This window comes from Schistocerca cancellata, chromosome 9 (assembly GCF_023864275.1).
Source record: "Schistocerca cancellata isolate TAMUIC-IGC-003103 chromosome 9, iqSchCanc2.1, whole genome shotgun sequence".
Taxonomy (NCBI): domain Eukaryota; kingdom Metazoa; phylum Arthropoda; class Insecta; order Orthoptera; family Acrididae; genus Schistocerca; species Schistocerca cancellata.
Genome location: NC_064634.1, coordinates 322854778 through 322926866, shown reverse-complemented (window position 1 = coordinate 322926866; position 72089 = coordinate 322854778). Strand labels below are relative to the sequence as shown.

The 72089-nt window shown below is 43.1% G+C and overlaps 1 protein-coding gene across 1 annotated transcript; it reads right to left on the bottom strand.

Annotated features, from left to right (window-relative positions):
* Nucleotides 1-19624: 19624 nt before the first annotated feature.
* Nucleotides 19625-62149, bottom strand: LOC126100516 (fatty acid-binding protein-like). Its single transcript, XM_049911127.1, has 3 exons — nucleotides 62029-62149; nucleotides 33310-33590; nucleotides 19625-19910 (listed from the first exon to the last, which is right to left on the bottom strand). The coding sequence occupies exons 1-3, from the start codon at nucleotides 62105-62107 to the stop codon at nucleotides 19860-19862; spliced, it is 411 nt and encodes a 136-aa protein (XP_049767084.1). The 5' UTR covers nucleotides 62108-62149; the 3' UTR covers nucleotides 19625-19859.
* Between the last annotated feature and the right edge of the window lie 9940 nt (nucleotides 62150-72089).

Sequence of the window (72089 nt, the reverse complement as noted above, 5' to 3'; positions counted from 1 at the left end):
GATGGTAATCTAATATGCCGAAACCTGTATAGTAAGACACAGATCTTTGTGGAACATATGCAGCTTTTTTTCCTTTTCAACCTTAAATACTGACATTCATTTTACGTCTCATATGGTAGAATACAGACAACTGAATTCAAACGCAATAAACGTACAACTACGAAAATGAGTCGATAGGGGTGGTCATAGAAAATACCTTCTGCCTATCCATAACGCATAGTTGCACTACACATGTCTTTATTTCTGTCTTTTTCCGGAAAAAAAGTGTGCGCTTCCCGTATCTGCATCCAAGTATGAATACTGACTTATGTGCAAGTAGAGAGATAACTGAAGAACGTATTGCAATCAATCTATGCGTCTTTTAGATAGCTCTGCATTCTGTTTACAATTGGAATGAATCTTCTTTGAAAAGGTCATACCAGATAAGAATAACGAGAAATTCCCTAAAACAATAATATACTATGATACATCTATATCTACATGTATACCGTGTATAACACTGTGACGTGGACAGCGGTTAGTAATTCCAATTGTATAATTTATTAGAGCTTCTTTCCGTTCCGTTCGTTTATCGGGTGTTCGAACTTTGATTGCTTCACTGCCTCTGTGCGCGCTGAAATTCCTTATAGTTTAATCCGGTCTTCTCCGCTCTTATGGAAGCAATAAGTAATGGTTCTAATATTTATATACTCGTATCCATAGGTTCCTCGCTTAATACTGCCTCTTGAAAATTTTAAGTGATTCTTGTGGAATAGCTGATGCCTATTTTCAAGCGTCTGACGGTTTAGTTTCTTCAGAATCTCCATGACGCTCACCTATGGGACAAATAAACCCATGAGCATACGTGCTGCCTCTCTTTGAACACAATCAGTATTTCCTGTTAGGCCTCATCCGTATGGACGCCACAAACTTATGTTCTAGGATAGGCCGCACGAGTATTTCGTAAACAGTCTCATTCGTAGACTGGTTGCATTTTCCCAGCATACGACCAACGTATCGAAGTCTGCCACCCGATTTACCTTCAAGGGAATCTATGTGCTCGTACCCTCTCATATCCTCGCAAGTTGTTGCACCAACGAATTTGTATGGGTTGGCTGATTCCAACTGAAACTCATTGATATTGTAGTCACAGGATAGTAGTTTTCTTTTGTCGTTTTGTGAAGTGCGGAATTTTACAATTTTGAACAAATTTTAACCACTTAGATATGTTATTAAAATCTGACTAAATATTTATGTTGTTTTTCAGACAGTTTTTTATGGTAAACAACTGCATCGCCTCTGGAAATTCTGAGGTCGTTAATATACAACGTGAACAGTAACGAGCCCGACACATTTTCCTGGGGCAAACTTGAAATGTCCTTCCTGCAAAGATATTCTCAATCCTGTCACAATTTTCGATGGGTGCCACTTATGATCGTACTTGCAGTGAGAAGAATTGGTGTGGCACTGCGTCAAATTGCAGCCTCACTCACTTTTTCTCTAGCCATACGTTTGGTAACGTAAATACCTCGATTAACATGTCCTGCGCAAACGTATAGTTCTGTGTTTAAACTGTTACGTCTGGGTTGATTATTTGCTCGACCTCGAAACACGAATTCGACTGCCGGGTGCATCTTAATTTTCACACTCGCATAAAACCGCAAATTTAGACTTTGGCTGTTTCGATTAAGCATACGAATACAGGCTATTTGTAACTACATTGGCATTTGTAACCGTGTGTAAGCCTGTACTGAAACTATTATTAAAGACAATCGTATGTTCAATTATTAAAGGCAATCGTATGTTCAATCCCGAAGCGTCGAGTGGATACGGGGTTCGGGTTTTTAACTACAACACATATATATAGTACACTTCGCTGCGCTTCCAACTTCCACTATCGTTTTGATATTTATTTATATCCACCATTCAAACAGTAATTATTGGGTGACATGATGAGAGCAGCAACTATCTTACCGTGAGTGCATCGGAATATGGTTTACTTGCTTACGCGTGTGATTTCTTTTACACATGTGAATGTAACGTAATAAATTATCATGGGAGCTGAACCGTCATTTACAAGTAGCACAATATTCTACATTACATTAGAACTAATGATTTGTATACAAATAGTTAAGTTCAAAACTAATACCCTGGTTGGATAAGATTTCTTTACATTTCAGTATCGACTTTTATCAGTATGTAATTTTATAAAATGTATAAAATTTCAAGACGTATTTACGTATTTTGTTGTTGCTACATTACAAAATGATTTTCGGAAGTCAAGAAATACGGCATCTACCTTACTTCCTTGATCATATGCTTCAGGATGTCATGTGAGAAAGCAAGTGTTGAATTTCTCATGACCGATGTTTTCGGAATACATGTTGGTTGACATGGAGGTGTTATGACCTCATAAAGACTGACGTATTACGGCGTGTCCCTAGCCCAGACAGTGTAAGAAATCCCAAACTGAATATTTTGAGCTAAAAAAAGTAATGGACGGAACGTTTACTCTTAGAAAAAAACTGACACTTCAGAACCACATGTATAGACCACAGAAATTGTTCAAGCAACCGACGTTCGAATTACAGTAGAATCCTTTGACAGAACTGATCCCTCCGTTCAAATCGTTTGACTCCACTGACGCACACGCTGTTTATGATCATGGTGTATCTTCTTCTCCGGCAGTAGTCCTCACACTGTGTTGTAAGGAACGTACAAGGGGCGAGGGGGGGTGGGGGTGGGAGGAGGGGCAAATAAAAGTGGCCAAGACCAGTGGATACGACTGGACGTCAATGTATGCATATAACCACACCACGTGACGTTCACACCATATGCACGTCAGCCATGTAATCCACATCGCTTCAGAGTGTAGTCTGGGCTCTGTCAGTGTGAGTGGAGAGGGTGCAAAGGGGACGAAGGTACTCACAGAGGGGCATCTGGTGTTCGTTGTGCAAAGTTGCATGACAACAGAGTCGTGGAAACGATGTGGTCAGTTGTTTGCTGAAAAGTGTACTGGTGTCGAAGTGCCAGTAAAGAGTTCCATCCAACGCTTAGTCCAAAAATTGCGTCAAACATGATCTTTTTTGAACAAGTAAAAAAAATCAGAAACGTGCCCGCGCACCATAAAATGTGGCTGCAATTCAGCAGGAAGTGCTTCGGAGTACTACCAAATCAACCTGACATCTGTCGCAAGAGACCGGCATATAACGTCGATCGTACGGACGAATACTCCAGCTGGACCGGCACATACATCCCTTACTGAGTGTCTGTCGTTCAAGCATTAAAACCAGCAGGTGCTCTTCATCGTCTCCAGTTTTGCGAGTGGTTGTTCACTGAGACAGCTCGGACATGGACTGTTCTAAAGGTGTGATCAAGCCTGGTTTCACCTGAGTGGTTATGTCAGATCACAGAACCACAGGTTTTGGACAGTGGAGAATCCGCATAACTCCCACAAAACACCATTGAAATATCGGAAGGCTTGGGGTTGGTGAGCAGTGTCTGCACGCAGCATTATTGGTCCCATGTTCTTTAATCAGAAGCTGACTTCGACACTCTACATAGCCAACATTTGGAACTGTTTTGTACAGTATTAACCGAGGAGGAAAAGACCTACACTTGCTTCATGCAGAATGGAGCAACTGTCGACCGAACCTTGGAGCACATTTACACTGTCTTCACACCAGACAGAGTTGTAAGCAGAGGTCAGTCTGGTTGCGGTCCTGGCTGGTCAGCCAGGAGATGTGCCAGTGTGCGATTATTTTGTGTGAGGACCCCTCAGGTCTAAGGTGTATCGCAACAATCATCATAGTCTTCAAGAACTGCAGCAGAATATTTGGGATGAGACTACAGCAATTCGAGCATTCCAGCGTTGATCCTCCTTCATCAAATTGCTGACCAGGGCCCAAAATTGCCAAGAGATGAAGGACGGCCATCTGCTATAGTCAGGTTAGTAGTGTATTTCCTTCCCTCTGCTGTGTTTCTTTGTTCCCTGGAACTCTGGTCTCTGGGCCACTTTTATTTGCCCAATCGTGTACCTGTCATGAGAAAGCTGATGAGTGCTTATGGATGAATTTTGTCCATCGCAGTCCAACACTATCTTCTCAAAATTTGCCGTGGCTCCTGCGCCGGCCATTGTGGCCGTGCGGTTCTAGGCGATTCAGTCCGGCTGTGTGCGGCCGGCTCGTGCGCGGTGGATCGGACCAGTCTGCATGATCTTGACACAATGATGACAGATGCCTCGCCCAACGATTCACCGTGCTTTTGTTCACCACCAGGTCTCCGTGCCCATTTTTCAAGCGCCTATAAACATTTGTGGTGCTCTGGTTTTCTGCCAAAAGAAACTCAATGACTGTTCTCAGCTTGAAACACACCTCTGCTACTTCTTTTGAAGGCTACATATAGCGCCGCCACCTTTTGGAACTTCATGAAACTAAAGGGGCTGAAGTGGGAATATTCCACCATGCCCCACAACGAATGGCGCGTTTTTCCACTGGCAGCAGTCCAAGAAAATAATGTGTTGCATTACTTGTCGAACACCCTCGCACTCTGCCGTCAAACCCATCACAGATGTCCTGGTCTATTTAGCTGGCAAATGCCCGATCTCCACGTTATTTGACGAAGCATGGACACTCAACACTCTGTCACCTTGTCACCTACTTGTCGTTCTACCGCCCTCCAACATTATCGATAAAAGCTCACTACAACAGCACACGAAATGCTGACCTCCTTCGCCGTTGCCGAGATGCTCGGACCATAACTATCTACTTTTGGTCACAGTCGCCTATGTCAGTGGATTTACCTATTTGAGGCCTGTACCGTCACTACAATGATTCTACATCCACCTCCACTTGTTTACACTCTTCTCTTTTCGTGTCACATATCCGCAACGACACCAGGCGGCATTCAATCTCGCTATGAGGAGTGGTCATACTGTTCCGGAGCCGCACTGCTGCTACGGTCGCAGGCTCGAATCCTGCTTCGGGAATGGATGTGTGTGATGTCCTTAGGTTAGATAGGTTTAAGTAGTTCTAAGTTCTAGGGGACTGATGACCTCAGATGTTAAGTCCCATAGTGCTCAGAGCCATTTTTTGTGACACCTGAAATGTTGGAAGGAGCGGACACTCTCATTCGAAGTGATCGACAGGCCACAATAAAACACCTCGCTGCTCGGTTGCACATCTCTGTCGGTGCTGACACACTCGTCCAGCAATTAGGGTATCCAAAGGTGTGTACCCACTGGATATCTCGAGACCTAACAGAAGACTTCCAGGTGTTCGGCCCAATCAAGGAAGCACTCCGTGGGAAGCAGTAAGTGGATGATGTGGAGATTATTGATACATGAGGACGTCGGCTCCGTTGTCGACCAATAGATTGGTAACATACAGGCCCTGCCAGTAAGTTGGAGTAAGGCCGCAGCATTTAACGGAGATTATGTTGAAAAATATTGTAGCCAAAAGACTGGATAATAACATGGTGTACTGAAATCCTGAGTAAAACCAACGTGTTTTCAGAAAATAAACGTGTTGTATTACTTATTGAACGGCCTTCGTACAGTACTGGTGCAGGCAGAAGTGCTCCAGAGCACACAGTTCAGCAATCTTCGTTGACCATGGCAGCACACGACCCGTAAGCGTTACCATGTCGACCGAACGACATCGTCAATTACGACTGTAGTGGGTACAGAGCCATCTAGACTGAACTATACGTGTCACCTGATCGTATAACTCATTTTTCTCCAGATCAATTGTCGTGTCTGTGTATGCTGTTATCCAGACGAATGGCTGATCGAAACGACTAGTATTACGCTGTGGGGAGCATTCACCCGGGCTTCCGTGATACCTGTAGTATACCCTGTTCATCATAAGAATAAACATGATGCGAACATTACGCCATGTATTCTTCCATGTTTTCTTGGATCTCATTGGAATTCTTTTCACGTGGAGCAGAAGCCAAGCTGTGACCAGTACAGTCAAGTACGATCATAAGGAAACGTTTTAGGCCGTGTTACCGGCGTTGGTGTTACACGCACATAGACTCACAAGGGGAAGGCCTCAGACACGGCCAATCGATTCGGCTCAAATTTGGCAGGTCGCTTGTGTACAACCTAAAACGAAGGAATCTAAGATATTTTTGGTCAACACTCCCGCGTTTTTGAGAAAATCACCCCTAAAGGTTATGACGAGCAATCGACTCAAAATTGGAGGGATCGATAGATAATTGCAAATACTGCATTTTTCATCATCAGGTATGGGGTCCGCAAACGCAAACTTTTCAGGAAATCGAGGAAAGTAACTTTTACAACTGCTACTTCTCTACCCAGATGGTAAACGCTTTTCGCAGACAGCGGTGATAGCGCAACGGCCAAGGCAACTGGCTGTGAATTGGAAAACCTGGGTTAGAATGTGGAACAAACGTAGCGCATGTTAGTCTTTTCGTTTGTATTTTTCCATATCTCAATTGATAGGGATAGGAGGGTTAATAAGGTAAGTAAATCAATAAGGAATGATAACAATAAGGTAGGCAAACTAATTTATCAAACGCCGTGAGCTAGTAAAGTATTAAACTTTTAATCCTTGTTACATGAAAACAACTCCGAGTAAGAGTGCTGCGAATTCCTCACGAGAGATCACAGATAGCCAACCGCGCGAGGCTTGTTTACAGCGAGGAACGGAACAGAATGCACGTGGGGTGAGTTATGTTGTCCCGGTTGCCTCTTCGTCATATCATAGTTGCGAACCCGGAAGAGTGAAGGTGTCCAGCACGAACCTTATAGAAGTCAATCGGAAAGAGTTGTTTTCCGTCATTAGGCTATCGTGAACCTCGCGGATAAATGTAGTAATTTTTCCATCATTAATGCGCCGAATGAAATACGTTTTGTGAATGAATACAGTGTTCTTCCGAAGGTAACATATGACGAGTACTGTATGTAGTTTGTAGTAATTAGCTCGTCTGTTTATGCCGTAGTAACTACACTCCTGGAAATTGAAATAAGAACACCGTGAATTCATTGTCCCAGGAAGGGGAAACTTTATTGACACATTCCTGGGGTCAGATACATCACATGATCACACTGACAGAACCACAGGCACATAGACACAGGCAACAGAGCATGCACAATGTCGGCACTAGTACAGTGTATATCCACCTTTCGCAGCAATGCAGGCTGCTATTCTCCCATGGAGACGATCGTAGAGATGCTGGATGTAGTCCTGTGGGACGGCTTGCCATGCCATTTCCACCTGGCGCCTCAGTTGGACCAGCGTTCGTGCTGGATGTGCAGACCGCGTGAGACGACGCTTCATCCAGTCCCAAACATGCTCAATGGGGGACAGATCCGGAGATCTTGCTGGCCAGGGTAGTTGACTTACACCTTCTAGAGCACGTTGGGTGGCACGGGATACATGCGGACGTGCATTGTCCTGTTGGAACAGCAAGTTCCCTTGCCGGTCTAGGAATGGTAGAACGATGGGTTCGATGACGGTTTGGATGTACCGTGCACTATTCAGTATCCCCTCGACGATCACCAGTGGTGTATGGCCAGTGTAGGAGATCGCTCCCCACACCATGATGCCGGGTGTGGGCCCTGTGTGCCTCGGTCGTATGCAGTCCTGATTGTGGCGCTCACCTGCACGGCGCCAAACACGCATACGACCATCATTGGCACCAAGGCAGAAGCGACTCTCATCGCTGAAGACGACACGTCTCCATTCGTCCCTCCATTCACGCCTGTCGCGACACCACTGGAGGCGGGCTGCACGATGTTGGGGCGTGAGCGGAAGACGGCCTAACGGTGTGCGGGACCGTAGCCCAGCTTCATGGAGACGGTTGCGAATGGTCCTCGCCGATACCCCAGGAGCAACAGTGTCCCTAATTTGCTGGGAAGTGGCGGTGCGGTCCCCTACGGCACTGCGTAGGATCCTACGGTCTTGGCGTGCATCCGTGCGTCGCTGCGGTCCGGTCCCTGGTCGACGGGCACGTGCACCTTCCGCCGACCACTGGCGACAACATCGATGTACTGTGGAGACGTCACGCCCCACGTGTTGAGCAATTCGGCGGTACGTCCACCCGGCCTACCGCATGCCCACTATACGCCCTCGCTCAAAGTCCGTCAACTGCACATACAGTGCACGTCCACGCTGTCGTGGCATGCTACCAGTGTTAAAGACTGCGATGGAGCTCCGTATGCCACGGCAAACTGGCTGACACTGACGGCGGCGGTGTACAAATGCTGTGCAGCTAGCGCCATTCGACGGCCAACACCGCGGTTCCTGGTGTGTCCGCTGTGCCGTGCGTGTGATCATTGCTTGTACAGCCCTCTCGCAGTGTCCGGAGCAAGTATGGTGGGTCTGACACACCGGTGTCAATGTGTTCTTTTTTCCATTTCCAGGAGTGTAGTTATTGTTCGTTGCGTCATATGTCTCAGGTGCATAATCTGAATAATGGAGGACGTACACCCTTCGACTAGCGCTGTAATATATAGTTGGGAGCCTGTCACAGACGATGGCAAGAGGGAAGTTACCGGCGCTGTGTATTGGTTTGTGAAAGTGTTGCAAGACAGATGGATTATCAACGCACTACCGGAAGCAGGCAGTTCTGAATCTCGGCGTTCCAGACTGATAGGAGCGGCTATCATCGAGCGATCTTTGGAGCTGACGAATGAAAATGACTTTTGTTGATACCGAAGTACTATACAATGAAGACGAAGCAGAAGGTAATTCAGTGGAAGATATCCCGAATAGTGAATCGCAAAATGGTCATTACCCCTTTTAAATCTCAACGTCACTGGGAATATGTGCTTCATCTGTTCCCGATGGTTATTACGAACCCGCTACTAAACGATTGAACTACGGCGCTATACCCCTTGAAGTAAAAGTAAAGTCGGTAGCGCTAGCCAGGAATCATCCAAATTGGATCTTACAAACACTGCAAAAGAATGGAGCAACAACAGCCCTGAAAAGGTAGAAGGACTTGAAATTGTGCGAAAGTGATATCCTTAAAAGAGGGACAAGATACGACAAATACCAGGCGATAAATAAGTAGACATAGGACTGATTTGTCGAATCTCGTTGTCGTAACGAGAATGTAACAAAGAGAATACTTCAGGAGTTGGCTGCAGGTGCAGCGTTTCAATATACGGCCAACAATGATTTTACGTTTGCTGCATCATTATCTTGGGCAAGAAATTTCAAATCGGAGTATAAATACGTCTCTCATCAGGAGGTACAAAATGTAGAAGATATACAGAAAGTGGTGGCTCTTTTCAGCACGGAAACGGCGTCACTTATGACTGGTTTTAATGGTAATTACGTGATCAACACCGATCAAACAGGATGCGAGTGTCGGGTGAACATTCAACGCACGTTATCGCATAAAGGAGAAAAACGAACCCTTGTCGCAGTTGGAAGTAAAAACGAACTATCACATTCGTATACGGCACAATATGCCATCACAGCCTCTGGAAAAGTGTTGCTTAAGGTTTTCCTGTGTTTACAAGAAACGTATGTTACATTCGGTCCTTGTTTTATAGAAGAGGTCAATCGTTTAACCGACTCGTTGAAAAATATTTACATTACCTGCTCCAAATCCAGGAAACTGACGAATGCGATTTACAGAACATTTCTTGAGAATGTTTTAAAACCATACGTTTCTGACAAGTTTTGTCTAATATTGAATTCCTGGAGTGGACAAATTAATACTACAATATATGACACAATGTTTATAGATGGTGAGGGTCAGCCAACGTGCGCAGTAAAAGTAATACCGACCAACTGCACACCTGTGTGCGATGTTTATTTCTATCGCCAGGTTAAAAACTTTATTTCCAGGCTTCAGAATTGCAGTGTGCTTCCGGAAACCCAGCGGGAATTACACCATCACACGGATGCAATAAATATTCACAGCATAATTCATAACCAACTTTCAGCACCGATTTTTCAGGCAGTGATATCGTATGCGTGGTAGGCATCAAAATTAATTCCCGAAAAAGACATATTTTTAAATGTAAACCAAGTTTGTTTTTCGCCGACTCTTCGGAAGGAACAGTGTAGCTGTCGAACGATTGCATTCATTAGATGTTCTTGGTTCCGTGAGTATATTTGTTTCGAATGTTTATATGACAAGTACCATCCATCTAGTTGTTCGAAGAAAAGTGAGGACACGTAACATTTTAGTTGTTTACTATGCCAAGTGGTTTGAGAAATGTATTTGCCTGCGTTATTATTATCATTCCTTATTGATTTACTTACCTTATTAACCCTCCTATCCCTATCAATTGAGATATGGAAAAATACAAATGAAAAGAAGAATATCCGCTAGGTTTCTTCGAGATTCGAACCCGAAACCCAGCCAGTTACATTGGCCGTAGCGCTATTTATTTATTTATTTATTTTGCATTTTTGTTCGGTGTTGACCGTTGGGTTTGGTCGTTGCGGACGTCACATGACATCCGTTAAAGTTCGTCTGTTGATCCTTCCACTCAGGTTTCTTATTACAGAGGCCAACCAGCTCTCTGACCGAACAAGCTGAACTACCGTGCCGGCGCTTTCGGTACTGTTGGCGAAAAGCGTTTACCATGTGGGTACAGAAGCGGCAGTTGTAAAAGTTTCTTACCTCGATTTGTGGAAAATTATGCGTTTTCGGACCCCGTACCTGATGATGAAAAATGCTCTATTTACAATTATCTATCGATCTCGCCAATTCTGAGTCGATTGCTTGTTATAACCTTTAGGGGTGATTTTCTCAAAAACGCGGGGGTGTTGACCCAAAATATCTTAGATTCCTTCGATTTAGGTTGTACACAAGCGACCTGCCAAATTTGAGCCGAATCGGTTGGCCGTGTCTGAGGCCTTCCCCTTGTCAGAGATAACAGCTTTACCGTCGCATTAAACTTGGACAGCACTGGCCAGCCAGCCAGCGGTTCAACCAACCTACAGTGATGTGTGCAGCTGCAGTTCAGACGTAACAGAAGACGAGCAAAGGAACAATATAGCTTCGAATGTCATTTAACTTTTAAAGAGATTGAAATAATATTTGGAAAAACTCCAGCACTACCGCGCGCTTCTTAGGTAACCAGACGGAAAGCATAAAATGCTCTCGTTCTCACCTGACATAGTATTCTAATTACAAAGAAGAGTGATGAATATTTCAAACTTAAACACAGCATGTATGATGCAAAAGCATACTGCAGGGATTTCACCGTACTGTTGAATACTGAAGCCACTGAGACGATTAATTACAGTTTGTCGTCTGGTAATCTCTTAGCTCCTTCCTTATCTGAATCCGAGAAATACATTACAGTTCTGGGAGTGTCACCTGCTACTTTGATAACGAGTCTATCAACAACAGAACCACGAAGCCAACTAGGTGACGCATTTTCTCCTCTTCTTTTATGACGAGTCGTAAGCCCCGCCAGCGTACGGCAGTCACATGTGAAAATACTGCGTGCGTTAGTTCCAGTGCGTCTGGCAGCTTAATACTCTTGTTACTTCTCGGGCCAAATCCCGCAACTTGTCTCCAGATCTGTTCTATTGGGTTCTTATTGTAATGGTACTGTGGCAAAAGTAAAAATGCAGCATTTGTGTGGTGTTCAAATGTGTGTGAATTCCTACAGGACCAAACTGCTGAGGTCATACATAGGTCCCTAAGCTTACACACTACTTAATCTAACTTGCACTGAGGACAACACACACACCCATGCCCGAGGGAGGACTCGAACGGAGGACTCGAACCTCTGACGGGGGGAACCGCGCCAACCGTGACAAGGCGCCTTAGAACGTGCGGCTACACCGTGCCGCGTGTATGGCGGGCTCGATGCTTCGCAAATATTTGTTTTTCATGTTTCTACAATACTTATCTACATATGCAGTATAAAAAGATGCATATAGTCAAAATAAAATTTGGTTTTTCATTTTTTGCCTTAAAAATTAAATTGTTATGTTTTCTTAATTTAAGCAACTTTTAGTAACAGTCTTTCATAAAATATCGATAATTAAGAATTTGTGTTTGAAATGTAAACAGAAATTTCGCGTGCAATGTGTAATTAGAAAAAAGAAGACGTGCATTATTCACAAAAAAATGATGATGAATTTTACAGTTACGAGATGTAAGTATTTCAAATTGAACGAGAAAAGTCGGCCGCGGTGCCGAGCGTTTCTAGGCGCTTCAGTCCGGAACCGCGCGACTGCTACGGTCGCAGGTTCGAATCCTGCCTCGGGCATGGATGTGTGTGATGTCCTTAGGTTAGTTAGGTTTAAGTAGTTCTAAGTTATAGGGGACTGATGACCTCAGATGTTAAGACGCATAATGCTCAGAGCCATTTGAACCATTTGAACTAAATCCCTTTTCTTGTTGTGGATTCCATCACAAATCAAACGAGATTTGAACCAGCAAACTATAAACTGCAGTTGGTTATCGAACTGTTACGCTACTGATTCCGCTACACATCCGTCAAGCAACTGCATCTCAACTGTATACCATACACTGCAACAGAAAGCTTTCAAGCCGATTATCTCTGTAAATTTATGATAAAAATCAAGAACAACCTATTTCTCGCCAATTTTTAATCGTGTTTTACTACGGAACAAGAATCAAATGGTTCAATGGCTCTGAGCACTATGGGACTTAACATCTGAGGTCATCAGTCCCCTAGACTTAGAACTACTTAAACCTAACTAACCTAAGGACACCACACACATCCATGCCCGCGGCAGGATTCGAACCTGCGACTGTAGCGGTCGCGCGGTTCCAGACTGAAGTGCCTAGAACCACTCGGCCACTCCGGCCGCCTATAATAAGGGGCATCCTCGGCCGTTCTCATACTGCGGAATAACAGTGCGACAATCACAGCACAACACTGCAGAGTCTGTGATAGTAGACGATTTTTGAAATAAAAACTACGCAGCTACGGCGTGATTAAGAAAAAGGTTGATGGCTGTTGATACATTTGAATATCTTAAAGTTTCATTTAACATAACTTAGTAATAATATATCTAATACGTAGAGGTATGCAGGACCCACTTCCAAGAGCGTAACAACACCGGTGTACGTGTGCTACGGCTTCTGACCAATCATCGCGTTTGTGTTTGTTTACATGAGGTTTATTCTTATGATGAACGGAGTACAGTAACCGAAGACATCATGACAGCTGTTAGCCTTGTGAACATTACTGCGGACCATCTGAAACCCATCGTACTTGAAATCTATCCCAACAGTGATGATATAATCCAGCGGGATAGTTGTCCATGTCACTAAGATAGAATCATTATTTAATGGTTTGAGGACCATGATAGTGAATCCATGTTGATGTCTTGGTGCCCATATTCTCCTGATATGAATCTGAGCAACATCTGTCAAATTTACGAAAAGACCTCAAAAAAGTCACTGAGTGAATTCCAACAGTATGAATTCTCCATCGTATATGAAATATCGTTGTCAAGTGGATCAGACCATGCTGGATAATGAAGAGACCACAATCAAGAGAAATTTTTGTTACGCTCTTACACTGACGTACTACAGCGGTTTGTAATTATAATTGTGACATGTTTAACACATATATTAGCTACAGCTAAAATGTGATTATGTAAAAAGAACTGTTCACACAAAATATATCGCAAATACAATAAACGTAATTACTTACCACCCGGTTCAAAGTATCACTAGTACTTTTTTTTTTAAACATAGCTGCGTAACAGCAACGGTTCCACGTAATCAGATGATCCTTTGCAACTGGTCGGCTGTTTTTCATCTGATTATCACTAGTACCTTTATTATCCACATAAGACGCATCCGTTCATACAAAAATTTATTCTCTGTGATAGGTGGCTTGTGTAAACGGTCAAAGCTCTAAACTAGTCAACCAAGAAATAAATATCAGCTCTGGTGTAAATAATTAAAAAATCTTTTCTTCACTGAGAAATGTGTCTCGCGTCAGTCATTATCCAGAGAACGCTCTTATAAGAAAGCGTTGCCTTCCCTGTCACGAGATTAAGTGCAACCAGAACAAGTCCTCCTCATCGAGGTAAAGTTCTAGGCAGTATGGGGAATCGAATCCGGATCCGATGCACGGATGCTCCCTAGGCTAACTACTGAACTACTCAGGTGGACCAATAGAACAAATGCAATTAACAAAAATATTGTGGCATTGTGGCATCGGAGAAGAAATAAAAATTTTGAAGCTTGCCGCTGACATTGTAATTCTATCAGAGACAACAAAGAAGTTGGGAGAGCAGTTGAACGGAATGAACAGTGGATTGAAAGGCGGATATAATATGGACATCAACGAAAGTAAAACGAGGATAATGGAATGTAGTCGAATTAAATCAGATGATTCGGAGGGAACTAGTTAAGGAAATGAGACCCTTAAATTAGCAGACGAGTTCTGCTGTTCAAGCAGCAAAGTAACTGATGACGGTGGAAATAGAGATGATATAAAATGTAGATGTACATGGGTAGCCTTTCTGAAGAAGAAAAATTTCTTAACATCGAATATAGACTGCATGTGTTACAAAGTCTTTTCTAAAGCTATTTGTATGGAGTGTTGTCACGTGTGGAAGTGAAACATGGGCGATAAACAGCATAGAGAAGAAGAGAACAGAAGATTTTGCAATGCGGTGCTACAGAAGAATGTTGAAGATTGGGTAGGTTGATCACGTAGCTAATGAGGAGGTACTGAATAGAATTGGGCAGAAAAGAAACTGACCATACGGCGGTGGTGGTGGTGGGGGTGGGGGGGGGGAGGGGAGTAAAAATCGTAGAGGGAGATCAAGAGATGAATACAGTAAACAGATTCGGTAGGATGTAGGTTGTAGTAATTATTGAGAGATGAAGAGGCTCTCACAGAGTAGGGTATCATGGAGAGCCCCACGAAACCAGTCTTCGGACAGAAGTCCACAACGAGAACAACAACACTGCGTACAACTCAGAAAACTTTTTAAATCGTAGCAATCCTCATTGAAGTCATGGTGAATGCTATCAACGGCGCGCGACCGTGACATGTTTTTGTGTAAGGGTCTCCACAGTAGAAGAAACGAGGTGAATGGACAGAAGTTCTGTGACATGTGCCTGAAGCGTTAACGTTCCACAGCAACGTGATATGTTTGGCTGTTACAACCAGCCCATATGATCACGTTTTCGGTAGTAATGTAGAGTGGTAGTGATGAGCGTTGTTTTCACTGTAGGCTGTGTACGTTGATTGGTCAAGTGCTTGCAGAACGGAATCCTTCTGAATGTAGTGCAGTTATCATTTGTGATGATTCTAACCCGCTATCGAGGGTTGTAGTGAGAATGCCGACCCCATTAAGTCTGTTTGAAAGACACAACAGTGCCGAGAAGTGACCTCAGTCCGATTGTAAATGTTTTCTTGTGGGTCAGCGACACGACACTTCGCCTTATGTGTTCTGTCCTCCGCACGTCAATAGGAGCTCAAATTTTGGCTTCAGACTTCACGCTGCATTGCATTTGCAAGAACAAATTGAAGGAACGTTTCGATAGTATACATTAGATTTGTGCATCACAACCGCCATTTTTCAAAAATGGACAGTTTTTTTTTGTATATCATTGTCGTGTGAAAAACAGGTTCAGCATCAGAAGCGTCAACACGAAGTGTCACGGAAAGCTGTCGAAGGAGGTGTTGTTGCTCCACCACAACTGCCCAGTTTATTCTGCAGAAGACACAGTTATACATCATGGTTGAAGGAACAATACCAATCGGATCCTGTCAGAGGTAATAATGACTCAGAGTATCCACTGTTAATGCACCAATGAAGTATTTTCAGTTCTTTACAATTACATGAAGCTGAAATAATATCGCCTTAAGTGAAAAAAGTGCAAATTTCGTCTAAATACAAAAGAATGCAGTACACTGTAATTTGTGCATCGAGTGCTCCGCGCAGCTTTTCGCGGACGAAGCGGTCTGCATCTGTAGGCAACCTGCAACGCTGACTGTGGTGAATACCTGCAGAGGATCGACGGCTGACACAATGGGTGGTACCTGTCCCTCACTCTCCAAACTACTCGCTACTTTCACACGTTACTTTCAGTTTAGCAACAGTTCCTTTCTCAGTGGTAAGATTGTCTAGTGAAACGCGGTCCAGCTCCATCAAAGGAAGCATTGACTCAAGAGCTGCTGTCCAACATCGGGAGATACCTAACAACCAATCGCAATGTACTCTGTTTTTTCATATATGCGACAAATCGACACAGAGTCAGACAAATATACTGTTTCCTCAATGACGAATACTGCTCCTTTAGACAAATGAATTTTGCCCTCCCCCTCCTCTCCTCACCTCACCCCATCCGCTCGTCCTGCTTGCCAACCCTATTCTCCCTATTCTCCTAACTAGCGCCCTGTGGCTTATTCCTTCTTCCTCGAATGGAGAAACTATTCCGTGGCAGGCATTTCCAGAATGATGACGGAGGATTCCGAGATACATAATTTCCTGAACAGCCAGAGTGCAGACTTGTACACTATGTGATCAAAAGTATTCGGACACCTCCAAAATCATGCGTTATTCATTTTAGGTGCATTGTGCTGCCACCTACTGCCAGGTACTCCATATCAGCGACCTCAGTAGTCATTAGACATCGTGAGAGAGCAGAATGGGGCACTCCGCAGGACTCACGGTCTTCCAACGTGGTGAGGTGATCGGGTGTCACTTGTGTCATACGTCTGTACACGAGATTTCCACACTCCTAAATATCCCTTGGTACACTGTTTCCACCGGCCGTTGTGACCGAGCGGTTCTAGGCGCTTCAGTCCGGAACCGCGCTGTTACTACGGTCGTAGGTTCGAATCCTGCCTCGGGCATGCATGTGTGTGATCTCCTTAGGTTAGTTAGGTTTAAGTAGTTCTAAGTCTAGGGGACTGATTTTTCCACTGTTTTCGATGTGACAGTGAAGTGAAAACGTGAAGGGACACGTTGAGCACAAAAGCTTACGTGCCGACCTCGTCTTTGGAAAGCTATGGTAAGGTCTTATGAGACCAAACTGATGAGGTCATCGGTCCCTAACCCTACGCACTACTTAATCTTAAACTAACTTACGATACGGACAACACACACACTCATGCCCGAGGGAGGACTCGAACCTCCGACGTGGGGAGCCGCAAAGCGCCCCAGACCGCGCGGCTATGCCCGCGGCCGACCTCGTCTGCTGACAGAAGGTTCAAATGGCTCTGAGCACTATGGGACTCAACTTCTGAGGTCATCAGTCCCCTAGAACTTAGAACTACTTAAACCTAACTAAACTAAGGACATCACACACATCCATGCCCGAGACAGGATTCGAACCTGCGACCGGAGTGGTCTCGCGGTTCCAGACTGCAGCGCCTAGAACCGCACGGCCACTGCGCCCGGCTGACTGACAGAGACCGGCGACAGTTGAAGATGGTCGTAATGTGTAATCTATCCAGACCACCACACAGGAATTCCAAATTGCATCATAATCTACTGCAAGTACTATGACAGTTAGGTGGGAGGTGGGAAAACTTGGATATCGTGGTCTAGCAGCTGCTCATAAGCCACACAGCACGCCGGTAAATGCCAAACGACACCTCGCTTGGTGTAAGTAGCGTAAACATTGGACGATTGAACAGTGGACTGACGAATCACGGTACACAATGCGCTGATTCGATGTCAGGGTGTGCATACTTCAGATTGTAGTGCCTAGAACCGCTCGGCCACACCGGCCGGCGGAAAAGAAGCACTTCAGGTAAAAAAAAACGAAACATGTCGCTGCAGTAGAAACTGGTTTTACGGCATTTGAAGACTCTTGTTCTCTGCAAGTTAATTAAACAACACTGTCTTAAATTATTCCTTTTCGAAAAAAAACTTGTAACCATGCGATTGCAGGCTTTCTCGGCGTATTTTAGCTATGAAATCTTCACGGGTTATCAGCCTAGTGGCGTTGTCTTCTAGTCGCAATGTTTCAATGGATTGCGTATCCATCATCTTCAGTCGAAGTTGATGGATATGCAATCCATTGAAACGTTGCGACTAGAAGACGACGCCACTCGGCTGACAACCCGTGAAGATTTCATAACTTGTAACCAGTGACACTTTACTTACCTTTGTAAGTCTTTTCAAGTTATAAGCAATACCAATATTTTAAACAATGTTGTTTGATGTTATAGATTCAGATTGTATATTATCCCTTACATGTCTCATTTCAAACTGTAAAAATCTTCCTCACTTCCTTAGAAATTGTGATCAGCAGTTTTCTTGATGTCAAAGATGTCGATCTGTTCTGTTTCGTCGAGGTGAGATACGGCATCGCACTGATAACATCAATGACTGATCGATGTTTTGTAGTATAACGCAATGCCGAATGAGCACGATGTTACGAGTATAACTTGCTACTAACTCATAATTTTCGGTGGCTGCAATTAATGTTCCTGCTCCCTTCCTCCGCAGTTATATTTTTGATCATTTATTGTTTTGACCGTCATGTGCCATTGTGTTTCAGTAAGTTGCTTGAAACTATGAAAGTCATATTACTTTTGAAAAATTTTGATTTTTAGTATTCTTTTAAAAAGGTTGATAGAAATTTGCATATTGAATATTTCCATATGTGCTGCATTCTTAGGTTCAATTCCAGCAGCGTGAAGCGTTACAGCTTCGTCTTTTTGGTACTACTTTGTAGCTGCAATGACCGACAATTTTTTTAGTGCACCTACAATGACCAATCTGGATGTTGCAGGCATTATTCACTGCTAGGCCATAAACGGCAGTGGTTTCATTTTATCGTAATAAGTGTCCCTATTCCCTTCCTCCCACATTCTAAAGTTTTATATTTATTGAGCTATTTGTAATTTTGATTTTTCTGTGTGATATTGATTTTATCCTTTTGGATGAAAATTATACAGGTCTTCTGCGCTACTTCGATTTGCTTCATTTCATATATTCAAATTCTAACACCCTTAGAATGTAGCAGCTTCGGCCTTGTTGCAAATACTTTAACATAGATTACATAGAATATTTCGTATGGAATTATATAAATGTTATTCCCAAGAAACATCTGAAAAAATGTTAATTGACTTTAATACTTTACATTAAATATTTTCTTTCTAATAGGGCTACTAAATCGCTAAATCTTTTATAAAATCCGTTTTGTGAATATAGTTTATACAGTAAGGTATCAAAAATAATGTTTCGTATTGCTTCTGCGATTTGTCAGCACATCACTTATCAGATTACTAGAATGTTATTTGTGTGAGTATCTAGTTGGAAATTTCGGAAATTTGTGGTAAGTTCCTATGGGACCAAACTGCTGAGATCATCGGTCCCTAGGTTTACACACTACCTAATTTAACTTTAACTTACGCTAAGTACAACACACACACCCCATACCCGAGGGAGGACTCGAACCCCCCGACGGGGAAAGCCGCGTGAACTGTGGCAAGGCGCCTGAGACAGCGCGGCTACCCAGCTACGTAGTTCAATTTGTCTGCGTTGTAGGAATTTCTCCCTTTGCACCTGCTAATAAAAATAAAGGATTTCAGAAGATTTCATATTTTGAATGGCAAGAGAGTCAACAGAAAAATATACGTGATCTCCGACGTATAATAAATCGTAGTTCCATAAAAAGGACTTTGCATTGAATGAACGTTTATATATTTGACATGGCGATATATTTTACGATTCCGATTCGAGATAATTACAAAATTACATGAAGATAGTTCATTACACAGTTAAATACAGACGACACATTTTACAAGTTTTCCGTTAACACATTATGTTAAAGCGTTCTGACATAAGATTAAATCATCTTAGAATATTACTGAAAGATCTGGTGTTGTTTTATACAATAAATACAAATATTTTCAAACAAATGTGCTGTTTGCAGAAAATATGATCCCACCGTTCTCCAGGGCAACCTTTGCGCTTCTAAACTGCCTTGTATATTTTCTTGCATATAACATCATTGAGCCGCATAGTCTGAAACAGAGGTTATTATTACAAATTAATCAACGTAAAAGAAATACGAAACTGCTTAGAGGACATACACGAACTGGCTTTAGGTATATGGAACATGGTATTAACAATCTCACATTTTTACAGTTCTTTTTTTCCCCTCCATATGCACAGAAAGAAAAATAAGACACATGAGAGAGACTCAATCTATTTCCAAAATTTTTGGAGTTTGATGAAGAGGAAGACACTACATTTACACAATTCCTTCTGTGGACAAGCGTTCTGAACCCTCCCACTGTTGGTGTGAGAAAATAATTAATTAAAAGTTATGTGTTTGATAATACTAAAACTCGAAAATTGTGCAGTTTCCGAAAATAAATGTTTTTGCTATTTTTCATAAAGTTGTGAGGAGTCCAGCAACCACAAACGAGGAATGCCAGTTTTCACTTTCACTTTTCTCGTCACACAGAATAGTCCTTGATATCAATACTATCTATCCTTTTTTTAAAAGACTATTTCAATGTTTTGCGACATCTGATTTTTTCTGATGCAGTACCAAAGCTGGAAAATGCTGTTACTGTTCGTATGAGGTAGATAAAAGATATACTCTGTACCCTTTCATGATGTAAAAGGGTTATTTTATTTCAGCACCTATGGTAAGTATGTATATGAGAAAGGATTTGTGCACATCTACCGATTTAAACCAGTTGGAACTGTGCTGACAAGCGTGTTAAAAGTATTAACCATACAACATAATTACGTGCCCCTCTGCGTACTGTTATTAGCCGCAAATCTCGTTTAGTTAGCTTCAAACGTTCGCAATATAGCAGGTATTACACGACTCAACCTGTGGGGATGCATGTCACAAACTGAAGTCGAACGCCAGATTTTTCTGTCTGTGTGTTACGCTAAATCTTAGCATCTACTGTAGGGATTTTGATGTGGTTTTTCATTAATTGATAGACTGATTGACGACCAGGGTTGGTGTAAGTCTATACATACTACAAACAAGTCGTCTTATCTTAGATAGTTAGTGTTGCTGCACGAACCCTCGCGTGTCGCTAGTGTTTTATAAAGGTGTTCGAGTTACGAAAGGGAGACAGAAAGATTGCATAAAGAATTGCCGTCCTATCAGCAAAACTGAAAGCGCATTTAGGCAAGGAAAGAGCGTACCACAAAAAGTTATTCTCAGCTCCTGTATAGGAAAACATCAGACCCTCTAATCAGGAAAGTAGGATACGTGTCAACACAAAACCATACCTAAACCACTGTCTATCTGTTCTTGACGTCGTACAGTTTGCGCTTGGTAGAAACAAATTTAACGACTGGTCAAAGAACTCAATAAAGAAATTTTGAAAAGAAGACGTAAATCAGCTTTAATAATGCTAACATCAAAAAAGACTATACAAATTACTGAGTTGAGGAAGTTTTGTATTTCGGGTAGCAAAAGATAACGACTGATTTGGCAGCATAAGAAAGAATCAGAAGCATGGAACTCCGCAGGAATTTATCCAGGGGGGAGGGGGGGGGGGAGGGTTGGACGCTGCGAGAGGAAAGGGGCGTGTGCAACACTCTCTAAAATTGTTATTTTTGATATAAATCACTGGGTCACCTTCGAGATGTGTCATGGCACAGAACAGAATTTTATAGGTGACACAAAGAACTTAACAAATCACATAGAAGTGATGGTTGTCGATTCAACTCTAGAAGTGTATCAGAATTGTGTGATTAACAAAAAAAAGTCCTGCGGGAGGAGGGGGCGGGGGGGGGGGGGGGGGCACAACGCCTGACAAAAGAAGGTCGACACGATGTTAGAAGGTATCCCATGACTTTCAGCACTTCAGTGTGCAGCACTTGTGTACCAGCATTATAAAAGGTAAAACGTAAGTTTATCTGACCTCACAACGGTCCTTGTTCTCCCTGTTTAAGTGTTCAGACCTCGAGAATTAATTTTCGTGAGGAACTTCACCACCAGATTCGAAGGATTAACTGCACTACTACACTACTGCAGACAGAGTCAGTGGCAAATGAACAATTCCAAGCATTCGTAATAGTTTTCTTTCAGACCAACGGGATTGCTCGGCAGATGAAACAGTCATGTCTCGCTGCCCTCGGGCAAAACTGGCTCCACAAACAGATTCGAAGCATTGTTTGGAACACCCTGTGTAATTTATTAAAATAAATTATTCTCAGCTTCTCCAACGTTGCTTTCCGAATTTTTGAGTGGAACTGCTGTCCATTATCACTTATATTGTGTACTAGTTTGCTTGAATGAATAACGTAAACGTTTTTTATATTATTCGCTAATGCTCTCCTTGAGCTTTTTCTCGAGGGGTACAGTGCTACAAATTTTGAACCAACATCTAAAACTACAGTCACCCATCACTTTAAATTTAAGTACATCTCCATATGTTTTTATCCAAATACATCACATGTTGTCAGGATTTAATTTATACATACATACCATTCTAATACACAGTGGTTTATCCACAGAAACACCTCCAGTAGCTTTACCAGAATAAGTCCACACAGCTTCTTTTAATATTAAGATTTTATGTGCAACAACAGCATGAGGTGGAATAAGTTTTGAAGACACAATTGTTGAACTACTATCTTTGCCGTCTCTAATAATACCGATAGTGACCCAGTTCTGACCACCATAAATGTCAACAGTGGTTAATGCAAAATCAAACTTTGTATCATGGCATGTGGCAGGACCACAGAAGAATTACCGCTAGGTAACACTTGTAGCCGCCACATTACATCAACATCAGCATCATACAGTTATTTATATAGTGTAGTATTTGTAGGCTGCCAGTGACAGTGAGACGCTCATGGCATACACCCTTGTGTTATTGCAAGAGGGGCGTAGGTGTGCACTGTGGTTTTATCTGAAACATTATCAGGAATGAATGGATAGATCTCTCCTTCTTTATATCGTTTGGAGACCTTAGTTCTTTTTTTGGTGCTCATATGCTTCCAACAATTTTCTCAGTCTTTTATCCACATTGTTAAATATTAAGAATTCCCTGAGGTCTTTGGTGCATTTCTTTATCCCAAAAAGTCCATAACGTAAATAAATATATAAAATTAACTTGTCTACTTAATTTTCCAGCTAATCAAACTTACAGTAACTCGAATCAGGATCAATCTTTCGATGCAAAATGTACTAAATAACATTTCCTTACTTTTACTTCCCATCATTATTCCACCAGATTAGTTTTCATTTGAATTTTGCTCTTTGTGCATGTTTTGACTAACCTTTGTGACATGATCGCCAAACTTCCTCCTTTTATGTGTAAAATCTTCATCTCTTGTGATTTGGTTTCAAGTACTGTAACGACATTCACGCCAACTAGCAACCTAGACAGGGCCGCGGCTACAATAGTTTCTGAACCCGGCACACAAATAACTTGGATATCATATCCTTATGGCACTAATAACCATCTTTACAGTTTCCCACTTCTTAAATTGCTGTCTGACCAGAACGGTAATGCTCTATGGCTGATGTATACGAAAATTTTCTACCCATAAATTAATATCACATTTTTTTGCAAGCCTGTTCCATAACCAAAGCTTCTTTCTCTGTCACAGAGTAATTTCCTTTCCATTTGTTTAGAATTCTGCTAGCAATACTGACTGCCTTTCTTTCTTACCCTATAACCTCAAATAATATTGCAGCAATATTCGGGCACATCTGCACCTAATCAAAATCTCTGTGACACATCAAGTGTGACAATATGACTGATCTACATAATTCTTCCTTAATTTGCGCTGTTTCTTTCCTGCATTCACCAGTCCACATTCGAAACACACTGTTCTTCGTTACGTCCAGCAGTGTTTTGGCAATCATTACCTGATTTATAACAAATTTGCGATAAAATAGACAAAGGCCTAGGAAACATTTTATTTACTTTCTATTCTTGGGACCAAGAAAGTCCATAATAGCTTCCATTTTCTCAGGATCTGCTCTTATTTCAGAAGCTCAAGTAATATATCCTAGAAATTTTATTTCCTTTCTTACCAATTTTGATTTTTACGAATTTAGTGTAATGCTCTTGTCTTTAGATGTCGCTAAGAATTCTTTTAACACTTGATGATGTTCATTCCAACTTCTTGTGGGTATTAATATGTTGTTTGCATAGAACATTGCATTCACCAGTGAATCCTCACCCAACACTGTGTCTAACTTTGAAATAAATGCTGCAGTCGATATTTTCAGGCCAAATGGGAGTGAAATCTTCATCCTTCCCCCCTCCCCTGACAAAGGCTGTGTAATTTCCCGTATACCTCTTCTAAGGGCACTTGCCAAAGTTACATGTTAAATCAATGCTGCACATTACTCTTGTATCATTAAATTTCTATACAAGTTTCGCTTGAGACTCTGATCGAGCCATTTGCGGCACTATGATCTTACTGATAGCACCTGCATCAAGCGCAGTTCATACCGATACGTCTTGTTTCAAAACCACTACTAGAATAACTAATTCCATAACCTCTCAGTCAATCATCTCTTTATCAAATACCTCTCTTGTCCATACTGGGACAGGATGTGGTCACATTATAAAGGCATCATGTGATATAACCTTAAATTTATGCACAATGTTTTCCATCAAGCATGGTTAACTCATTTGCCTCAGTAGCAGTCAACTCTTTTATTTCTGTAACCCTTTGATGTATCTTATTGTTAATCTCAGCATGTATGCCATTACCTGAATGCACAAGTATATCTTCCATCATCGATTCGAACTATCTTTCTTGTACATCCCACAACAAATGTTCCACATTATCTTTATTTTCATATCTGCATTATTCTCTGGAGGCATTTCATACCTTCTCCATGAATTTATTATTTTATTCCCATTTACAGTGATTTTACCTCTGGCAAAATCTATTTTATCTGAGTTGCTCACTTATCAACCAGTTCATACTTGGCCTGGGTACTACCATTGCATTAACTGTATAGTTTGTCCCAAAGGCTAACAGAATCTTACTTTTATCTCCACATGCTGTGACTGTTCTTATTCCTTGTACCTGTAACTACAGGATCTCATTACTTACCTTAGTCCTAAATGAACGTTTTATGCTATGGTACTTGTTTTGGATCCTGAATCCACCATGGCTGTCACCTTTAAATGATACAGCTTTATACTAATTTGAGATTGAAATGCTTCAGCAACTTCTCTCATCCTCCGTCATCAGTGTCTCTTTGATACTATCCCTTGTATCATATCATAGAAAATTAATCTTTGGTCCTTCCCCACTTGTAGTTCATGTCATCTAAACATACTGTGAGTTTCTTGGAAGTTAAGCCTCCAATTCATAATTCCCATTATCAAGGCGATTATAATCTCTAATGAACGCAGTGGAACGAATCATCATTTGTGAAGAACAGCCTAATCTTAAACTAATTGATGTCCTTAATCATCTTAATAGCAAGGAAACCATTAATACATTAAGTAGCTAAATGACAACACAGATCAGTGTAAAAAGACATCATTTCGATGGCCAAAAATGTCAAAATCAGACCCTATGCTTTACCTTTTCATCCTAATCAACTCGCGAGTGAGGGAAATGGTCGCTGTCACCGATTAAAACAGTGCTTCTCTGTCTCCCAAGAAAGGTGGTATAAACTACACAACTAATTCGTGATATGTCCTAAAGTTTCTTAATGTCATCCACATGTATTCAATAATATTATTTGTTCATTTTTTTCGAATCCATCAAAGAGCTCTTTTTGTGGCATATTCTATGCAATCACTTTACTATGTGTTCCACCAAAGTACATTTCACTTTCGTTAGTTCGTATTTTTCCCCCTCTTCAACCTGTTACGCGACGCAGCAGTTTGTTTTCAGTCCCTTTTAGAATTCACAGCCCCATCTCTCCATTTGTCGTAAAGCACCGCTAGTTGACGTATACTGGATAGAACGATAGTTGCAGGCGAAACGCCCAGACTGCACACATATTCACCTGGGAATGCTCCGACCGTTGTTGCAAGAGACGTGGTGACTGTATTGAAAAATAGTGTCATGTGCTTGTGTCACTTATAAGTGTAGTGCAGCATTCAATACAATGTACTTCCCTCCTCTCTTTGTCTTTGGCTTATTTCGATTATTATTTTCTTGTCTGGCGGCGCCCTTGGGCATAACGACCTCGTTAGGTATAGTGATCAACATTAAAGTTATAAAACAATGTCTTTGTTAAAATGTATTGTGCAAGATGCCTATACTCATTTGTCACGGGAAATGAAGACGATACAGTTCAGTTGTTTCATTATTAAACAGTAATGAAATCCTAAACTCAGATTGGAATGTATACCTAGAGACAGGCTGGACAGTGAAGGGCGAGGCGTGTTTATAGCGATAAGAAGTGCAATAGTATCGAAGGAAATTGACGGAGATCCTAAATGTGAAATAATTTGGGTGAAGGTCACGGTTAAAGAAGGCTCAGACATGGTAATTGGATGTCTCTATAGGCCCCCTGGCTCAGTAGCTGTTGTGGCTGAGCACCTGCAGGATAATTTGGAAAATATTTCGAGTAGATTTCCCCACCATGTTATAGTTCTGGGTGGAGATTTTAATTTGCCGGATATAGTTCATAACGGGTGGCAGGGACAAAGAATCCAGTGAAATTTTTTTAAGTGCTTTATCTGAAAATTACCTTGAGCAGTTAAATTGAGAACCAACTCGTGGCGATAACATATTAGACATTCTGGTGACAAACAGACCCGAACTATTTGAAACAGTTAACGCAGAACAGGGATTCAGCGATCATATAGCGGTTACTGCATCGATGATTTCAGCCGTAAATAGAAATATTAAAAAAGGTAGGAAGATTTTTCTGTTTAGCAAAAGTGACAAAAAGCAGATTACAGAGTACCTGATGGCTCAACACAAAAGTTTGGTCTCAAGTACAGATAGTGTTGAGGATCAGTGGACAAAGTTCAAAACCATCGCACAATATGCGTTAGATGAGTATGTGCCAAGCAAGATCGTAAAAGATGGAAAAGAGCCACCGTGGTACAACAAACGAGTTAGAAAGCTGCTGCGGAAACAACGGGAACTTCACAGCAAACATAAACACAGCCAAAGCCTTGCAGACAAACAAAAATTACGCGAAGTGAAATGTAGTGTGAGGATAGCTATGCGAGAGGCGTTCAATGAATTCGAAAGTAAAGTTCTATGTACTGACTTTGCAGAAAATCCTAAGAAATTTTGGTCTTATGTCAAAGCGGTAGGTGGATCAAAACAAAATGTCCAGACACTCTGTGACCAAAATGGTACTGAAACAGAGGATGACAGACTAAAGGCCGAAATACTAAATGTCTTTTTCCAAAGCTGTTTCTCAGAGGAAGACTGCACTGTAGTTCCTTCTCTAGATTGTCGCACAGATGACAAAATGGTAGATATCGAAATAGACGATAGAGGGACAGAGAAACAATTAAAATCGCTCAAAAGAGGAAAGGCCACTGGACCTGATGGGATACCAGTTCAATTTTACACAGAGTACGCGAAGGAACTTGCCCCCCTTCTTGCAGCGGTGTACCGTAGGTCTATAGAAGAGCGTAGCGTTCCAAAAGATTGGAAAAGGGCACAGGTCATCTCCGTTTTCAAGAAGGGACGTCTAACAGATGTGCAGACCTATATCTCTAACGTTGATCAGTTGTAGAATTTTGGAACACGTATTATGTTCGAGTATAATGACTTTTCTGGAGACTAGAAATCTACTCTGTAGGAATCAGCATGGGTTTCGAAAAAGACGGTCGTGTGAAACCCAACTCGCGCTATTCGTCCACGAGACTCAGCGGGCCATAGACACTGGTTCACAGATAGATGCCGTGTTTATTGACTTCCGCAAGGCGTTCGATACAGTTCCCCACAGTCGTTTAATGAACAAGGTAAGAACATACGGACTATCAGATCCAATTCGTGATTGGATTGAAGAGTTCCTAGATAACAGAACGCAGCATGTCATTCTCAATGGAGAGAAGTCTTCCGAAGTAAGAGTGATTTCAGGTGTGCCGCAGGGGAGTGTCGTAGGACCGTTGCTATTCACAATATACATAAATGACCTTATCGATGACATCGGTAGTTCACTGAGGCTTTTTGCGGATGACGCTGTAGTATATCGAGAGGTTGTAACATTGGAAAATTGTACTGAAATGCAGGAGGATCTGCAGCGAATTGACGCATGGTGCAGGGAATGGCAATTGAATCTCAATGTAGACAAGTGTAATGTGCTGCGAATACATAGAAACATAGATCCCTTATCATTTAGCTACAATATAGCAGGTCAGCAACTGGAAGTAGTTAATTCCATAAATTATCTGGAAGTACGCATTAGGAGTGATTTAAAATGGAATAATCATATAAAGTTGATCGTTGGTAAAGCAGATGCCAGACTGAGATTCACTGGAAGAATCCTAAGGAAATGTAATCCGAAAACAAAGGAAGTACGTTACAGTACACTTGTTCGCCCACTGCTTGAATACTGCTCAGCAGTTTGGGATCCGTACCAGATAGGGTTGCTAGAAGAGATAGAGAAGATCCAACGGAGAGCAGCGCGCTTCGTAACAGGATCATTTAGTAATCGCGAAAGCGTTACGGAGGTGATAGATATACTCCAGTGGAAGACTCTGCAGGAGAGACGCTCAGTAGCACGGTACGGGCTTTTGTTGAAGTTTCGAGAACATACCTTCACCGAAGAGTCAAGCAGTGCATTGCTCCCTCCTACGTATATCTCGCGAAGAGACCATGAGAATAAAATCAGAGAGTTTAGAGCCCACACACAACCCTTCTTTCCACGAACGATACGAGACTGGAATAGAAGGGAGAACCGATAGAGGTACTCAAGGTACCCTCCGCCACACACCGTCAGGTGGCTTGCGGAGTATGGATATAGATGTAAATGTAGATTAAGAAAATAGACATCTCGCTGCGTGAGACTTGCTGTAATCTACAAACAAATGGTTCAAATGGCTTTGAGCACTATGGGACTTAACATCTATGGTCATCAGTCCCCTAAAACTTAGAACTACTTAAACCTAACTAACCTAAGGACATCACACACATCCATGCCCGAGGCAGGATTCTAACCTGCGACCGTAGCGGTCACGCGGTTCCAGACTGAAGCGCCTAGAACCGTACGGCCACACTGGCCGGCTTGTAATCTACACTTTGGTGAAGAAAGTCATGGGATAGCGATATGTACATATACAGATGGTGTAAGTTGGTTGGTTTTGGGGAAGGAGACCAGACAACGAGGTCATCGGTATCATCGGATTAGGGAACGACGGGGAAGGAAGTCGGCCGTGCCCTTTGAAAGGAACCATCCCGGCATTTGCCTGGAGCGATTTAGGGAAATCATGGAAAGCCTAAATCAGGATGGCCGGACGCGGGATTGAACCGTCGTCCGATGGTGTAGGTACAAAAGGGTAGTGCATTGGTAAAGTTGTCATTTGTACTTAGGTGAATCATGTGAAAAGGTTTCCGACTTGATTATGGCCGCACGACGAACACATCATCCTTCTAATCCTTCCAGAACAATTATGGGAGATTTAATTCAGAAGAAAAAAAAATATCATTTCAGGTGGTATGGATGCATCATATAATTCGAAGTGGTGGTGAATGAGTTAACCTATTCGACTATAGGAATATCTCCTGTGGAATTGTGAACCAGCAAGAAAGCTACAAACTTAATCACAAAGTCACTGTCATTCACTGCAAATAACAATCTCACAGTCGATAAGAAACGAATACTGCGCTGTAAGGAATAAAAGACAAGGCAGAGCAAAGAAACTTAAAGAACTGGTAAAGGATTGGATCGGAAATGTTCAGCCTAGATGATGTAATGCTAGTTGAGACGAGACTCAAATCTTCAGAAATCAATGCCAATATAAATTTTTATGAGATATACGAAGAACCCTATAAATTCACTCAGACTGCTCGCCCAAAGGTGGAGAGATACAACAATTAAAGAAATCGGAATAAAGGGGTCCACAACATTGTGGAATTAAAAAGATAGTATCGTAGTTAACAGTAAGACCTTAGTCGTCTTATCACGATATGTAGATGATGACCAAAAGGACCTTAGTTACGGGTTCATATTTCTTACCTTGTGTTTTGTGTATGAGCAAGAAATCTCCATGTATTCTGTCAATCGTTAAAGCATAAAGCTAATCTTTATCCATCTATCTCTCTATGAAACTAAGAAAAAGCGACACTAGAAAGCAATGTGAATACTGAACAATATACATAAAGCTGAAATAAAACGAATCATACTGTGATAAGATAGTCAACAGAAGAAGTATCAGATGGAGTATTAAGGTAATTAGAAGAGAAGCAAAGAAAAAAATATAGAGTGGATGAGATTAATGACAAATGGTGCACAAATGTCTTAACATGTTATGATTAAAAGATTAATATATTGTGGTAAACAATGATAAGTATATGGACAGAGAATGATAGATAAACATACTCCAGAAATCAATATACAAACACCTTCATCAGATAGCACCGACGAGTATGATGAGAGGATTAACAAAATGAGATAATAAATTTCCAAACTAAAGTATAAGGTAAGTCATTCAGTCGAATATGTCACCATCATTAGCAAACAGCTCATATTATCAAGATGTAGAGGAGACTATTGAATGTAAGTGACAATCAGTGTACTGCATTATAGTAGATATTTGATGCAAAGTATATTCAGTGGGTAACGAATATTCTGCCACTAGAAGGAAAATTAAGATATTATTGAGTAGAGGTTAAGTAACTTCTCCGCTAATAGTATTGATAGAGAGGGAACAATAGTAGGCGACAAGTAAGCTGGTAAGTATAATGAATGACTATGACATGAATGTATATAATACTTAAGGATTATTAACAGTTAATATCATTTTTATCACACGGAAAAAATAAGCATTTCAAGTTAGAACAAATATGATAAATCAAAGATGTGAGAAATTGGTTTACCGATCAACAATAAAGTACCACCATAGGAACTGTTATTTTTGCAAAGACACCACTGAGAGGGGTGCATGCAGAATTTAATGATCATAGTGACAAGAACCCAAATCAAAGAAGCAGTAATTATAAGAAGGAACGATGCTCTTACAAGAAAATCTATCAGGCGACTGTAGAATCTCGGCATTCTAAAAGAAAAAATAAAGCAATGTCTGTATTGTAACAGTTGCAATAAAACACACAATAAGATGTGCATGTTGAATGTAGAAAGTCTGTAATGACAATAACTAAGACAGTATATATGGAGCTGAGGAACACTAATGGAAGTGGATTGTTTGCAGGCTGGAGGCGAAAGGATCACCCACAGCTGGTCGGCTACCCAAGGAAAAAAAAAAAAAAAAAAAAAAAAAAAAAAAAAAAAAGTGTGGGGGGAGAGAGAAAGACTTTGTTAGAGAGAGAAACTGTAGGGAGCAACGTTGGAGTAATGTTGAATTAATATTAAGACAGAAATAAGAGAAATGAGTGATTAAACAAAGTTGCAATTCTTTTCAGGTTTAACGTAGTACGACTTGTAACTAATCGGTGTTAATGTCTTGTGTTGCATGCTAAAATGCTGATTGATCTATCTGCTGTGGAGTGGAGAGAATATTGTTGAACTGCCCAGTGTCAATGAGGGACCAAGGGAAAACTGGCAGTAGCAGTACCAGTATCAAATGACCCTCAACTGGAGTTTCACTCCAGATGACTCCAATCGAAAGAAGCAATATGTAATAATTGGAGAGACTTAATTAGATGACAAGGTGCCTCCTTATGGAAGATTTATTTTATTTTGTGTTTAGTGCTTAAGTATATGACATGGTGTGTAGAAAAAGGACGACCATGTGCGAAGAAATAGTTATGATCACAATTTCTACTCATTCTTAACTGATGCTCTGTTCTCAGATCATGCCAGTAATATCAATATCCATCCTGTCCATCTAAATTACACTTCTTCTAATCACTGAATATCACTTTATCCCATTCTGAAATCCATGACAGATGTCTTTCAGCAAACTACAAGGTAGCTTGTACATATTTTGGTGTTAGAGCGGGTTTCTGCAGCCGTTTCTTGAATGTGAGATGTTCGTTATACGTCAAAATTTGTCGTAAACTTCTGGCAGTTACTAGGAACTGTAAATCAGCAAGAAGGTGAGAAGAATAACTGTTTGTGGCTCTTGATTTTCGGAAGAGGAACCATTTCTCTGTCTCAGATAGTTTTTATTTTGCGTGCGTCTTCTGTTCTGTTCGTGCAGTGCGGCGAGCCTGACGTAATTATCAGTAACTGACAGTTCAACGACTTGACGATTCGACTATTAGAGTGAACCACTTACTTTTACGTATTGATTTTTGCTTTTTGGTCTCACGATAACGATTTTCCGTATGTCAGTGTCACAAACGTGGTTTATGTACTCAACACGCACTGTCACTAATAGTATCTGCTTACTATCTGCAGTAAAAGCACGTACGCACACACCAGCACCACGCAGAGCCGTCTGTCTTTATTCCAATCACTACCACCTACTTTTTTTCCCCTTCATTGTCATTTCCATTCCCCATCAGGGGCGGGCTGGCAGCAGCATAAGCGCTACTCTTCAGCCAAGAGACATAAATAGACAAGAAGACATTTAAAAAATAATATAAAGGAGATAACATGGCGGAATATAGAGACAAAAAAGGCGGAACAGAAGCAAATAAGACATACAAAGCGGTGACTCACAAATCGGAGATAAAAATCTAAAAAAGTATGTTACACAAAAAAAACACACACACTACATTAAAAGGTACCAGGCAAAGTACGACTGGACTATAAAAGTCCTTAGAAGAAGTAAAACAGCCATATTACGAGCGGAGAAACAAGGAACTTCATCACAACTATCAGGTCGAGCACTCATTAAAACCCACATCACTAGATGACACTGTAGAATGGCACCAAAACACAACACTATCGTAGCACACTGATACCGAATAAAAACCTGGGAGGATCTGGATGGGAGGGGGGGGGGTGGGTCAAGGGAAATGGGAAGAAGGGGAAGGAGGCGAGGAGGAGGGGAGAGAAAGGGGGAGGAGGTGGGTGGCGAGCCGAAGGAGGGCTGGGAAGGGAAGGGACGGAAGGAAAACAGCCGAGGAGGGTGTGCAGGGACTAAGGGAGGGAAGGAGGAAAATCCACTTTGGGAGAAGGAGGGGTGAGGAAAAAGGGGGCCCTGGGGAGGGGGGACTACTACCTACATCCTTGATGTCTTTTTATATGCCATACTACTGGCATCAAAATGCAATACCATTTGACTGCATTTGTGGGTTTACTGATTTCGTACTATTGCATATACATTGTGAACAACTATTCAAATCGACAATGTTAATTATCCTACAAATATCCATGCCCTTATACTACGGTAGTAGTGAGTGCCATGTGGAGACTCACAATGGTGACCTGCTCGGGCGTGAAGTGCCTGGTGACGGTGGCGCTCTTGCCGTCGTCGGCCATCTGGCGGTGGAACAGCGTACTCTCGTCCTGCAGCGTGATGACCGCCTTGACGAGGGTTCCGTCGTGGCGCTCCTCCTCGAACTCCTCGCCCAGCCGGAACTTCAGCTCGCGGTGTTTGAATGACGAGCTGGACGTCAGTGTGTACGTGTCGCCGTCCCGCTTCAGTTCGATGTACGGGTTCACCACCTGCGCCATCTTGCGGATTAGGTAGCCCACACCTGCAACATCGCACTGACCATTAACTTCGCGTCCAGTACTACAATCATGCTCCTAAATTAAGGATAACTGCAGAATGTGGTGCCACACAACGTGGCACTACACAAAATTGGTGCTAATAGCATAGGCCACAGATCTGTAAGTCCACATTATTGGTGATAAGTTGAGAAAACCGTTCCGAAACACATGTGCTACAAAACGCCACTGTTTCCTGCGCATGTACCCCGTAATCAGTATGCACACATACACAGGCCGCACAACGGATTGGCATACTCTGGATCAGGTGGTCGAGCAGCTGCTGGGGTATAGCCTCCCATTCTAGCACGAGTGCCTGTCGGAGCTCCTGAAGTGTCGTACGGGTTTGAAGACGTGTATCGGTACGTCGACAGAGAGCATCCCAGACGTGCTCGATGGGGTTTAGGTCTGGAGGTACTGTTTCAAGGTACTCCTCCACGATGGCTGCTCGGTGGGACCGTGCGTAATCATCCATCAGGAGGAAGGTGGCACACATTGCATCCCTGAGAAGTCAGACATTCTGCTGCAAAATGACGTCCCAATCGATCTGACCTTGTCAAAGACATGCAGGGGTGTACATGCACCAATCATAATCCAACCCCACAGCATCAAACCACGACATCTATACAGGTCTCTTTCAAGGACATTAACGGGTTGATATCTGGTTCCTGTTTCACGCCAGATGAAAACCCAGCGAGAATCGCTGTTCAAACTATACCTCGACTCGTCCGTGAATATAACCTGGGACCACTGTTCCTATGACCATGTACTGTGTTCTTGACACCAGACTTTACAGGCTCTCCTGTGACCAGGGGTCATGGGATACACCTTGCACGTCTCCGGGCGAATAAATCATGTTTGTTCAGTCGTCTGTAGACTGTTGAAGACAACTGTTCCAGTGGCTGCGGTAAGGTCCCGAGCAAGGCTGTCTACAGCACTCCTTGGCCGTCTGCGGGCACTGATGGTGAGATATCGGTCTTCTTGTGGTGTTGAACACTGTGGATGTCCCGTACTGCAGTGCCTGGACACGTTTCCTGTCTGCTGGAATCGTTGCCATAATCTTGAGATCATACGGAGGGCCCGTGCTACGACCTGCTATGTCTGACCAGCCTCCAGTCGCCCTAGTAGTCTACCTCTTATAACGTCATCAATATGTGTTCTTTGAGCCATTTTCAACACACAGTCACCCTTAGGACGTCTGAAAACGGATGCGCATTTACTCGCTGCGCCGTACTCACATGCACCAACACACCTCTGCGTATGTGGGCTGCTGCCAGCGCCACCGTGCGACGACCGCAGGTCAGATGCACCGCATGGTCTACCCCCAGGTGATTTAAACCTGCAAACCGCCCAACATAGCGTTGTTTCACCATGTATCAGCTTTATCCTTAATTTATGAGCATGAGTGTATATCACCTCTAGTCGTTCTTACAGGGGCGTGTTGCTCATCGTACAGCAAGCCCAATGCGGTTCGCGCTCACCTGAAAATGAGCTACTGCTTCACATGAATCATAACGTGGTCCGCATCACGATTTGCGGCCACAGCGCTCTCCACTAGCAGTAGTCAGCTGTATCTGCTTTGCAAACCACACAGTTCGTTTACGAACATGGACGTGCGTAAAACTGCTACGTTAGCTCTATTAAAACAAACATTTCCATGCTATACCTCCAATATTCCTAAGCATCGTATCACCCAAAATGAAAGATCTCATGTCCAAACAGCAACGACAACAGCATTTAAAACTTCCATTGTCAAACAGTGTGATACAAACTTACAACTGTATTCCTCATAAGATAAAAAGCATACTGATGGAAAAAAATAGCAATACCAAGAATGACTTTTGCGACATAAAGGGAATGTGGTAGGTGTGTTTTTACATCTGAAACATGTTGTCTATTCAGATTTCGCATAAGAGGACGTAAATCAGGTTTGCTTAAATACACGCTGTAATGTTGAGCATTAGTTACCCTTGAGGCTGGACGTTAGTAACGAATGCCTCTAAGGCGACAAAGATGTCATTATCAACACCTCACTGAATTTGGCGAGGTCGTGTAATAGGTCTACGAAAAACTGGATGCTCCTTCTGCGATACTGCAGAAAGACTTCCAGGAATTTAGCCAATGTACGTGACTGCTGGCAGCGGTGGTTACGAGAATGTACAGTCACTAGTAGAAAAGGCTCAGAATGGCCACATGGCACTGCCGTGAGGGAAGACCATCGTCTTCAGCGTGTGGCACCGAGCGAGGTGGCGCAGTGGTAGCACACTGGACTCGCATTCGGAAGGACGACGGTTCAATCCCGTGTCCGGCCATCCTGCTTTAGGTCTTCCGTGATTTCCCTAAATCTCTCCAGGCAAATTCTGGGATGGTTCCTTTGAAAGGGCACGGCCGACATCCTTCCCCATCCTTCCCTAATCCGATGAGACCGATGAACTCGCTGATTGGTCTCTTCCCCCAAACAACCAACCAATCAATCAGCGTGTGGCTATGGTGCGTCGTATTGCCTCTGCAGCAGAGTTTGAGCAGCAGTTGGCACCACAGTGACCCAACGAACTGTTACATATCGGTTACTTCAAGCAGAGCTCCCAACCAGACGCCCTGAAGCGTGCATCCCACTGATCGCAAACAACGGTCATTCGCGACAAGGGCGTATTTATTGGAGGGCAGAGTGGAGGTCTGTTGTGTTTCCTGATGAAAGATGGTCTTCCTCGGTTCCTGTGATAGCCATATGTTGGTTAGAAAGAAACCAATTGAGGGTCTGAAACGAATCTCTCTACAAGCTAGACACATGGTGTCTACACTTGGATTTATGCTCTAGGGTGCTATTTCGTATGATGGCAGGGTCATTCTCGTGGTTATCCCATGCACCCTGAATGAAGATTGTACTGCATTCAAGGGGGTGTGTTCCAACAGGATAACGCTCGCCGACATTCCGCTGTTGTAATCTAACACGCTCTACAGATCGTCGACATGTTTCCTTGGCCTGTTCGATCATCAGATCTGTCTCAAATCGATCATAAATAAGACATCATTGGACGACATCTCCAACGTCATCCACAACAGCATTAACCGTCCCTGTATTGACCCACCAAGTGCAATACGCATGGAACACTACCCCACAAACTGACATCTGGCACTTGTATATCACAATGTACGCACGTCTGCTCGCTCGCATTAAGCATCCTGGCTGTTACATCGGTTATTAATGTACTGGCATTTAACATTTGCAATGGTTTATCTCGCGCTTACAGTATCCCGTGACCCTGCAATGTTAATCACTTAAACATGTTACTTAGACAAATGTATTCTCGAAATTTCATTGCTGTACATTAATTAGTTTTTGCTGTTGCGATTTTCCCGTCTTCCCATTCTCACTTTTTAGTAAAACCCTAAGGTCATTCTTACTACACACATCAAAAAAAGTTTTGCATCACCCCGGTGCCCAGAACCCCTGAAGATAGACGTTGGCTGTGGATTCAAAAAAATGGTTCAAATGGCTCTGAGCACTATGGGACTTAATATCTATGGTCATCAGTCCCCTAGAACGTAGAACTACTTAAACCTAACTAACCTAAGGACATCACACAACACCCAGTTATCACGAGGCAGAGAAAATCCCTGACCCCGCCGGGAATCGAACCCGGGAACCTGGGCATGGGAAGCGAGAACGCTACCGCACGACCACGAGCTGCGGACGCTGTGGATTCAGAGACGTCAATAAGCCCTCCCAAAGATGTGAACAACCATACATGAGCAGCGCCTATTAGTCGGGGGGAGGGGAGGGGGGGTGTTGTCCGACAGCTAATGAGTTACTGTCAAACCACCAGGAAGGAGGTACACGGCTCGATACCGAGGTTCGATCGCGTCTTCATTGTTACTTTTTGCCAGGAAGGACTCTCAACAAGGGAAGTGTCCAGGCGTCTCGGAGTGAGCCAATGCGATGTTGTTCTGACATGGAGGCGATACAGACAGATAGGAACTGTCGATGACAAGCCTCTCTCAGGCCGCCCAGGGTCTACTACTGCAGTGGCCGACCGCTGCCTACGGATTATGGCTCGGAGGAACCCTGACAACAACGCCACCACGTTGAATAATGCTTTTTGTGCAGCCACAGGACGTCGTGTTACGACTCAAACGGTGCGCAATGTGTTGCATGATGCGCAACTTCACTCCTGGCGTCCATGGCGAGGTCCATCTTTGCAACCACGATACCATGCAGCACGGTACAGATGCGTCCAACAACGTGGACCACTCGGAATTGGCATCACGTTTTCTTCACCGATGAGTGTAGCATATGCCTTCAACCAGACAGCCGCCGGAGACGTGTTTGGAGGCAACCCGGTCGGGCTGAACGCCTTAGACACACCGTTCAACTAGTGCAGCAAGGCGGAGATTCCCTGCTGTTTTGGGGTGGCGTCATATGGGCCCGACGTACACCGCTGGTGGTCATGGAAGGCGCCGTAACAGCTGTAGGTAGTGCAACCATATCGGCAGCATACTAGCGAGGCATTCGTCTTCATGGTCGACAATTCGCGCCCCCATCTTGCACATCTTGTGAATGACTTCCTTCAGGATAACGACATCGCTCGACTAGAGTGGCCAGCATGATCTCCAGAAATGAACCCTATCGAACATGCCTGGGATAGATTGCAAAGGGCTGTTTATGGACGATGTGACCCACCAACCACTCTCAGCGATCTGCGCCGAGTCGCCGTTGAGAAGTGGAATAATCTGACCCGACAGTGCCTTGATGAACTTTTGGATAGTATTTCACAACGAATACAGGCATGCATCAATGCAAGAGGACGTGCTACTGGGTATTAGAGGTACCGGTGTGTACAGCAATCTGGACCATCACCTCTGAAGGAGACCTTCGGTGGTACAACATGCAATGTGTGGTTTTCGTGAGAAGTAAAAAGGGCGGAAATGATATTTATGTTGATCTCTATTCCAATTTTCTGTACAGGTTCCGGAGGTCTCGGAACCGAGGTGATGCAAAACTATTTTTGATGTGTGTAGATGACTGTCTCTATTCAGTAGCAGAATCTTTAGAACATGTGAATTATCAGCCACTTTAAACAACAAAAATACTAAGTATGCTACCACAAGTAGTGGAGCTTTCTTGTAAATAAAGCAAAAAGTCATTTTTTACTGCACTAATAATGTGAAATTTTCTGTACTTCATGTAAGTGTATGAGTGTAATGACACGCGTGCTCGTGTGTGCGTGCGCGCCGGTGTGTGTGTGTGTGTGTGTGTGTGTGTGTGTGTGTGTGTGTGTGTGTACAGTGATACACAGTATCTATAAAGGAATCATGTATCCAACCACCTTGAAAGTTTTTTTGAAAGAAAAAATAATAATAGTGTAGAATCAGGCAGTGACTTGGAAAACAGTTTACTGATTTGTTGTTCCATATTTCCCGTCATGTCACAAAATTGTCTCCTGACAGAGAGCGCTCTTGAATGTACATAACACTAAATATTGCAGAACATACTTCTATTAAATTAATAAGAAAGTCCGAGAATGTTTCAGTAAAGGCGTAGGTGAAAAGAGAAATGAATATAATTAGGTGGCTCTCTATCTCTACACCTCTATACACTACATGACGATCGATTGTGGCCATGTCTTGCTGTCTTACGATCTCCTGAAGGCTTCAATCACAAATATTTCATTAATTGACATTTAATTATAACAGAACTACCAAGAACGACGCGTTTTTTATAAATTGTTGGCGTGACGTTGGCTTGAAACGGTATAATTTCATAACACAGAAGTTATAAGGTAGGCGGGAGCAGGTCTGTGCACGGGGAAAAGATCCGAATCTATCGTTTTGCTTACTTGTGGCCCGCATCTCGTGGTCGTGTGGTAGCGTTCTCGCTTCCCACGCCCGGGTTCTCGGGTTCGATTCCTGGCGGGGTCAGGGATTTTCTCTGCCTCGTGAAGGCTGGGTGTTGTGTGCTGTCCTTAGGTTAGTTAGGTTTAAGTAGTTCTAAGTTCTAGGGGACTTATGACCACAGCAGTTGAGTCCCATAGTGCTCAGAGCCATTTGAACCATTTTTGCTTACTTGTGAGTGTATTGGACTTAAAGAAAGCTTTTGACAATGTTGACTGGAATACTCTCTTTCAAATTCTAAAGGAGGCAGGGTTAAAATACAGGAAGCGAAAGGCTATTTACAATTTTTACAGAAACCAGATGGCAGTTATAAGAGTCGAGGGGCATGAAAGGGAAGCAGTGGTTGGGAAGGGAGTGAGACAGGGTTGTAGCCTCTCCCCGATGTTATTCAATCTGTATATTGAGCAAGTAGTAAAGGAAACAAAAGAAAAATTCGGAGTAGGTATTAAAATACATGGAGAAGAAATTCTAGCAGAAGTAATTCTAGCAGAGACAGCAAAGGACTTGGAAGAGCAGTTGAACGGAATGGATAGTGTCTTGAAACGAGGATATAAGATGAACATCAACAAGAGCAAAACGAAGATAATGGAATGTGGTCGAATTAAGTCGGGTGATGCTGACGGAATTAGATTAGGAAATGAGACACTTAAAGTAGTAAAGGAGTTTTGCTATTTGGGGAGGATAATAACTGATGATGGTCGAAGTAGAGAGGATATAAAATGTAGACTGGCAATGGGAAGGAAAGCGTTTCTGAAGAAGAGAAATTTGTTAACATCGAGTATAGATTTAAGTGCCAGGAAGTCGTTTCTGAAAGTATTTGTATGGAGTGTAGCCATGTATGGAAGTGAAACATGGACGATAAATAGTTTGGACCAGAAGAGAATAGAAGCTTTCGAAATGTGGTGCTACAGAAGAATGCTGAAGATTAGATGGGTAGATCACATAACTAATGATGAAGTATTGTATAAAATTGGGGAGAAGAGGAGTATGTGGCACAACTTGACAAAAAGGAGGGACCGGTTAGTAGGACACGTTTTGAGGCGTCAAGGGATCACAAATTTAGCATTGGAGGGCAGCGTGGAGGGTAAAAATCGTAGAGGGAGACCAAGAGATGAATACACTAAGCAGATTCAGAAGGATGTGGGTTGCAGTAAGTACTGGGAGATGAAGAAGCTTGCACAGGATAGGGTAGCATGGAGAGCTGCATCAAACCAGTCTCAGCACTGAAGACCACAACAACAACAACAATGATACTTTCTTGCAGTCAACCAGTCAGGCAACATGTAGGGGTCCAAACACCTGTCGCCCACAACAACGAGTGTAGTGGGACAGCCCTGCCTCTTCAGCTGAGAGCTATTATGGTGAAAGTGTCAGGTGTGTTTTTTTAGTGGTTTGCGCTTTGAAGCTTTCGGGATATGAATTGAGATATTTTTTTGGGACTTTCGATGTGAGTGTTTAGCATATAATTGACTGCTATCTGTCTGCTATAACGAAATCTGAAAGAATTACCAATGCATCAAATGTTGTATATAACTCACGATTTAAGCTTATTTGTTACTTTAATAAATTGTCATACAATGCAGCTGATACCGGAAGTTCAGAAATCAGCGCCACAGGGGAACAGTGACACGATCCAGCTGGGGCAAATGTCGGCATGCATATGTTTGACCCAAAACGTTTGTCTTTTCCTTCTTCGGTTTTAATACTGTACACGCAGAGTGTTTCAAAGTGAATATCGAGATTTTAAGTCATTGTAGCATTTATTACATGCAACTGACAATTATAAATAATACATAAAGTAAAAGAGCAACTCATACAGCTTTGTTTGTGTACCTGTGCGCAAGGTCTAAAGCTTGCAGACTACGGCTTACGTGGCAACTGTGCAAACAAAAAGTTGCAGCGTGGCGATGAAGATTTTCTGGACCGCGTTTTCTGGATCGTATCGTCTTCAGTGATGAATCGACATCTCACCTAATTGGAAATGTGAACGCACGTAATATGCGCACTTGGGGTCATCAGATTCTCACGATATCGTACAGCTGCGGCGAGACTCGTTTAAAGCGAATGTTTTTTTTTTCTTTTTGTGCCATATGCCGGAGAAATTTTATGGGTCTTTCTTTTTCGGTGAAACAGCTGTAACTGGTGTTTCTTATCTTGACGCGTTAGAACTATGACTCTTCCCTCGACTGGAAGGAGCTAAATCACAGAAGTTTATTTGGCAGCAAGATGGTGCGCAACCTCACTGGCATAACTTAGTACGCTACTGGTTAAACGATGTTGTGCCCGACTGCCGGATTAGCGGCAAGGTGCCGGATGACATACCTTGTTTCACATGGCCCCCTCGTTCACCTGATGCCACGCGATATTTACCCTTGGGGATTCAGAAAGAATCCCAGCTTATCCATCCGACTTAGGAAACAGGTTGAAGCAGTTATTGCTATAATCACTCCAGACACGCTGATCAAGGGTTAGAAAGAACTCGCCTATCAACTCGAAGTGTGTCGTGTGATGGCTGGTACTCACAATGGAAGCTTGTAAGAAAAACTGAATGAGTTCCTCTTCCTTTTGATGTATTATTTATAACTGTAAGTTGAATGTAATAAATGCTACAAAGCCTTAAACCCCGACATTATTTTGAAACACACAATATTTAATAGACGTTAAGTTACAGTTCACCATTTCACATCGATTGATTCGGTATTAATAAGACTAGTTCAAATTCATTTTACAGAAACTACGAGAGAAAAACGTCCTTCAAGCCGTTGTCTTCTGAAACGTTTGGGAGGCTAAGAAGCTAACAGAAAATGGATTTTCCATTACAAATGTACCTAAAAGGCATGGTTGTAACGAATCCACATTACGTGAAAGACTTAAAGCAGTCTGTGGAGTGGGATCATTGGTGCGTTTTAAGAGAGTATTTTCTGAGACAGAGTCTGTATTCTATGCCCTATGGGTTTATGTCTAAACACTGCCGACATTTGGCACATCAGTTTGCGGAAGGTAATGGCGTGAACCAAACACTTAATAAAGAAATCCAAGTGGCAGGGAAAGACTGGGCTCCCCCATTCATCGCTCGTCATAATTTAAATTTGATGAAACCGGGGAAATGAGTATCGGGAGGATAATGGGCTTCAACATAGTTCAAATGGAACATTTTTCAACAACCAGGTAACTTCGCAGTCTAAATATAATTTTCTGTCCCATCGGTCTACGATGAAAACGTAACAGCAATGAAGAATGTACTAGGAAAACTGAAAAAAAATTTGCAAGAAAAGGCCAAACAATAGGTGTAAAAATGTTTTTAATTTGTGATATGTCAGTGTTACGTTTTGACATATAACACGATCACCACGATGAAGATAGTGATGATGATGCTTGTGATGATTTTGATGTAGTAGAACATTATATAAATTAATAATGACAGTACCAGACAAATACTGTAACTCTCCTTTAGTCTGTTATAATTTTAAAATTTCCTTTTGTGTGGAATTTTGCCCCAAAAGAGTAGGAAGTTTACCACAGGCCTGGGGCAAAGATAAATTGTCTTCATTTGTAACGTTTTGTTAAATTTAACTTTAATACGCTCATGTTCAGAAAAACAGAACATCTTCAACGACTAGAGATAGGACGTTCATATCCACAGCACATGTACATTAGTATGTCGTGCAGAAATGATTAGCGCTTCAACCATCTCGGCCTGCAGGTTCAAAGTCAACGTCGCTGTCACAGCGCAACACCACCTATCGGTAAAATGTGTGTGTGGCTCTCGTTGTCGCTGTAAACCTAAGGTAATGGACTACCGTGACTTTGGCAGGCATGCAGGAAGCCTCGCAGACGTATGCGCAAAGCGTACCGCCAGATCACTGAGTTTCAACGAGGGTGTGTTTTTTGCAAGAGAGAATGTGATGCATTCATCTGGAAAACTGCTGCTCGTGTGGAAAGAAGTGTTTCGACAGTGCAACGAGTGTGTGCAGTAGGCCGTAGAATATGACTAGATGGGTCAGCTTGCACCACCCAGGTCACCCCTCACCCGAATGGCACTGCAGTACAGATCTGCGTCCGCCTCGGTTCTGGCGCCACAGTGTAACACATCGTAGATTATCAGGGGTGGCAGTCCGCCGGTGTTTATTCCGGTATGGGATAGGGGCGCGACGTGCGCTTCTCCGCCTCCCTTTGAGGAATGTGCTGGCACATGCTACACGGCAATGACGTATGGAACGACGTCACTGGAGACAGGAATGGCATCAGACAGTGTTTTAGGAAGAAACCAGTTTCTGTTTTTTGAAAATGAAGATCGCATTTTGGTTTGCCGCAGACAGGGGAATTGGCATGACAGTGAATGCATCCGCAGAAGATACGAGGGCTATCGACAAAGTACATTACGTTTTGGAATTAAAAATAAATAAAGTATTGGAAATTTTTTTTATTATATACAGATGAAAGCAATGCTACTTTTCTACATAGTTGCCGTTTAAATTAAGGCACTTATCGTAGCGAAGGACGAGCTTGGAAATTCCTTCGTCGTAAAATTCGGCCGCCTGCGCCTTCAACCACGTGGTTAATCAGTAACCCGGTAGAAATACGATTTTTGTGGATTTCCTGGAATGAGGCACTACAATAAACTCTCAAAGGTATTGCCAAACTCTGCCCAACCTCAGAACAGCAATACAAAACAAGCGCAGGGGAAAGTTGGGCTCAAAGATCTTGCTGATTCACGACAACGCCCGGGCCCACACGGCAAATGCCACTCGTGAAGTTCTCGAATCTTTTAAGTGGGAGTTGTTTCCTCATCCGCCGTACAGTCCCGATCTGGCAACCGAGCGACTTCCACTTATTCCCAGCAATGAAGAAGTGGTTGGCTATGCAGCGTTTTGATGACGACGCACAGCTTCAAGAAGAGGTAACCACGTGGTTGAAGGCGCGGGCGGCCGAATTTTACGACGAAGGAATTTCCAAGCTCGTCCATCGCTACGATAAGTGCCTTAATTTAAATGGCAACTATGTAGAAAAGTAGTATTTAAGTGTGGCTTTCATCTGTATATAATTAAAAAATTTCCAATACTTTATTTATTTTTAATTCCAAAACGTAATGTACTTTGTGGATAGCCCTCGTATATACTGTCAACTCAAGGCCTTATGGCATGGGTTGATGCCACAAATCACAGCTGGTGCGTCTCCAGAACACTGTGACAAGTGTGACCTACGTGAATGACATCCTGCGACCCGTAGCCATTCCCTTTTGCACAACACCTCCGACGCCATTTTTCAGCAAGATAATGCACTACTACCTGTTGCTGATTGAACACGTGCATTCTTGATGTCACAGGATATCAGCCTTTTCCCGTGGCCCGCCAGATCACAAGACTTGTCGCCAGTTGAAAATGTGTGGTATACAGTGAAAGGATGGTGCCGTGCTGTGACCCAGTGTCAACCACCACAGACGAACTCTGCAAGAAGATAAATGCGGCATGGGTGGCTATACCACAGGCAGCCCTTCGCCCCTTGTACGCGTTGATGCCATCGCACATGGAACAAGTCATCAGGGCCCATGGCGGACCTTGTGCGTTCTGAACCAAGGTGACTGAAATGCTAATCACTTCTGCAGGACATACTAATACAGATGTCGTGTGAATACGAACAGCCTAACTCTACTCGTTGAAGGCGTTCTGTTTTTTGTGAACATTACTGTAAATCACTGAAGCAATGTTGAGCTAATGGTGTCGCGTTAAGTATGATTCAAAGTCTACTTTGTACAATTTTCAGTGTCATGTATCCAGAAAAGTGGAAGAGAAAAATAGAAAAGTGTTAAGTACGCACCTTTGTCCTCACGTACCCTAATACGAAAACAAAGAAATAAGAATGGTGTTTAACCATCAATATGACGTTTCCTGTAATTTTATTACAACAAATCATACCAGTGACGGCCCATTTTCGAAAGCTCCTCAGTGTTCTGGTGCTTTGGAATAGGTTATATTTATATGATTTAAGCCCACCAAATGAAGGCTTCCAACACGGCGTCTCCAAAGTTCTGCTTGTGATGCACAACGCGGTCTTACATCTTATTGGCCACGTTCGCCTCCACGAATCAAAAATCTCATTTGCTTTATCCAGTCTTCCACGCTACAAAGTACTGTGAAAAGTGAAATTCCACGTTGTGATGTCATAAAACTCGACTACCTCCTCGTCCATGGACACTTTTTCGTACCGTGTCAGAGTGTTGTTAGAAGTACCTGGGCGTATTTTCCTACATCGTTCTGTGCGCAACTCCTAACATTTTCTTAAAAATTAGAAGGTACTGGGACACTAAGTCTGTTGTCACACTGACAGTTTAGCCATGGCGGTACAGCCGCGCGTCTGATCCGCTGTTAAAACAGTCGGGCATGCGACAACCGACTGCACAGTGCTCCTCAATCTCCGTGGGAAAAGGTCTGTACGTGAGAGAACCATTTGTGAAATGGATTCTGGCAAGGCTACTGCTGCATTACTTAAAAGAAAATACGAGCACCTACGACATCACTGGAAGCATTCAATTCATCCGTTGGTAACAGCTTGGGAAAAGTACGAACCGTTATTATATTTGAAGAAAGGAAAACGCCAAGCAATGTTGTCTGCTTCTTTAAAACATCTGGGTCGCCTTTTGATGCGTTATGTGCTTCATTAAGCCTATGTTGTGCCAAGAATGGCAATATGATACCTCCCCAAAGTACTATGTCACGGATGAAAGTCGAGGGAGTTGCCGCAAAGTGTGCAACGAAGTGCAGAATTATACAGGCATAGTGGTCATCAGCCCCTCTGTCTGCGAGGAACAGCTTTTTCCTTTTTCTCTTTTTTTTTTTTTTTTAAAAATTCTTTATTCAACATTCATTACATTATACATGTGTAACCCACTACCTAACTACATTAGTGGGTCTTAATAGTGATACAGTTAATGCAGCTTATGTTCTACACTACAGGTACTTCTATTTGTTATGCTCTAGTCTTACCGCTATGGGATTCTAAGCTAAGCTACTTAATCTAAGAATCTACATTCTACCTGCAGCGTTACAGGTGTGCCAGTGCTACTATAAACCTACTGGTGTTGGCCCGACCCACTGAGCTAATCCCAGTGGGTGTGCCCCTGGCACTGGGCTGGCCTTTAACTTAGTATCGCTGCAGTCTACTCTAGGTATTATCCTATCTTCTACATCTTATCTAATCTAACTACATGTCATAATTGGTGTGCGGTCAAATCCGGTGTTTTGTACCCCCCTCCCTCCTAGTCCAAGGTAAGGCGGATTCCAGCCGTATTACGGCTGGCCAGGTCCCTACTTGGCGGTACAGGAAGGGTGCACGGAGTCTTAGTCGGTGAAAGTGTTTGTCCTTATTGGTGGTTGTCCCTTAGAAAGTTCTTAATGACTTTCTTTGATATTGCCTCAGTGAGAGTGTTTAGAATGTTAAAGGTGTTTTCGTGCCTTAATATGTGGTACGTGTCGTTGTTCGGTAGCTGTTGTCGTAGATCATGGGCTACATCATCGAAGAGGTGGCACTCATACACCACATGTTCTGGGGTACCTTGCACAGCACCACAGTCGCACGCTGGTGTAGCCTGCTTCCCAAACCGACATAAATATGTTGGATATGGTCCATGTCCAGTAAGAAAGTGCAGCATTCCTCTTGTGGGTGTGAAAAATGTAAATTTCAACCTTTCCTCTATATCTGGTAGCAATTCGTAAGTTCTGCGTCCCGTGTCCTCACTACTCCATTGAAGTTGCCAAAGTTCAATTCCTCTCTTTTTGATAGCATACTTGTCCCCCGCGTAGACCCCAAGAATTTCCCTGATTTTATCCCTATTTTCCTTCTTCGCCCAGTACCAGGCGGCTTGCTCCCGGATTTTTATGTCTAATGGACAAATCCCCATTAGTACTAACAAAGCTCCTCCTGGTGTAGTCCTGTAAGCCCCTGCTGAACGTAAAAGCATATTCCGCTGCACTCTTCTTACGGCCATGGCAGGCATGACCCTCGTGAGTCTGTGTGCCCAGACTCCTGATCCGTATCCTACTATGGAGGTCAGAATACTATTATGGTATGGTTTTATTAGGTTGGGTGGAAGGTGAAACCTCTTATGTCCAATTCCAATAAGATTATTTAATAAAACCAGTGACTTTTGGGATACGGTATCAATATGCGATGCAAAGTTCCACCTCTCATCGATGATTACACCCAGGTATCGGGCCTCACGGCGCCGAAGAACTGGCGTGCCGTTGATTCTTACCGTGGGGTTTCTGACCAATTGGCCTTTGAGAAGCAAGTATGTTGATTTGTTGGGCGCTATTGTCATTTTACTTTTGTGGCACCATGATGTAAGTACAGTTACTGCTCTTTCCACTTTCGGTTCTAAATCCTCACGGCTTCTGCCGCCGACCAGCAAGAGGAGGTCGTCTGCGTATGCTATGACCTCTAGCACATCGTCACAGTTCTTTAGATCTTCAAGTAACGGCTCCATATTGATGTCCCAAAAGAGAGGTCCCAGGACAGAGCCCTGAGGACATCCTTTGGTCACAATCTTCCTGACCGTGCCGCTAGGGGCCGATAGCCAGACCTCCCTGTCTACACAATAGCTCCTCAGACAGCCGTATAGTAGCCCTGGACAGTTCTTCTCCCGCAGGCGGGAAAAGAGTGAGGGCCACCACAGGTTGTCGAAGGCGCCACTGATGTCTACCATGATGCCGACGACATACTTGTGCGGGGCAGAGCCACAGACCTCGGCAGCCAGGGCGATTGCGTCAGACGCAGAACACCCGGACCGAAAACCGAATTGTCTGTCGCTCATCCCACACAGCACGCGGTGTGCTGTCAGTCTGTGTGCTAGTAGCCTCTCAAAAAGTTTGCCCAGTACACCTAACAAGCAGATGGGTCTATATGATTTGATTTCTGTAGGATCTTTGTCTGGACCCTTTTTTATTATGATTACTTTCGCTTCCTTCCAGATTGCTGGGAATTTCCCGAGTTGTAAGCACTCGTTGTACAACTTAGTGAGAGGAACTACGAGCTGGGGGCAAGGAATTGCACCACTTCCGCAGTAATGCCGTCCGGGCCAGGAGCTTTTCCCTTTTTAAGGGCCTTTATCTGGGCAGCGACTTCCTCTTCAGAGAAGGGGTAAGTTCTTATGTTGTTGTTATAGTCCCTTTGGTCTTCTCTTCTTATTCTTCTCTGTTCTTCTGTCTCATTTTCCTCCACATCGTCAGGTAACAGGACCCGAAGGAGGCCCTCTGCAGTTTCCTGCCACGTGCCCGTCATCCGGTCCCCGTCCCTGACGGTGGATAGCACCATAGGTGATCTTATTTTCTCACGTACTAATTTATATGGGACTCCCCAGGGATCTATAGCCAATTGGCTTTTCACATAGTTTTCCCAACTTCTGAGTCTGACTGCCCTGAGCTCCTGTTGAAATTGATCCTTACACTCTCTGTAGATCTGTAACCATCTTTGTTTTTCTCCCCAGACGACACTCCGCTGGTAGTACCTCCTTGCCCTCCTTACAGCCTGGCGCATCTGTTCTAGTTCAGCCGACCATGGTGTGGGGGTGGCCGCAACGGCTCTCCTCCTGGTTGGTACAGCGGCTCGCACCGCCCTGGTGATCGTTTGTACCAGTTCTTCGGCGTACTCGTCCACGTTTTCATCACCCTCCAGCAATGTCGGGATGTTGCACTCCTCCGCGAGACGGTCCCAGTTGGCTTTGTTATAATTGAACTGCAGCTCCCATCCCATGTCCCAGTGGCACTCCCTTTCCCCAATATTGAAAGAAATCAGGTTATGGTCACTGGTGGTTGCTCTGTCCCACACTTCCAGTTCTTGATTTTTGTGATGAGGTTCGGTGTTACCAACGTAACATCTATATTTGTGCCATCTCCCCCGCCGCCTGTATAGGTGGGTGGGTTCCCTTGTTGGTTAGCAACCACCAGTTGTAATGCCATTATCGTTTCTTCAGCCTTTAGCCCACGTTCATCGTGAGTGCCACTGAACCAAAGGGGGGACTTTGCATTTATGTCTGCCGTGACTATCATCCTGCGTCCCCGCAGTGCCGTGGTAACCAGTGTGAGTATCTCCAAGAACTCATCTATTTCTCGCCCATATTGGAAATATATGTTCGAGATGTAGATCACTCCTGTCGATGTTTGCAGTTCCACGACACTGCAGTGTTCGCTTGAGAACTGCGCGAGGACCGTGGCCCTGATGGATCTGTCAGTAATTACTATTGCAGCTTTTGTTTCTGCTCCAGTGTATATTACTTGCCAATTGGCAGCCATGTATGGGATCCGTCCCGCTTGAGAGTACGGTTCCTGTAAACAGAGTACATCTAGACTCTTCTCCTCCACCACAGCTTGTAACGGAGCGCATAAATTAGGAATTCCAGAAATTATCTTTACAACTGAAGACTTTAATACAGGGCTTCACAACATACGTGCTCGCGGAGCAAGCTGTGAGCAGCCAGGCGCGAGCACGGAGCAGCGCGAGCACGCTACCCCCACTACCGGACCAGAGCGGAGAGTGGGGAGAGTCACGTGGGGCACACAACAGCTGCCGCCAGTCAATGTTAATCCGCGGCCACCTGCAGGGATATCACTCACGAATTATTACTGCGACAAATGAAACAAATAAAGGGGAATGTACACGTGCCACATAATTTTATTAGCTTGGTGTATGCCTCTACATTCGTATTAATTTGTGAACTGTTACACAATAAAAGGTGTCACTGAAGTGTGGGATTCTCGGTTATCTTGTACTTTTTGCCCTTTACAATTGCGTCTATGTTCGGAGTAATTGTTCTTGTGCACTGTAGGCGCAGCGTGCAGTTTAAATTTCGATCAGACAATGCGTTTCTCAGGCGCGTCTTGTTACATTTCATTCCAGAGATTATTTGTTCACAAACATACGTGGAACCGAACATTGATATTATTGTAGCCGCCAGTTTGTGCAAACGAGGAAATCTATCCTGAGGGAAGTGTCTGCAGAATTCCAGAATGTTTTTCTTGTTCTGAAATTTGTCTCTGTATTCTCTGTCACACTGCAGGTCAATAAGTTCTAGTTGCAGCTCAGGACGAATCTCTTCAATATTCGCTGAATATGGAGAGGAGAACAGATCAAAATCACTGTCTAGTGCTGTCAGATCTTGAAAGCGTTGATCAATTCTTCCTTAAGGGCAACTAAACTATGTGAATAACGTTCACAGTCTTTGTGAACATCTTGCATGGATGATAATTTAGGAAAATGAGCTAGATTTCCTGTTTCCAGCTGACTCACCCAAAGCGTCAATTTCATTTTAAAAGCTCGTATTCGATCTATGAAATGAGTAATGAGCAGATTTTTACCTTGCAGTGAAATGTTCAAAGCATTCAGATGGCTAGTTAAATCTTCTAAGAACGCGAGATCACATTTCCATGAAGGCTCTTTCAATTCAGGAACACACATGTTATTTATTTCCATGAACATATTTAACTCATCTAATAGGGAAAAAAATCGATTTAATAATTCGCCACGACTAAGCCAGCGGACCTCGCTGTAATAAGCCAGGCTACCATACTGGCTTTCTACATCCTCAAGAAAGCTTTTAAATTTGCTGTGTTGCAGTCCATGCATCCTTATATAATTGGTTGTACGAACAACAACACTCATCACATTTTTTATAGTGATACTCTTTGCACATAACCTTTCCTGGTGGATCACACAGTGAACGCCCCTTATTTCATTCGGCACGGTCAGTTTTTCCATTTTCTCCTTCAACAGCACAATGAAACTTGATTTTTTCCCTGTCATCGATGGTGCACCGTCTGTAGACACTGAAACTAAAGAATTCCACGACAGTCCTATATTTTCAACACTTTCTTCAACACTACTTAAAATATCACCTCCGGTTGTAGTGTTCTTCATGGCTACTACATCGAGGAGCTCCTCCCTCACCTGAAGATCTCTATTAACACCTCTAATAAATATGGGAAGCTGCGCTGTTCCAGTCAACACTTTCGTCTAGGGCTAGAGAATACGCCATAAAATCTTTACAGATATTTGCAAGCTGGCTCTGGACGTCGTCTGCCATGTCCTGTATGCGACGCATAATGGTCATGTTAGACAATGGCACAATCCGAAACTGTTCAACTTTAGATGGACACAAATGTTCCGCTGCAACTACCAAACATTCTTTTATTAAATCGCCATCAGTGAAAGGGCGCAGGGATTTTGCTAAAAGCAAAGCAATTTTGTAACTCACTCTGAGAGCTGCCTCAGTTGATTTTTCTTCGTCATCCAGATCTTCTTCGGATAGCTTCCTTTTAAGTTTAATAACTTCCTGTGCACGATCTGGTCCCTCACATTTTCCACTTCCGTAGTCTTTCGCGTGGTACGACATATAATGTCGCTGCAAATTAAATTTCCTAAAAGAATTCAGCGTTTTGTGACGTACTAAACATTTTGCAACACCATCTTTTACTGTAAACAGATGCAATTCCTTCCAAAGGGGGTTGAACTGCGAAAACATGTTTGGGGTTACACAACGGCGACGTGACATGATTCTTAACCTGCGAAGTGACTGTTAGAGCTGATCGTAGTACTTTAAACGTTACACAGTCGGCGCGAATTCAATAGGCACGCTGCGGCCCTGTTCAAACGTGCGCGCGCAATTCCCCTCCCTCCCCTCCCTCCCTACTCCGCGACCTTGCACTTGCTCGCGAGCACGTGTCTGAGCAGACGCGAGTACTCGCGCTCAAAACCGGCCAGTTGTTAAGCCCTGCTTTAATGGTTCTAAAACTGTAACAGATATTCAAAAACAGTTTTCAACATGTCATACCATAACTCTTAAGGTCCTTTTATCTTCCAGGTGACGCAGTATGACGCAAAACTGAACCTGATAAAAAGCGGACGTCACAGGAGTAAGCTTAGTGTGTGGCCTGGTTCGTACAGACGACGCCCGATACCCAATTGCAACGAAACTTTCGAACACGGTACGGAAGGCAACTACCGTCCCGACCAACTAACGATGTTTGGCACACGTCATTTATGGAAACAAATAGTGTCGTCCATAAAAAGCGGGCGGTCGCCCATCTATTTCAGAGGCCAACGTGGACAAAATATGGCATGTGTTTGCGAGGAGCCCTACAAAATCTGTGCGTATGGCGGCCAGTGAGTTGGAAAGGAGACAGTCAACTGTGCGCAATGTCTTGCATAAGAGCTTACTGCTATACGAGGTGCATTCAAGTTCTAAGGCCTCCGATTTTTTTTTTCTATTTAACCCGAAATTTTCTATTTAACCCGAAATCGATGGAACTGGCGTTACTTCTCGACGTAATCGCCCTGCAGACGTACACATTTTTCACAACGCTGACGCCATGATTCCATGGCAGCGGCGAAGGCTTCTTTAGGTCTTTTTTGACCACTGGAAAATCGCTGAGGCAATAGCAGCACGGCTGGTGAATGTGCGGCCACGGAGAGTGTCTTTAATTGTTGGAAAAAGCCAAAGGTCACTAGGAGCCAGGTCAGGTGAGTAGGGAGCATGAGGAATCACTTCAAAGTTGTTATCACGAAGAAACTGTTGCGTAACGTTAGCTCGATGTGCGGGTGCGTTGTCTTGGTGAAACAGCACACGCACAGCCCTTCCTGGACGTTTTTGTTGCAGTGCAGGAAGGAATTTGTTCTTCAAAACCTGTTACCGTAGTGCCCTTTGGAACGCAATGGGTAAGGATTACGCCCTCGCTGTCCCAGAACATGGACACCATCATTTTTTCAGCACTGGCGGTTATCCGAAATTTTTTTGGTGGCGGTGAATCTGTGTGCTTCCATTGAGCTGACTGGCGCTTTGTTTCTGGATTGAAAAATGGCATCCACGTCTCATCCATTGTCACAACCGACGAAAAGAAAGTCCCATTCATGCTGTCGTTGCGCGTCAACATTGCTTGGCAACATGCCACACGTGCAGCCATGTGGTCGTCTGTCAGCATTCGTGGCACCCACCTGGATGACACTTTTCGCATTTTCAGGTCGTCATGCAGGATTGTGTGCACAGAACCCACAGAAATGCCAACTCTGGAGGCGATCTGTTCAACAGTCATTCGGCGATCCCCCAAAACAATTCTCTCCACTTTCCCGATCATGTCATCAGACCGGCTTGTGCAAGCTCGAGGTTGTTTTGGCATTAAACTGTCGTATCCACGAACGCACTTTCGACACATCCATAACTCCATCACCACATGTCTCCTTCAACTGTCGATGAATTTCAATTGGTTTCACATCACGCAAATTCAGAAAACGAATGATTGCACGCTGTTCAAGTAAGGAAAACGTCGCCATTTTAAGTATTTAAAACAGTTCTCATTCTCGCCGCTGGCGGTAAAAATTCCATCCGCCGTATGGTGCTGCCATCTCTGGGACGTATTGACAATGAACGCGGCCTAATTTTAAAACAATGCGCATTCTTCTATCTCTTTCCAGTCCGGAGAAAAAAAATCGGTGGCCTTAGAACTTGAATGCACCTCGTATATCTATGAGGTACAGCTGCTTACCTCGATGTGAACAGTTTGCAGTGGATATTCTAGGCAATATTGACGCAAACAAAGACTTCTTAGAAGAGACTTGTTTCCCCGATGAGACAAGGTTTCATGTACCCAGCAAACTTTACCATCATAACGTTTGTATATGGGGTTCACAGCCTCCTCGTGTTACACGCGAAACAGGAAGAGACAGTCCCACGGCCAATGCTTGGCCCAGACTGATGCACAGCTGCAGCAGTGCTCCATTCTCTTTCATCGAATCTGCCGTCAACGGTGGCGTTTAAATGGACATATTACAAAAGTTTGCCGTGCCACAGCTGGAACACCTGCAACCTGATGTATTCCAGCAGGATGGGGCACCACCACACTAGTCCCTAAACGTGCGTTAATTTCTGAAAGAAAAGTTTCCGGATAATTAGATTGCACGAGACAGTCCAATTCGGTGACATGCTTACATTATAAAACTGAATATGCATTTCATTCTCATATAAATACGAACATCTTAAGTCGTGGTATATACGAGGGCTGGAGAGTAATGCCTCCAAACTATGTATGTGAAAACTCTTAAAGCTTAAAAAAAAAAAAACTTTATTAACATTCTACATCCTTATTCATTACGTCTGTATATTTGCTGCCCTCTGCCACTAGAGGGTTCGTAATTGTTGGGTGTAACATGGTTGTATGAAATGTAACTATGTCGGTGCGTGAGAAACAGCGTACCATAATGAAGTTTCGATTTTGAACAGTTTGTCCATACATGGAGCACCATCTCTTTCTTCATGACATTTTCCAGACCACACACGAGTGCTGCATCATCTGCAACATTCCGACGCCTCGGGCTCCGTAAACAAAGTCGAACATTCTGTAGTAACGGTATCAACAAACTGGTCTCGTTGGGAGAAATGTGTTCGTGGCCAGGGTGAATATGTGATATACATGTGCATATAAAGAATAATGATGTTTTATTAAAAAGCTTTAATAGTTTTCACATAAAAATTTCGGAGGCATACTTTCCAGCAAGCCCTTATATATAGTGGAACGAGAAATAGCACCAGAGGGCGGAAAATGTAGTGGTTGTGTTATTTAATTTGCTAAACAACTGTTCAAAATTAATAACATTTTCTTTAACGTTTTAAGGAAGTGCTCAAGTTTAAAGAGGTTCTATATCTGGTGTGTTTTAAGTGAGCCACGAAATGTCAGATGTTGAGTGATTAAACGGTTGTCCCATTGAAAGAGGCTTTGTACTGCGAAAGCATTGTTTAGTTTTAAGAATGATTTTAACTGTTGGCATTTCTATCACAGCCATAAAGTGCCAGATGTTTAGCTAAGTAATTCTTCAAATTTATTATTGCCAGTTCTAAGAAAATATATTTGAGTACAGTATTGTTTAGTTTCAAAAGACGGCCGCGGTGGCCGAGAGGTTCTAGGCGTTTCAGTCCGGAACCGCGCGACTGCTACTGTCGCAGGTTCGAATCCTGCCTGGGGCATGGATGTGTGTGATGTCCTTAGGTTAGTTTGGTTTAAGTAATTCTAAGTTCTAGGGGACTGATGACCTCAGATGTTAAGTCCCATAGTGCTCAGAGCCATTTGAGCCATTTTTTTAGTTTCAAAACGTTTAAATTTTGCCTTATTTGAATGTGGAGTTTTGTTAGGAAAATCAAATCTGATTAAACAGCAATTGAACATTTTTCCACCCCAGTAGACCCGGACCATTAAAGGAAAAACACGATGGCATCAGAATATATAACGTGATATGCCGGCACTTCGGCATCTTTGAATTCGCGACGTAGGCGTCGACTGAAATAATTCCCCTGCCTTTTTCGCCGTCTGTCCGTCAGCAGTGTTTCGTGTTGTGTTAGCGGGGGCGCTGCGACGTCCGGAGAGATCACGAGGCGTGAAGTGCCAACTAGGAGGATTTCAGTGGCTGGCCGGCCGTGATGGGTATAACAGCATCGTCCAGGGGTCTGCGGTGGAGACCTCGAGTTTGGTGCAGGCCGTATACAAGTAGCCGGGTTGGTTTCCCAAGACGCGACTGCAATTTATCAGTTGGAATTTGGTAAAAGGTTTACTTGTGTGTAATGCTTAACCAACGCCATTTGATTGTTTAGTTGGCTGGCCACAGTGACGTTACAGGCCAGTGCAATTCGTTGTTGCTAAACAGTACTGTTGTTGCGAGCGCCTGTTGACGTGTTTGCAGCTCGTCACACCATCGCTTTTGGAGTGGATAGTGACGGATGCAATCTACTCGTGTTAAGGATCAGTTATCGTTTACAACCAATTAGACGAAGACGAGCACTGGAGGGCACAACGCCGTGAAGTATAATTTTTCTTTATGTTGCTGCTTGTAAGGGACACTGGACTCGCATTCGGGAGGACGACGATTCAATACCGCGTCCGGCCATCCTGATTTAGGTTTTCCGTGATTTCCCTAAATCATTCCAGGCAAATGCCGGGATGGTTCCTCTGAAAGGGCACGGCCGACTTCCTTCCCTAATCCGATGAGACCGATGACCACGCTGTCTGGTCTCCTTCCCCAAACAACCAACCAACCAACTTGTAAGGAGGTTGTCAAAATAGGTGAATACATTACAGTACAGTGGAACTGCTAATAATTCCAGATCTACGATCTGATTGGAATAATGAGGTTAGTTAATGTTTAATTGGTTCCACTTGATATCGAGTGTGGATTAATGCCGTGTTCACGTAGTTGACCTGCGGAACCGAGTGTTATGGCGTTGTGAACACCTGCTATCTAAAAAGGCTTGGTGTTTTGCTCATCCTCGGTCTGATTGTTCTGTAGCTGATTATTTGAATAAGTCTAACCAAGTGTAATCATTTGATTTCGGTTGGATTATGAGACAGCATACCTCGTACTGTGGAAGGCTTGGTGTGAGACACAGACATCTTGTCGGAGGGCGAGACGATTCCGGGAGTGGAATCGTGTTTAGAGAAGAGTGGTGTTTGGTCGTTATTGAGCGGCATCCGCTATGTTTGTTTGACTTCAGAATCTAACGGCTCTGAGCACTATGGGACTTAACGTATTAGGTCATCAGTCCCCTAGAATTTAGAACTACTTAAACATAACTAACCTAAGGACATCACACACATCCATGCCCGACGCAGGATTCGAACCTGCGACCACTGCGGTCGCGCGGTTCCAGACTGAAGCGCCTAGAACCGCTCGGCCACTACGGCCGGCATTCAGAATCTAGTGTCGTACAATTGTTCCACCTTCTGTGGCGGATATTCCTTAGCGAAAGTAGTTATACTAGCCCTTGCCGAACTTAGTAGCGGTGAATCACTATAGTTAGATGTTTAATCTAAGTTATAGATTGACGGTAATTAACATATTCGCTACGGTCGCCCTCAAGGTGTCTAGCCCGCAGCACACGCTTGTTTTGATTATTCAACAGCAGGCAACTGCTAACAGAAGCCGTACACAGGCAATCGTGTCACGACTGCAAGGTAGTCCGTTAGGACGACAAAGCGTCCTATTACTCAAAGCTTGGTGTGTGTGGCTGCATAGTGCTGGCTCGGTGATTACAATTTGTGCAGTTTTGTGAGGTCTACGCTCATAGGCGTTATTTCATAAGAAGGGTAGTTATTTAGCTTGGCGAGGTCAATCTGTTATTCTAAGCATTGTGGTTCTCTGTGTGGCAGTACTGCGCTGTCGCTGTGATGTGTAAATGGTGTTTTTCTGCTTAGGCGCGTTACTTACAAAATTAAATTACTATTCTGATATTTCCTGTGTTTTGTTTTTATCGACCTAGTGGTCGTAACTGGAGAGAGTATCCTGTCTTATTTGCCTTCTTGGAGGTTTCATTCAAGACTTGTTAACTTCGGTATTTTAGAAATTAAAGCATTGTGCAATAAGTTTAACGATATCATAACCGAAAGATTAGGACTTACCCACTTGATCAAATCCAGTGTTCAAGTGAGTGATGAGGGGCCCATTCGAAAACAGTCTTAGGGTTCCTCCCGCCCCCCTCACCCCTCCAATCCGCTGCATGTGACAGTAATGTAGGCGACAGAGAATCTGTTACAACAAGGAGTCACTAGACCATATATTTACTGTTAATAAACCGCAGAGAAAAATTTGACCTGTTGTTGACTAAGAAGGTAATTTTGCTTTCAGTACCACTGCCCATTCTCCATTCTTGTTTTGTGCAGTTTAAGGGTACCAAGGTTTTCACCACCATAGACTTGATCCAGGCTTATAATCAAATACCCCTTGAAGAATCATCTTAGGTGTTAGATTAGACTAGATTCAATTTTCGTTCCATAGACCCAAAAATGAGATGATTCTCGTGAATGTGGAACAAGTTAGAAAGTGTAACATAAATAAACATAAAACATTTGAATATAATACTCACTACCCTGATCACTTGTAAGGGACACTGGACTCGCATACGGGAGGACGACGGTTCAATCCCGCGTCCGGCCATCCTGATTTAGGTTTTCCGTGATTTCCCTAAATCATTCCAGGCAAATGCCGGGATGGTTCCTCTGAAAGGGCACGGCCGACTTCCTTCCCTAATCCGATGAGACCGATGACCACGCTGTCTGGTCTCCTTCCCCAAACAACCAACCAACCAACTTGTAAGGAGGTTGTCAAAATAGGTGAATACATTACAGTACAGTGGAACTGCTAATAATTCCAGAATTAATACACTGTCGGAACGAAACGTAGTTATGCACTTTTAATAAATGTATCATACATAGAATACCTAATCTTGACTGTTGTGACCAAGTGCTGTCAAAACTGAAATCTGACAGACACTTTTACTTAAGCTGGTCTAACAGTCTCTGTTAAGATACTCATCTGTAGAGTAGAAAGAGGTGCCTATCGAAAAATCTTTCAAACTCTATTTAAACTGTGCTTTATCTGAAACTGAGTTTTTAATGGTTGCTAGCAATTTTATTGAAAACGTGTGTTCCTGAATATTGGACCCTTTTTGAACCGAGGTAAGTTATTTTAGGTCTTTATGTAGATTGTTCTTACTCTTGGCATAAATACTATCTATTGAGCTAGTGGTTGCAAATAGAGATATATTACTTGCAACAAATTTCATAAAGGAATAAATATACTGAGAAGCAGTGAACAGAATGCTGAGTTCCTTGAACAGGTTTCTACATGATGTTCTTGAATTTACACCAAAATGTGTATTATTACACGCTTTTGCCCGCTACAAAATTTTCCTGTTTGACAAGTTACCCCAGAGTATGATCCCGTACGACATAATTGAATGAAAGTAAGCAAAGTATGCAAGTTTTTTTGTATATTCATATTTCCTACATCTGACACTATTCTAACTGCAAATACAGACTTGTTTAGGCGCATTTGCTACGGAGTGGAATCAGAGTTTAACTGGGAATCTGACTGTTTGTGTGTCGTATTTTCTGAGATGGAGATTGGGGGACCAGACCAGGGTTTGTGTAAATGAGCGTAGGAACCGCCCTAAAACAGCACGCAGGCTGTTGAGAGTACCAGGCCAGCGATCGTTTATCCGCCGAGCAGGTTTCATCCGGATCTGTATCCATCCCTGTCTCGCAAGCTATGGGCGGTGAGTGTTAAGCAACACGCGGAAGTAAGGCAAAAAAACCAGTTGGCTCAGAAATAACAATTGTCGCGCAGCACCGATAAACAATTTTGTTTTTTCTTTGTGATTGTTACTGTGACGTCTATGTGTGTTTTATTTATCAAAAAGCTTCCGATATAGTCGAATTTTACAAGATACCCGCGTTGCTAAGACCTCCGGATTACAATTAACCTATACTGGAATGAATATGCTGCTGTGAAAGTAGAAAATAAAAAATGTTGCATATTAAGCATCAAGGCTCAATCTTAGGTCCGCTGTTGTTCTTCATATATATAAACGATTTTCTGTCTAGTATACAACAAGCAGAACCAGTTATTTTTGCTGACGCTAGTATTGTCATCAATCCAAGCATAAATATGCCTACGGAAGAAATGTTAAACATTGTTCTTAAAACTGTCACTGACCAGGTTTCTGCGAAAGGCCTCACTCTCATTTTTAAAAGGACGCAACATATTCAGTTCTGCACATCTAGATAAGTACAACACATAGAGAGGAGAAATTAAATATGGTCGAAACCTCAAAATTCTTCGTCTGCTTTTTCCAGTCAAAGTTGTTAGGTGAGACTTTAAACTGGAAAAATCACACTTTGGAACTGCTAAAACAACTTAATTCAGCCACATTTTCACTTAGAATTATTGACAATATTGGAGAGAGACAAATCAGCAAGTTGACATATTTTCCGCATCTTCAGTGAATAATGCCATATGGAATTATGGTCTGTGGTAGCTCATCTTTAAGAAAGTAAGTCCTCATTGTTCGGAAACGTACTGTAAGAATAATATGCGTGCTCCTCCATGATCACTACGCAGGCATTTCTATATGGAGTTAGGCATTTTGACCACTGCTACACGATTTATTCCTTCATGAGATCTGTTGTAAATAATCCACTGCAGTTGAAAAGCAACAGTGCTGTACGTAACACAATATGACAAGAAAAAATGAGATTTATTAATCCACATTGAGGTTGCCTTTAGTACAAAAATGGATGTACAACGACGCAACCAAAATTTTTGACCAGGTATCCAATGATGCAAAATGTCTGGCAGACAGCAAATTAAAAGTTGAAAGCATTCTCCTTCGCAACTCCTTTTGCTCTATAGAAGAGTTTCTGTTATTGTAATGATCAGCATATGGCCATATTTACGAAATAATCTCTGTTGTAAACATAAAATGACTCGTTCGACATCATTACGATGTATCGTGCAAAACAGGCATGGAACAGCCTAGTGAGACAAAGCTGCATTTCATGGCTGCTGAGGTTTAGTATTTATTCGGAATGTATCTTCAGAGAAGCCCTTGAAAACATCGACGAAGGAATCGTCTTGTAACGAGAGAAGCTGAATAATACACTGTACTATAATATTTGCTAATAGCTTAAACAGTCTTCAGCATCTTGTATCCCGAATCGACGAAAGTAGTGAGCATTACGGTCTAGAAACCAATATGTATAGAAATTAATGGTTATCAGCAAGAACGACATACCAAATTCTAATATAAACTTAAACGGTAAACTTTTTGAGCAAAGAAACAAGCACACATTTCCGGAAACTAACAATCAATGAGATACCAAGAAATTAGTCCTTAATGAAAAAGTCATTCGCGTTTTGTGGAGTGACTGATGACTTATCTTTCTACAGAAGAAATTAAGATCTGTACATTGTTACATACTTCCCATACTTTTCTATGGAGCTGAGACTTGGACATTGACCAAGTCGACGGCCAAATGACCTGAGATGTGGCTTTCAGGAGAATGCTAAGAGTGCCATGGACAGATAACGCGACAACAACATTCTCCTTAAAATGTAGAAAGAAAACGAAAAACTCGACAGAACAAAATTCAGAAAACTGCAACATCTCGGCCATGTGATGAGGAATGGAAGAAAGTATAAACTGCCGCAGAACATTCTTGAATTCAACGAAAGATTCCCGGTTCAAATGGTTCAAATGGCTCTGAGCGCTATGGGACTTAACTTCTGAGGTGATCAGTCCCCTAGAACTTAGAACTACTTAAACCTAACTAACCTAAGGACATCACACACATCCATGCCCAAAGCAGGATTCGAACCTGCGACCGTGGCAGTCGCGCGGTTCCAGACTGTAGCGCCTAGAACCGCTCGGCTAACCCGGCCGGCGAACGATTCCTGGTAAAAGAGAACGAACAATAAGAGGAAAGTCTTGGCTAAGAAACTTAAGCACCTGGACTTCACACACAAGCAAGGACATTTTTCGATCAGGTGAAAGTGATATAGCTGTGATGGTTGCTAACATAGGCGACGGATAGGCACTAGGAGAAGATTATTGTCATGCTCAGAGAAAAATCAATGGAGAAGTAAAGATTAAGAAAAGTTAATTCATGACTGAGAAAAACAGCTACTAACGTCGTTTATCATTACATAACTTGTATTAAACTGACTCACCGAAAGCCTTCAGGAACTCCTCAAAATTTTCACTCTTCTCGAGCTTGTACTGTCGTCCAAGGCACGCTTCGAGAGACATCGTTGAACTGGCTGGAGCGAAGAACAGACGCACGCGCGATGCACTGCCGCCTTCCTGCTCTTATACTGGGCCATCAAGTCGAGACAAGGCGAACGCTCGAGCACGTGGCCGAGTACCTGGCGACCGACGGCGACAAGTACTCAGCTGGACGCCAAGTGCTCTCACAGCTGTCGACTCGCTATCAGTGGAGACGACCGTATCGCCTGGGTATTTGCTTGTGGCCTGAGGGATGAGCCATAGCCCTGGTGTTGGGCGTGGGCAGCGAGCAATGTTGAAGTATGCTGGACCGTTGACCCTCTCCAAAGTGTTGATAGCTTATCTCGGCCTTCCAGAATGTGCTATTGAGACATCGTTTCCTGCACTTTCACGACGTTTGTGGTGCACCAAACAACTGGTATTACCTTTAGTTTTTTATTCCGAAACATTTAGTACGAGGGGTTATTGACAGGACACTGTATCATTCTAAATAAGTTCAGATGTCGCTTTTCTTTGGGCAGTACCAACCTCTCCGGGCAAAAAATCTCAACCTAGACCAGTGATTACCAGCCTTTCTTAGATCACTACCCCTGACTGCAATCAGTATTAGTTAGTACCCCTCCCACTCGCCACGCTGCCGTCTCTTGCCCCCCCCCCCTTCACCACATCATCACCAACTGTAGCCCCTAAATAAACTGTAGGTAGAATTAAATACTTTCATTTTTAAAATGATGAAGGATGTGAAAGATGAACGATACTTTGTGTGTGTGTGTGTGTGTGTGTGTGTGTGTGTGTGTGTGTGTCTGTGTCTGTGTCTGTGTGTGTGTGTGTGTGTGTGTGTGTGTGTGTGCGTGTACGTGCGTGCGCACGTGTATTAGAATGAATGATGAAGCAGTTTACATTGCATCGAAAATGCTACCCACAGCTCCTTCTCAGATAAGAAAGATAACTATCCACCGGGACGTAGACACTTGCTACATAACATACTTCTCTTGCATTACTCCGTTCCGTTGCGGCGTTTGCTTGATCTCCACACTGCAGCCCCATTTAAAACCAAATAATAAGATGTGTGCACTATACTTACTGTTTGCTGGACTCCTTACTTCTGAACTGGCACAAACTGGACGACTTCAGGCTGTTAATGCTTTGTGTCTAGCCAGTCTAACAATAATAAGACTGCGTACCGCCTTATGTAGTTACTGCTGTATCGTGCTGTCAAATCATTTATCTGTTTCGAAGCGAGTAATGAAACAATTTTTTAACGACTGCAGGTACTATCAACACCTTGAAGAAGACATTTTGAGATATTTAATATTTGTTACGTATATGTCTCACTTTTATCATCAGCAATGTACGAAACAAAGCACAACATATATGTGTAATGGATGGTCTATGTGAGGGACCTGTAACCTCCGCCGGATTAATGCTACTAATTGAGAAAAAGCAGCCGGCCGCTGTGGCCGAGCGGTTCTAGGCGCTTCAGTTCGGAACCGCGATGTAGTTACTGCTGTATCGTGCTGTCAAATCATTTATCTGTTTCGGAGCGAGTAATGAAACAATTAACGACTGCAGGCACTATCAATAACTTGAAGAAGATATTTTGTTGAGATATTTAACATTTGTTACGTGTATATCTCACTTTTATCATCAGCAATGTACGAAACAAAGCACAACATATATGTGTAATGGGTCGTCTATGTGAGGGACTTGTAACCTCCACCGGATTAATGCTACTAATTGAGAAAAAGCAGCCGGCCGCTGTGGCCGAGCGGTTCTAGGCGCTTCAGTTCGGAACCGCGATGTAGTTACTGCTGTATCGTGCTGTCAAATCATTTATCTGTTTCGGAGCGAGTAATGAAACAATTAACGACTGCAGGTACTATCAATAACTTGAAGAAGACATTTTGTTGAGATATTTAACATTTGTTACGTATATGTCTCACTTTTATCATCAGCAATGTACGCGACAAAGCACAAAATATATGTGTAATGGGTCGTCTATGTGAGGGACCTGTAACCTCCACCGGATTAATGCTACTAATTGAGAAAAAGCAGCCGGCCGCTGTGACCGAGCGGTTCTAGGCGCTTCAGTTCGGAACCGCGCCGCTGCTACGGTCCCAGGTTCGAATCCTGCCTTGGCCATCGATGTGAGTTATGTCCTTAGGTTACAGAGGTTTAAGTAGTTTTACGTCTAGGGGACTGATGACCTCAGATGGTAAGTCCCATAGGGCTTAGAGCCAATTGAACCATTTTTGAGAAAAAGTAATTGTTGACAACCTATACAATCAATATTAGGTTCTTACAATAGTAATAATGATCTTTTGAAAATAATTTAATTTCGTGACTGAAACAGAATCAAATCATTTAGTTTTACCCCTCACAAAATTTCATTTTACTCCTCAAGGGGTTATTCATACACGAATTTTTATGACGTATTTCCACACACTGAAACGTTGTCATATGTTACCTTGTGGCTTATTTACGAATTAATTTTAAATTACAGCATTACTTTGGTCTGTTGAAACGCTTTAGAAATGACCCTGCTTTGTCAGATATGATGACGTGATACTTATGGCAGCCCATCTTCGAAGCCGTGTTTACTAGCACGCAAATCTACAGTGATTCTTGATTCAGAGGTAACCGGTTCCGAAACACCGCGGTGGAAGAAATCGCCGTCATTTGGGTAACATATGGGTGTGCATCGGGCGTCTAGATCCTTCTCAGAAGACTGGGTTTCATTTCAAACATCTTCATTGCACTTTACGCATTGTTGAAGCGGATGGGGATGTTATATCGGCTCGACCATTGATTTATACGGTTTGGGAGAGTAGTAGATGGGGCGTCCGATAACGCTAGGTTGAAAAATACACAAACAGTATATGAAACTTAAGTATTGCGACACGAGCAAGAAGATGCAGCAAATTGGTATTTCAGGCTGTACAAAGTATTGAACGTGCAATGGGTTGTTAATGCTCTCGTGGAAAAGAGACACAAACACTTGTGATGTAACTGCGGTAAAATTTTTCTCTGTGTGGTTGCAAAGAGACGTTGGTGCATCTAATCGCAATAGAAAGCGATGTGAAACTGATAGGTTGCGTCCTATACGACTGTCAGTTTGCACAAAAGGCGATATTTGAGGAAGCTAGGCAAAATTTTATGTGCCGTTCTAATGTGTGCTTTCAGATTAGTGATCGTCGCATTGAACAGTTGTTGTGAGCTCAAGTGGTTGCTTTAACGTTCAAGTTATTTCATTAAAAATTAAAATATTAATTGCCAACATTAGTGAATTGTCTCAAAATACTCAGTACTACATGTGTAATTTTTTTACCCTAAATGTATGTAGGGTGCTGTACGTGGTGGCGGACTCTACCTTACTCATTAGCAACACAAACATAACATTATGTACCGACTCACTGCAAGCCGGCCGCGGTGGTCTAGCGCTTCTGGCGCTGCAGTCCGGAACCGCGGGACTGCTGCGGTCGCAGGTTCGAATCCTGCCTCGGGCATGGGTGTGTGTGGTGTCCTTAGGTTAGCTAGGTTTAAGTAGTTCTAAGTTCTAGGGGACTTATGACCTAAGATGTTGAGTCCCATAGTGCTCAGAGCCATTTGACTAACTGCAGCTATTTGCACTAAATACATAAACGTCGAGCACTGAAAGATCTGAGTCGAAACACGGCCCCGGGAGTAGACAACATTCCATTAGAACTACTGACAGCCTTGGGAGAGCCAGTCCTGACAAAACTCTACCATCTGGTGAGCAAGATGTATGAGACAGGCGGAATACCGTCAGACTTCAAGAAGAATATAATAATTCCAATCCCAAAGAAAGCAGGTGTTGACAGATGTGAAAATTACGAACTATCAGTTTAATAAGTCACGGCTGCAAAATGTTAACGCGAATTCTTTACAGACGAATGGAAAAACTAGTAGAAGCCGACCTCGTGTAAATAAGTTTTATTCCGTAGAAATATTGGAACACGTGAAGCAATACTGACCCTACGACTTATCTTAGAAGCTAGATTAAGGAAAGGCAAACCTACGTTTCTAGCATTTGTAGACTTAGAGAAAGCTTTTGACAATGTTGACTGGAATACTCTCTTTCAAATTCTAAAGGTGGCAGGGGTACAATACAGGGAGCGAAAGGCTTTTTAGAATTTGCACAGAAACCAGATGGCAGTTATAAGAGTCGAGGGACATGATAAGGAAGCAGTGGTTGGGAAGGGAGTGAGACAGGGTTGTAGGTTCTCCTCGATGTTATTCAATCTGTATATTGAGTAAGCAGTGAAGGAAATAAAAGAAAAATTCGGAGTAGGTATTAAAATCCATTGAGAAGAAGTAAAAACTTTGAGGTTCGCCGATGACATTGTATTTCTGCCAGAGACAGCAAAAGACTTGGAAGAGCAATTGAACGGAATGGACAGTGTCTTGAAAAGAGGATATAAGATGAACATCAACAAAAGCAAAACGAGGATAATGGAATGTAGTCGAATTAAATCGGGTGATGCTGAGGGAATTAGATTAGGAAATGAGACACTTAAAGTAGTAAAGGAATTTTGCTATTTGGGGAGCAAAATAACTGATGATGGTCGAAGTAGAGAGGATATAAAATGTAGACTGGCAATGGTAAGTAAAGCGCTTCTCAAGAAGAGAAATTTGTTAACATCGAGTATAGATTTAAGTGTCAGGAAGTCGTTTCTGAAAGTATTTGTATGGAGTATAGCCATGTATGGAAGTGAAACATGGACGATAAATAGTTTGGACAAGAATAGAATAGAAGCTTTCTAAATGTGGTGCTACAGAAGAATATTGAAGATTAGATGGGTAGATCACATAACTAATGTGGGAGGTATTGAATAGGATTGGGGAGAAGAGGAGTTTGTGGCACAACTTGACTAGAAGAAGGGATCGGTTGGTAGGACACATTCTGAGGCATCAAGGGATCGCCAATTTAGTATTGGAGGGCAGCGAGGAGGGTAAAAATCGTAGAGGGAGACCAAGAGATGAATACATTAAGCAGATTCAGAAGGATGTAGGTTGCAGTAGGTACTGGGAGATGAAGAAGCTTGCACAGGATAGAGTAGCATGGACAGCTGCATGAAACCAGTCTCATAACTGAAGACAACAACAACAACAACAACAACAACGTCACATAAAATACTGATATTCTGGAAATAAGAAAATTGCTCAACAATTCCTCATGGCTTCCCAGGCAAAAATGTTTTTTTGGCGGTGTGTGAAGGGGAGGGGGATTGGGGGGGGATGAGTTCGTACGTGACTGGGAGAGAGGAATTATATGTTGTACTGGAGGATGCCAGGTATTCTGAGGCACGATGGGAATTATGACTGAGGAGGGAGGAGCGGTAGGGTTGCACATAGCCATTGACCAGAGCAGCGTAGTGCTTAGCGCATCTGCCTAATGAGCAGGAGACCTGAGTTCGAATACCGGCCTATGTACATACATCACAGATGTTTGAGACTTGAAAAGGTCTCTGGAACCATATAACGTAGTTTCATTTGATTAAAGCACCTAAGCCTGGGTTTCAGGGAGGATCCCCCGTTTCTTTCGATGCTGGTGTCTATGCCAGTACGGTTGGAGAGCCACTGCAATACTGTTCGAGTTTAGGGGAAGTACCAAGTGGACAGAGAAGTGGGTGGCATTTTGAATTGAGGAGACAGGTGTGCTGGGGCCTGCGTGCAGTTGTACAAAGCTACTGTGCCAGAGTTGCGTAGTGGTTAGCGCTTCAGCCTAGTGAACAGGAGACGCGGGTTCGAATCCCATCCTTGTTACAAATTTTCATTCGTCTTTTCAGTCTGCGTACGCACAACAAAACATATTCAATTCCATGGTAGCACGTCTCGTTGATTTACCTGGACTACGAATGTAAGAAAGCTGAACTTCTTCAGTTGCTGCGTCAAAGACTTTTGGCCGAACCTGACCAGTGCTCTATGTGATATACAGGCAGTTTCGGTGGAACGATTGTATTAATTAGTGACAGTTTCTCTTTCAAGTGTCGGCTTGCGATATTTAATCTTGGATTGTATCTAAGCTGTAGTAGCGGATTTGGATTCATGAAACCATAGCCAACACTGCGCACCCTCTACACCGTTATGACACCATGATGACTGGTGGAATAACTATTTCGGGCATGCCACCTCGCGGGAACGCCAGGAATTAAGAGTGCTAGGCGGGAACCACACTTGAGGATCTACAGCTTTCAGCGCTGTATGAAGCATTTCTGTAAGTTTTTTACCCGTTTCGCAATTAAAAGTCAATTTTGTACAACTAATCTATAACACCCTGTATATTACTAAACAACTAAAACGGTCACCTAGCCCCAGTTGCAGTTTGCCTATCTAACGGCGTCCTGGGGCAATAGAAATTTGATTTTCAGTATTCCATATAATTGAAAATCAAATTTAAAATGCTGTCGTTGTGTACCAATTAGGGAAAAAACCGGACAAGTGGGAGTTGGACTCGCCCTCTCAGCGTTCTGTGAAATTAAATTACGTATGTAGACAACAAGAATAACAATAATTGCGTATGCCTCAATGGCCTGGTGCAAGTCTCTCTATTGGACTCCACTTCAGTGGCATCCGCATCCCTAACCTACAGTTATTCAACCGGGGTAAGTGTACCTACAGTTTAATGTTTAATCCGAACAAGTTCTGTTTATGGTGGCTACTCATATCTTTATTATTATTATTACGTCTGTGCGCCTCTTGCATGGCAGCTCTTGGCGTTCTTCGTTGGAAACTTCATTCAGTATTTTCTTTTTTATTACGGCGGATAGCTGGCGTTTCGACCGAACTCGCTAAGCTACCAGCCGGCTAAATTTCGTTAAATAGACCACCAGGCCCGGCATGTGTATGTATAATTCATCTACAGATGAGTCTGTTTACGAATATCAAAACCTGTGACATGTATGGCCGTAACTTTTCAGTGAATTGACTTAGAAACTTAAATGACTTAGACCGCAAAGGGACTGTAAACTTCTGTATTTCACATAAATAATAGATGTACATTTCTACATGAAGCAGGTTTGAATCTCCTCGAAGACTGCCGCCTTGCCCTAGTGGTGTGGTTTGTGCACTCTGGTATGGCCTTGATTGACCCCAGTGAAAGTTGTGCTGAGTATTTTATTTAATACGTACATGACATTCATTGTAATGATTATTGCTACAATTGATAACAAAAACAGCTTTTGGTTTTCACTCATTGTTAAGTTATAGCGACTGTCATTATTAATTATTTACGACCGCAACAGTCATCCTCAGTTAACCAGTAAACAGTGTGGCGCCTGGAAACTTATTTCCGTGGCACATTGACAGACTGTATAAAAAGGTAAAACTGATGGATGACGAAATAAGAAATTTGCTTGAGTAGTTAGACAACGAAACTATCCGAAAGCTGAAGCAGTGAAGCTCAACACGTAGTAGTTGAACTTCCAGATCAAGTAGTTTCTGACAGGTAATGATATTTATTACCGTTTGCAGACATTACTGAGTATGAAACTTCCTGGCAGATTAAAACTGTGTGCCCGACCGAGACTCGAACTCGGGACCTTTGCCTTTCGTGGGCAAGTGCTCTACCAACTGAGCTACCGAAGCACGCCTCACGCTCGGTCCTCACAGCTTTACTTCTGCCAGTATCTCGTCTCCTACCTTCCAAACTTTACGGAAGCTCTCCTGCGAACCATGCAGAACTAGCACTCCTGAAAGAAAGGATATTGCGGAGACATGGCTTAGCCACAGCCTGGGAGATGTTTCCAGAATGAGATTTTCACTCTGCAGCGGAGTGTGCGCTGATATGAAACTTCCTGGCAGATTAAAACAGTGTGCCCGACCGAGACTCGAACTCGGGACCTTTGCCTTTCGCGGGCAAGTACTTCAAGGTTCGCAGGAGAGCTTCTGTAAAGTTTGGAAGGTAGGAGACGAGATACTGGCAGAAGTAAAGCTGTGAGACCGGGCGTGAGTCGTGCTTCGGTAGCTCGGATGCTAGAGCACTTGCCCGCGAAAGGCAAAGGTCCCGAGTTCCAGTCTCGGTCGGGCACACCGTTTTAATCTGCCAGGAAGTTTCATATCAGCGCACACTCCGCTGCAGAGTGAAAATCTCATTCTGATTACTGAGTATATTACGATGTCTGCCTCGGTAGATGAGTGGTTAGCGTGCTAGCTTCCAGTTCTGTTTTCGTATTTTTATAGATATTCAAGCAACCAGAAGGCGACTCGGGCTGGAGGCACAAGTTGATCAGCTTGACACAAAATGGTGGCCCCATCAGATGTGATATGGAAGACAGAGACTAACTTAAATCGAAGGCGGAGGTCTACTGCTAACATAATGAGAGCTCCAAAAGGAACGAAGTCCAGGATAAAACCTGATCAGCAGGTAAAACTTTTCTCATGTACTCTGATGACAAGATTTTGGATAATGTGGTGTATGCCAACGAAAGCTAGGCATTCCTTGGGAATCATCTGAAGACATTTTCATGAAAAATTTCAAAGATTTTGAAAGGGAAGAAATTGTGACAGCAGTTGGAAATCTTTTGATTTGTGGAGTCCATAAACAGAACAAAGGCAGTTTTACGTGACAGATTTAGTAAAGAAAATTTTCCGGTGTACCGAGCTTCATTTTCGGAGCATAGACCGAGGCTCTTACTAAGGTGCCTGCGTTTTGATGATGCTCTAATTCTAGCAGCTTGAAGACAGCCCGACAGATACTCTCCTATCAGGAATATAAGGAACAAAATAGTAAGTTTCCTGAGGCTTGTAATCCTAGTGAGTCAGTGACGGTGGATGAAGAATTTGTGACCTTCCATGAGTGACGCAAATTCGCGTTATTTATTCCAGTTCCCATAAAACTAGCAGAATCGGCATAGAGGTGAAACTGTTATGTGATTCAGATACGAAATACGGCTCCACAGGGGATCATGTCTATGAGAACTATAACAGCTGTCCTGAAACAGTAGGTTGGTTGATATCTCTAACTTGATTCGATTAGGAAAAAAACATCCCCATCGGCAGAAAATTCATGCGCACTAGCATCTGATCTTTTCTAAGAGAAAATATCTACACTTGGTACTATTCTAAATGATAAACACGATGTACCTACAGAATGCGTCCTGTTTCTCTAAGAAAAGCTGTACTAGGAACAGTGCAGTTTGCCTTTAATGATGATGCCTCTTCAGTCAATTACGTGTGTATAAAAGGAAAGGTTGTTACAGTATTGTTAACCCAGTATCATGACATTAACGTGGCAGAAGCCAAATATCTTCCTGTTCAGCGCGTGTACAATGTCTGGAGTGGATACACTCTATAAGTGTATAAGAATGTAGAGCTGCAGTCGAACAAAACGGCGATGGCCAGTGGCGGCGTTTTTCAACTTCGTTGACATTGTAGCATACAATTCGCTTGTTGTATTTCAAGATGTGCGCAAGGAATGAGCAAAGAATTGTCCCACAAAGAGGTCTGGGAGAAAGCAGTAACCGAAAGATCTTACTCGAGAACTTGTCAGCATCAACATGAAAAGATGTGCTCAAAATGCTGTAGGCCTATACTCGAAATACAGCCGCTTGCCTCCCTCCCCCTCCCCCCCCGCCCTCCCCCCTCCACAACAGACAGTAGTAGCACGCAACTGTTAAAGCTCCTGAGCAGGCCGACCTGGTCAGACGGGTCTGCTGGACAGGAGTCAAACAAAGAGCAGTCAACAGCATAGGAGGGCAGACGGAACTCTTAGGCGTAGGGAAGCCAGTCCTGCTAGAGCAGAGAGCCTTGACGAAAAGCATGGAAGGACATCCTGCAAAACACCGAGAGATGGTCCCATAATCGTAGTGAAGGCAACCGTTTAAGGGACACAGTTGGGCATACCTTAATGGTGGCTCCCCACCCACTAACTGTCCTGCCTGCAAGCTGGTGTCTCCTAATGAGGGAATTAAAACACTACAAGGTGCATTCAGGTTCTAAGGCCTCCGATTTTTTTTCTAATTAACTACTCACCCGAAATCGATGA

What these genes read in the sequence shown, in the direction of transcription:
- LOC126100516 (XM_049911127.1), bottom strand. Translation starts at nt 62,107, where the DNA reads ATGTCTCTCGAAGCGTGCCTTGGACGACAGTACAAGCTCGAGAAGAGT. An exon ending in GGAGTTCCTGAAGGCTTTCG is followed by an intron (nt 33,591 to 62,028) that starts GTGAGTCAGTTT and finishes GCGATGTTGCAG; the next exon opens with GTGTGGGCTACCTAATCCGC. An exon ending in CGCCCGAGCAGGTCACCATT is followed by an intron (nt 19,911 to 33,309) that starts GTGAGTCTCCAC and finishes CCTCTGTTTCAG; the next exon opens with ACTATGCGGCTCAATGATGT.